The sequence below is a fragment of the Nerophis ophidion genome, linkage group LG05 (genome assembly GCF_033978795.1).
Source record: "Nerophis ophidion isolate RoL-2023_Sa linkage group LG05, RoL_Noph_v1.0, whole genome shotgun sequence".
In the NCBI taxonomy this organism is placed as follows: domain Eukaryota; kingdom Metazoa; phylum Chordata; class Actinopteri; order Syngnathiformes; family Syngnathidae; genus Nerophis; species Nerophis ophidion.
This window is the reverse complement of record NC_084615.1, coordinates 75,178,883-75,250,971: the sequence shown is the minus strand read 5'-3', so window position 1 is coordinate 75,250,971 and position 72,089 is coordinate 75,178,883.

Genomic DNA, 72,089 nt, shown 5'->3' with positions numbered 1-72,089 from the left:
AATTCTCCCTGCCCACTGGGTGTGAGTTTTCCTTGCCCTTTTGTGGGTTCTTCCGAGGATGTCGTAGTCGTAATGGTTTGTGCAGTCCTTTGAGACATTTGTGATTTGGGGCTATATAAATAAACATTGACATTGAGAGACAAGCAGGCGCACATTCTTACGTACGTCACAAACTGTCACGTCACATACGTGTCCGCCCTCGCAGAGCAGAGAGATAGCATACTGGGCTATGTTAGCTGCTAACGTAGCCGTACGAGAGAAAAAAGCTGCGGATCCGGTAAAAAATGAAGGAAGACTTAATTCCCGATAAAAACAGCAAGGTTTTTAATCGTCTGGCGGTGGTTCGGCTTCAATTGGGAATATGTCGAACAGACAACTGTAATTTGTCAAGTGTGAGGGGAAAAAGTGTTACTATAAAAAGTAGCATTACTGCTAATATTTAGCATCATTTGAAAAGTCACTCGCTAATAACCCTAGTAACATACCACATAGTGAAGGACGAATACTATTTTATTTCCTATTATGCAACTCATTTTTATTAAACACTTAAAATGTCTCTGACAATCTTGCACTTTATGTGTTGGAAATGACTTGAAAGTTTGTGAAATTGCTTAATAACTTTAATAAATACACTTTTGGTCAATAGACTTAGTTGTGTTTTCCCTCTCTGCATGAAAGTTTAAAAGTAGCATATATAAATGCAGTATGAAGAAGAATGTTTTAATGCAGGGGTAGGGAAGCTATGGCTCTAGAGCCAGATGTGGCTCTTTCGATGACTGCAACTGGCTCTCGGATAAATCTGAGCTGACGTTGCTTAACACGATAAGTAATGACTAATTCCACTTGTAATCAAAGTGTTAAAAATAACGTTCAAAATATTAAACATGCTCATGCATTTGAATCCATCCATCCTTTTTTCTACCGCACTTGTTCAAGAAATTGCATGATTTATTTATTATTGTTTTTTTTAGGGCTTGCCCTCCTGGGGGTTCTTCAGACCACCAAGCACCGACATGAAAGACTGTTTCAGGGTTACGATATTTTATTTTTCAATAAGTCTCTCAGTTGCTTTCAAGCAATTGTCTTTTTCTCTTTCGTTCTCGCTCGCGCTCTGGCTCCAGCTCCAACCCTGTCTCTCTGACCGGTGATTAGATAACAAGGCCCAGGTGGGCCATATAAGCACCTGTCGCTGATTTCGAGGCCGGTCCTGGCACACCCAGCTTCGCTGCAAGCCCGCAGGTCACGCCCCTCCATACCTATCTTCAGAATATCAATGTTATTACAAAGAATACGAGAGCTATTATATTCTAGTAATGTTGGTCTTACTTAAAAATGCACGCTTTTAGTTGTGTTCAGTGTTGAAAAAAAAAATGATATGGCTCTTACAGAAATACATTTTAAAATATTTGGATTCTTGGCTCTCTCAGCCAAAAAGGTTCCCGACCCCTGTTTTAATGTATACACATAGAATCATCAAACTGCTGTGATTATATGTATCAAGTGTTCATTCAAGGCCAAGGCAAAATATCGTAATATATATCGTATATCGCGATATGGCCTAAAAATATTGCGATATTTAAAAAAGGCAATATCGCCCAGCCCTACTCACAATACTTGATTTATTTTGTGAAAAGCAAATGGGACCAAAAACCATTTAATAACAACATTATCAAATAGTTTTTGGACCCATTTATCATATCATTAATCAATCAATCAATGTTTACTTATACAGCCCTAAATCACTAGTGTCTCAAAGGGCTGCACAAACCACTACGACATCCTCGGTAGGCCCACATAAGGGCAAGGAAAACTCACACCCAGTGGGACGTCGGTGACAATGATGACTATGAGAACCTTAGAGAGGAGGAAAGCAATGGATGTCGAGCGGGTCTAACATGATACTGTGAAAGTTCAATCCATAATGGATCCAACACAGTCGCGAGAGTCCAGTCCAAAGCGGATCCAACACAGCAGCGAGAGTCCCGTTCACAGCGGAGCCAGCAGGAAACCATCCCAAGCGGAGGCGGATCAGCAGCGCAGAGATGTCCCCAGCCGATACACAGGCAAGCAGTACATGGCCACCGGATCGGACCGGACCCCCTCCACAAGGGAGAGTGGGACATAGGAGAAAAAGAAAAGAAACGGCAGATCAACTGGTCTAAAAAGAGAGTCTATTTAAAGGCTAGAGTATACAAATGAGTTTTAAGGTGAGACTTAAATGCTTCTACTGAGGTGGCATCTCGAACTGTTACCGGGAGGGCATTCCAGAGTACTGGAGCCCAAACGGAAAACGCTCTATAGCCCGCAGACTTTTTTTGGGCTTTGGGAATCACTAATAAGCCGGAGTCCTTTGAACGCAGATTTCTTGCCGGGACATATGGTACAATACAATGGGCAAGATAGGCTGGAGCTAGACCGTGTAGTATTTTATACGTAAGTAGTAAAACCTTAAAGTCACATCTTAAGTGCACAGGAAGCCAGTGCAGGTGAGCCAGTACAGGCGTAATGTGATCAAACTTTCTTGTTCTTGTCAAAAGTCTAGCAGCCGCATTTTGTACCAACTGTAATCTTTTAATGCTAGACATGGGGAGACCTGAAAATAATACGTTACAGTAGTCGAGGCGAGACGTAACAAACGCATGAATAATGATCTCAGCGTCTTTATTGGACAGAATGGAGCGAATTTTAGCGATATTACGGAGATGAAAGATGGCCGTTTTAGTAACGCTTTTAATGCTTTTAAGGAGCAGTCGGGTCGAAGATAATACCCAGATTCTTTACCGTGTCGCCTTGTTTAATTGTTTGGTTGTCAAATGTTAGAGTTGTATTATTAAATAAAGGTCGGTGTCTAGCAGGACCGATAATCAGCATTTCCGTTTTTTTGGCGTTGAGTTGCAAAAAGTTAGCGGACATCCATTGTTTCATTTCATTAAGACACGCCTCCAGCTGACTACAATCCGGCGTGTTGGTCAGCTTTAGTGGCATGTAGAGTTGGGTGTCATCAGCATAACAGTGAAAGCTAACACCGTGTTTGCGTATGATGTCACCTAGCGGCAGCATTATGATAACGTTTTTATGAAAGCGAATAACTCCCTTTTTTTTCCTGTAAATCTAATGTGCAACCTAAATCAACAATGACTAGAGCTGCATATATGAATTTAGGTAAAAAAAAGAAAAAAAAGTATGTATGCCTCACCTTGTTTAGTTCACCGTACGACACTGATCGAGATATAGGTTTTCGTCCATATTGCCCAGTCCTAGAACTAGTATACCGTACATCCCTAGTTCAAACTTTAAAGCTATTCCTTTTGTCTGTATGTCGTTCATTCATTTCCATTCACACATTTTGGAGAAAAGTCCACAAGCAATGACTCACACAAGACTACATCAATGAGCTGAGTTGCACGCTCATGAAACACCAGCATCTGTGGTGTAAATAGCTGTACAGTAGAGTTGAGCAGTAATAATTATTTAGTCAGTTGTCAAACTAGAGACGATAACACAGAGTGGGTCTACCCTTTAATGATGGCTTTAAGTACACAGATCAAGGCAGTTTGTGTCAGTCTTTCTTTTTTTCCCCTCCAATCTCCAGCATTGTGACTCAGTACCGCAGCAGCGGATCATCCGTGAGCCTATTAATTAGTCCAATCACAGGCAAACAGGCCTGTGTTATCACCGAAGCACAACATTCTTCCAGAGCTGAAATTAAACCACGCACACTGTCCTGGCCAGGGAGAGTGCTGATTTAGCCTCGCCTGGACAAACCCCCGCCGCCAAGCAGCACTAAGCGCTGTAGTACTGGTGTGACAAAGGGGGTCACGCACACACAGAAAAAAGCGCGGCTTCTATAGCTAAAAAGGCCTTGATGGCAAAGTGATGATGAGCACTTGTGAAAAGCTCTCAAGAGGGCGACTGTGAACGGAGGAGATGCGAGTTACTGAAGGGTGAATTCTGTGAGATGGTAAGTGAGAGGGGATGAACTGTTAAACATGCTAGAATGGAGTGACGGAGAGCACTTAAAGGGGAACATTCTCACAATTTCAAAAGGGTTGAAAACAATAAAAAATCAGTTCCCAGTGGCTTGTTGTATTTTTCAAAGTTTTTTTCAAAATGTTACCGGTCCCAGAATATCCCTAAATAAAGCTTTAAAGTGCCTTATTTTCGCTATTTTCGAAACCACTATCCATTTCCCTGTGACGTCATACAGTGCTGCCAATGTAAACAAACAACGGCAGATACCACAGCAAGATATAGCGACATTAGCTCGGATTCAGACTCGGATTTCAGCGATTTAAGCGATTCAACAGATTAAGCATGTATTGAAACAGATGGTTGGAGTATGAAAGTATTGAAGAAGAAACTGAAGCTATTGAGCGAATAGCTATTGACGCTATTCATAGCCATAGCATGGCCAAATAGCTGCGTTAGCATCGCCGGTAAAATGTGCGGATCAAACGATCAGGACTTTTGCATTTTGTGATAATGGAGCAACTTAAATCCGTCGATTGGTAAGTGTTTTTTTTTCGCATTAAATGTGGGTGGAAGGAAACGTAATATAGTTGCAAATGAATCTGCAGGTTATCCATACATCTCTGTGCCATGTCTGCTTTAGCACCGCCGGTAAATAGCATGTTAGCATCGATTACCTGGCAGTCACGCCGCGACCAAATATGTCTGATTAGCACATAAGTCAACATCAACAAAACTCACCTTTGTGATTTTGTTGACTTTATCATTGGAAATGCATCTACAGGTTATCCATACATCTCTGTGCCATGTCTGTCATCGCCGGTAAATAGCATGTTAGCATTGATTAGCATAGCATGTTAGCATCGATTAGCGTAGCATGTTAGCATCGATTAGCTGGCTGTCATGCCGTGACCAAATATGTCTGATTAGCACATAAGTCAACAACATCAACAAAACTCACTTCGTTGACTTAATCGTTGCAAATGCATCTGCAGGTTATCCATACATCTCCGTGCCATGTCTGTCTTAGCATCGCCGGTCAAATGTGCAGACACTCTGGTACATTCAATGGGGGTCTGGCGGCAGATTTCTTGCCAGTGGTGCAACTTGAATCCCTCCCTGTTAGTGTTGTTACACCCTCCGACAACACACCGACGAGGGCATGATGTCTCCAAGGTTCCAAAAAATAGTCGAAAAAACGGAAAATAACAGAGCTGAGACCCGGTGTTTGTAATGTGAAAACGAAAATGGCAGGTGTGTTACCTCGGTGACGTCACGTTCTGACGTCATCGCTAAAAGACCGATAAACAGAAAGGCGTTTCTGTTTATCGATATATTCACCCATTTAGGGTTCGGAAATCGGTTAAAAAAATACATGGTCTTTTTTCTGCAACATCAAGGTATATATTGACGATTGCATAGGTCTGGTGATAATGTTCCCCTTTAAAGGCCTACTGAAATGAGATTTTCTTATTTAAACGGGGATAGCAGGTCCATTCTATGTGTCATACTTGATCATTTCGCGATATTGCCATATTTTTTGCTGTAAGGATTTAGTAGAGAACATCGAAGATAAAGTTGGCAACTTTTGTTCGCTAATAAAAAAGCCTTGCCTGTACCGGAAGTCGCAGACGATGACGTCACAAGTGTGAGAGATCCTCACATCCTCGCATTGTTTATAATAGGAGCCTCCAACAAAAAGAGCTATTAGGACCGAGAAAACGACAATTTCCCCATTAATTTGAGCGAGGATAAAAGATTTGTGACTAAGGATATTGATAGCGAAGGACTAGGAAAAAAAAAAAGGCGATTGCATTTTGAGCGATTCAGCTATTTTTAGACACATTTACTAGGATAATTCTGGGAAATCCATTATCTTTCTATTGTGTTTCTAGTGTTTTAGTGAGATTATATAGTACCGGGTGTCTTGACGCCAGTCTCTGAGGGAATTAGTCACGGCAGCAGCAGCTTGACGGAAGTTCCACTGATCTCCGGTAAGAGGCGACTTTTTACCACAATTTTCTCACCGAAACCTGCCGGTTGACAAGTCCGTAATGTCCTCTGTGTTCTTTGATGTTTCCCTCTTACACACATGTAAGAGGGATGTGTACTATGGCTATGAGTTGAGTGGTTTTTTTTCCCCTTGGCCTCAGTCTGCACCCCCTCTCCAGGGGCCCAGGCTTAGACCGATTTTATTATTTTATTTTAATATTCTATTTATTTTTTCCCATCCCCCCCGAAACCCCCTTGTTTACCTGTATCTCACCTGTTTTTGTAAGGGGCGCTGGAAGCCGGCAGACCCGTCAGCGATCCTGTTCTGTCTCCCTGTAATGTTTGTCTGATCTTGAATGGGATTGTGCTGAAAATTGTAATTTTCCTGAAGGAACTCTCCTGACGGAATAAATAAAGTACTATCTAATCTAATCTAAGTGGTCGCTATCCATGTTCGCTTGACCGCTCTGATCCATAGTAAAGCTTCACCTCCGGGAATTTTAAACAAGGAAACACCGTGTGTTTGTGTGGCTAAAGGCTAAAGCTTCCCACCTTCATCTTTCTACCTTGACTTCTCCATTATTAATTGAACAAATTGAAAAGATTCAGCAACACAGATGTCCAGAATACTGTGTAATATCGCGATGAAAAGAGAAGACTTCTAGCCGCTAGTGGTGCTATGCTAATATGTCCCCTCCAACTCGAGACGTCAAGCGCACGCGTCATCATTCCGCGACGTTTTCAACAAGAAACTCAGCGGGAAATTTAAAATTGTAATTTATTAAACTAAACCGGCCGTATTGGCATGTGTTGCAATGTTAATATTTCATCATTGATATATAAACTATCAGACTGCGTGGTCGGTAGTAGTGGCTTTCAGTAGCCTTTAAATAGACTCCCTTTTTAGACCAGTTGATCTGCCGTTTCTTTTCTTTTTCTCCTATGTCCCACTCTCCCTTGTGGAGGGGGTCCGGTCCGATCCAGTGGCCATGTACTGCTTGCCTGTGTATCGGCTGGGGACATCTCTGCGCTGCTGATCCGCCTCCACTTGGGATGGTTTCCTGCTGGCTCCGCTGTGAACGGGACTCTCGCTGCTGTGTTGGATCCGCTTTGGACTGGACTCTTGCGACTGTGTTGGATCCATTATGGATTGAACTTTCACAGTATCATGTTAGACCCGCTCGACATCCATTGCTTTCCTCCTCTCCAAGGTTCTCATAGTCATCATTGTCACCGACGTCCCACTGGGTGTGAGTTTTCCTTGCCCTTATGTGGGCCTACCGAGGATGTCGTAGTGGTTTGTGCAGCCCTTTGAGACACTAGTGATTTAGGGCTATATAAGTAAACATTGATTGATGTTTCCCTCTTACACACATGTGAGAGGGATGTGTACTATGGCTATGAGTTGTTGTTGTTTTTTTCCCTTGGCCTCAGTCTGGACCCCCTCTGCAGGTTTCAGGCTTATACCACTTTTTTTAAATTTTATTTTAATCTTCTATTTTTTCTATTTCTATTTGTTTACCTGTATCTCACCTTTTTTGGACGGGGAGCTGGAAGCCGGCAGACACGTCAGCGATCCTGTTCTGTCTCCCAGTAATGTTTGTCTGACCTTGAATGGGATTGTGCTGAAAATTTAAATTTCCTGAAGGAACTCTCCTGAAGGAATAAATAAAGTACTAATCTAATCTAAAAGCCAGGCATTAAAAAATAGACATAAAAATGAGCAATCATCAATCATACCAAGACTTCACTTTCGTCAGTTGTTTGACATTCTCGGCACCCGAGGATCTTGTGAGATGACGCTGGCTGCTGCGAGCTCATATTTAAGAAAAAAATCACTAACAGGGCGGACGCAGAGAAACACATTTTATTTCTAGAGACTCCGTACCTACTGTCAAAACTCTAAAGACCGACTGCACAGTTCCTGTCTTCACCATAAAAGACCTGTTTCATCCTGCCTGTGCTAACAAAATAAGAGTCTCAGAAAGCTAGCGTGCACAAGCTAGCAAGCTACGGAGTTTGATGCCAATGTATTTCTCCCCCGCCCTCAGCGACCTATTTCTCACTTGCTTGCCCACCCGCACACTCACTGACGTCACTCACCTGCTGCCAGACATTAAAGGGCCACACACATATGCTACTCTCATAACAAAGTGTTTAAAAACGAGTATGCAAGTTGGACAAATGAGATGCAGAATCCAACCACTTTCATGTGGTATTGGACAGAAAGGAGGACTTTTTTTTTTCCTCCATTTGAAAATGCGGACGTTATCAGCACCACTGTCTAATTCCAATCAATGCAAGTCATCAGAATCAGGTAATACACCAACTTATTTTCTTGTCTTCATGAAAGAAAGGAATCTATGTGTGTTAAACATGCTTGTATTATCATTAAACACCATTAACTTGTTAACAAAAATGTCTCTTTCATAAATAAATAAATATAAATTATAAATAGGAATGAGGTAGATCTCCTCGACTTGGTCAATTGAAAAGTAGCTCGCCTGCAGAAAAAGTGTGAGCGCCCCTGGTCTATAGGAATGTTTGACCATTCTTCCAAAATTGGTGAAGTCACACACTGATGTCGGTCGAGAAGGCCTGGCTCTCAGTCTCCCTTCTAATTCATCCCAAAGGTGTTCTATCGGATGAGAATCAGCACCTCCAAGTCTGAGTTCATGGTTCTCGCCCGGAAAAAGGGTGGATTGCCATCTCCGGGTTGGGGAGGAGACCCTGAGTTCAAGTTCCTCAGAATCTTGTTCACAAGTGAGGGAAGAGTGGATCGTGAGATCGACAGGCGGATCGGTGCGGCGTCTTCAGTAATGCGGACGCTGTATCGATCCGTTGTGGTGAAGAAGGAGCTGAGCCGGAAGGAAAAGCTTTCAATTTACCGGTCGATCTACGTTCCCATCCTCACCTATGGTCATGAGCTTTGGGTCATGACCGAAAGGATAAGATCACGGGTACAAGCGGCCGAAATGAGTTTTCTTCGCCGGGGTAGCGGGTCTCTCCCTTAGAGATAGGGTGAGAAGCTCTGTCATCCGGAGGGAGCTAAAAGGAAAGCCACTGCTCCTCCACATCGAGAGGAGCCAGATGAGGTGGTTTGGGCATCTGGTCAGGATGCCACCCGAACGCCTCCCTAGGGAGGTGTTTAGGGCACGTCCGATCGGTAAGAGGCCATGGGGAAGACCCAGGACACGTTGGGAAGAATATGTCTCCCGGCTGGCCTGGGAACGCCTCGGGATCCCCCGGGAAGAGCTGGACGAAGTGGCTGGAGAGAGGGAAGTCCGGGCTTCCCTGCTTAGGCAGCTGGCCCTGGGACCCGACCTCGATAAGCGGAAGAAGATGGATGGATGGTGTTCTATCGGGTTAAGGTCAGGATTCTGTGCAGGCCAGTCAAGTTTATCCACACCAGACTCTCTCATCCATGTCTTTGTGTACCTTGCTTTGTGCACTGGTGCACAATTTTGTTGAAAGAGGAACGGGCCCGGTCCAAACTGTTCGCACAAGGTTGGGAGCATGGAATTGTCTAAAACAGGGGCGCTCACACTTTTTCTGCAGGCGAGCTACTTTTCAATTGACCAATTCGAGGAGATCTACCTCATTCCTATTTATAATTTATATTTATTTATTTATGAAAGAGACATTTTTGTTAACAAGTTAATGGTGTTTAATGATAATACAAGCATGTGTAACACACATAGATTCCTTTCTTTCATGAAGACAAGAATATGAGTTGGTGTATTACCTGATTCTGATGACTTGCATTGATTGGAATTAGACAGTGGTGCTGATAACGTCCGCATTTTCAAATGGAGGAAAAAAAAGTCCTCCTTTCTGTCCAATACCACATGAAAGTGGTTGGATTTGGCATCTCATTTGTCCAACTTGCATCCTCGTTTTTAAACACTTTGTTATGAGAGTAGCATATGTGTGTGGCCCTTTAATGTCTGGCAGCAGGTGAGTGACGTCAGTGAGTGTGCGGGTGGGCAAGCAAGTGAGAAAGCGGTCGCGAAATACATTGGCATCAAACTCCGTAGCTTTCTGAGACTCTTATTTTGTTAGCACAGGCAGGATGAAACAGGTCTTTTATGGTGAAGACAGGAACTGTGCCGTCGGTCTTTAGAGTTTTGACAGTAGGTACGGAGTCTCTAGAAATAAAATGTGTTTCTCTGCGTCCGCCCTGATAGTGATTTTTTTCTTAAATATGAGCTCGCAGCAGCCAGCGTCATCTCACAAGATCCTCGGGTGCCGAGAATGTCAAACAACTGACGAAAGTGAAGTCTTGGTATGATTGATGATTGCTCATTTTTATGTATATTTTTTAATGCCTGGTTTGAGATCGACTGACACACCCTCCGAGATCGACCAGTCGATCGCGATCGACGTAATGGGCACCCCTGGTCTAAAATGTTTTGGTATCCTGGAGCATTCGTTGTTCCTTTCAGTCCTTTCAAGTCGGCGACCTCTTTGCATTATCATCAATCAATCAATGTTTACTTATATAGCCCTAAATCACCAGTGTCTCAAAGGGCTGCACAAACCACCACGACATCCTCGGTAGGCCCACATAAGGGCAAGGAAAACTCACACCCAGTGGGACGTCGGTGACAATGATGACTATGAGAACCTTAGAGAGGAGGAAAGCAATGGATGGCGAGCGGATCTAACAGGATACTGTGAAAGTTCAATCCACAATGGATACAACACAGTCGCGAGAGTCCAGTCCAAAGAGGATCCAAGACACAGCAGCGAGAGTCCCGTTCACAGCGGAGCCAGCAGGAAACCATCCCAAGCGTAGGCGGACCAGCAGCGCAGAGATGTCCCCAGCCGATACACAGGCGAGCAGTACATGGCCACCGGATCGGACCGGACCCCCTCCACACGGGAGAGTGGGACATAGAAGAAAAAGAAAAGAAACGGCAGATCAACTGGTCTAAAAAGGGAGACCCCCCTCTGTCAGTTTACGTGGCTGAGTTGCTGTTGTTCCCATAAATCTTCCATTTTCTTATAATAAAACCAACAGTTGACTTTGGAATATTCAGGAGCGAGGAAATTTCACGACTGGATTTGTTGCACTAAATGCATCCTATGACAGTTCAGCGCTGGAAATCACTGAGCTCCTGAGAGCAGCCCATTCTTTCACAAATGTTTGTAGAAACAGTTTCCACAGGTGATTGATTTTACACACCTGTGCCAAGTGATTAGGACACCTGATTCTGTTATTTTGGATGGGTGGCCAAATACTTTTGGCAACATAGTGTATATGGAAACAGTGATTCCCAGCTTAGAGCCTATGTACTCCCTTAAAAATGTAAATGTCGGTGATAAATCCTTCTCTGTTTTTAATTTGTTTTGGCGGAGTTGGGTTGTACCTTACTTTATTAAACCCATCTATCACTCAGGTCCACTGAATCAATGGGATGGGGAGGAAAGCAATGTCAGCACAGTGGCACGCGAGGGTAATACCAACAGCCCGTACAAGTCAGTAAGGAGAAGAGCATTGAAGCGGGAATACATCGGCACATCTGTCACACAATCTACGGGTTCTCCGTGTGAAAACGCGCTTCATGTAGTTGACCGGAGTAGTCGGCTGCAGTATGAAAATAAATGCAGTCAGCGAATCAATCCGACTTTATACGTTATTAGCATTTAAAGGCCTACTGAAATTAGAGGGTGCATGGGAGTTTGCCCAACCAGTCTACATGTGCTGAAAGCATTTGACCGTGTCCCTCGGGAATTCCTGTGGGGAGTGCTCAGAGAGTATGGGGTACCAGACTGTCTTATTGTGGCGGTCCGCTCCCTGTATGATCAGTGCCAGAGCTTGGTCCGCATTGCTGGCAGTAAGTCGAACACATTTCCAGTGAGGGTTGGACTCCGCCAAGGCTGTCCTTTGTCACCGATTCTGTTCATAACTTTTATGGACAGAATTTCTAGGCGCAGTCAAGGCATTGAGGGGTTCCGGTTTGGTGGCCGCGGGAATAAGTCTTGGCTTTTTGCAGATGATGTGGTCCTGATGGCTTCATCTGACCGGGATATTCAGCTCTCACTGGATCGATTCGCAGCCGAGTGTGAAGCAACCGGAATGAGAATCAGCACCTCCAAGTCGGAGTCCATGGTTCTAGCCGGGAAAAGGGTGGAGTGCCATCTCCGGGTTGGGGAGGAGATCCTGCCCCAAGTGGAGGAGTTCAAGTTCCTAGGAGTCTTGTACACAAGTAAGGGAAGAGTGGATCGTGAGATCAACAGGCGGATCGGTGCGGCGTCTTCAGTAATGCGGACGTTGTACCGATCCGTTGTGGTGAAGAAGGAGCTGAGCCGGAAGGCAAAGCTCTCAATTTACCGGTCGATCTACGTTCCCATCCTCACCTATGTTCATGAGCTTTGGGTCATGACCGAAAGTATAAGATCACGTGTACAAGCGACCCAAATGAGTTTCCTCCGCCGTGTGGCGGGGCTCTCCCTTAGAGATAGGGTGAGAAGCTCTGCCATCCGGGAAGAACTCAAAGTAAAGCCGCCGCTCCTTCACATTGAGAGGAGCCAGATGAGGTGGTTCGGGCATCTGGTCAGGATGCCACCCGAACGCCTCCCTAGGGAGGTGTTTAGGGCACGTCCAACCGGTAGGAGGCCACGGGGAAGACCCAGGACACGTTGGGAAGACTATGTCTCCCGCCTGGCCTGGGAACGCTTCGGGATCCCCCGGGAAGAGCTAGACGAATTGGCTGGGGAGAAATAAGTCTGGGCTTCCCTGCTTAGGCTGCTGCCCCCGCGACCCAACCTTGGATGAGCAGAAGAAAATGAATGGAAGATGGATGGAATTCCGGAAAATCCCTTATCTGATTATTGTGTTACTAGTGTTTTAGTGAGATTATAAAGTCATACCTGAAAGTCGGAGGGGTGTGGTGACCGCCAGCGTCTCTGATGGAAGCCATGGAGGAGCCAAGAAAGTCACAGCTGCCTCTTTGACAGCTGCAGGAGGACGCAAGCTCCGCTCATGTCTCAGGTAAGAGCCGACTTATTACCACAATTTTCTCACCGAAACCTGCCGGTTGACATGTGGTAGAGAAACATGTTCGCTTGACCGCTCTGTTCCATATTAAAGCTTCACAAACAAACAAAGAAACACCGGCTGTGTTTGTGTTGCTACAGCCGGCCGAAATCCACCGCTTTCCACCAAATGCATTCTTCTTTGTAGTCTCCATTATTAATTGAACAAATTGCAAAAGATTCAGCAACACAGACGTCCAGAATACTGTGTAAATACGCGATTAAATCGGACGACTTTTAGCCGTGAGTGGTGCTGGGATAAAATGTCCGCTCCAACCAATAACGTCACAAGCATAAGCGTCATCATTCCGCGACGTTTTGCACAGGAAACTTTGCGGGAAATTTAAAATTGCAATTTAGTAAACTAAACCGCCCGTATTGGCATGTGTTGCAATGTTAATATTTCATCATTGATATATAAACTATCAGACTGCGTGGTCGCTAGTAGTGAGTTTCAGTAGGCCTTTAACTATGCAAAGCTATCCCCAATGGGACTCATCGAGGGGGATCCAAGGGTGAAGTGCTTCAAACTAAGCCCATCTGGAGAGCACCCTCCCTGGGATTCGGTCTCCCGTGGAAGTGAGGAGCATGGGCACGTCCCACAGATCCACAGCTGCCACGCTCTACAGCTCAGCCGGGGCCAGGTGCTTGTTAAATAAGTTTATGCCCGGGGGACCTGAACAAAAATGATATGGATGGAGGTCTGGCACGAGAGAGGGAGATGAGAGAGAGTGCGGAAAAAGAAGAATGTCGGTGAGCAAAACGAGAGTAGAAGGGGATAATTGGGCAGCTGGTAAATTACACGTCTGTGGTAAAGGTGAGACTGTTTCTATGCAAACAAACGTCAAAGGCGGGGATTTGATAATATAATTTTTGGAAGTGTTGCACCTGCAGCCTCTTATAGGGGGAACTGCACTTTTTGGGAATTGAGCCTATCGTTCACAATCATAATGGGTGACAAGAATACCTATGTATATTTTTTTTATGCATCCTAACTCATAAATAAACGTAAACCTACTCAGTTGCCTAGTGCAGTGGCGGTATAGCTCGGTTGGTAGAGCGGCCGTGCCAGCAACTTGAGGGTTGCAGGTTCGATCCCAGCTTGCACCATCCTAGTCACTGCCGTTGTGTCCTTGGGCAAGACACTTTACCCACCTGCTCTCAGTGCCACCCACACTGGTTTTAAATGTAACTTAGATATTGGGTTTCACTATGTACAGCGCTTTGAGTCACTTGAGAAAAGAGCTATATAAATGTAATTCGCTTCACTTCACTGCAGTGGTTCTCAAATGGGGGTACGTGTACCCCTGGGGTTACTTGAAGGTATGCCAAGGGGTACCTGGGATTTTTTAAAACTATTCTAAAACTAGCAACAATTCAAAAGTCCTTCATAAATATATTCATTGAATAATACTTCAACAAAATATGAATGTAAGTTCATAAACTGTGAAAAGAAATACAACAATGCAATATTCAGTGTCGACAGCTAAATTTTTTTGTGGACATGTTCCATAAATATTGATGTTAAAGATTTTTTTTTTTTTCGTGAAGGAATGTTTAGAATTAAGTTCATGAATCCCCAAGGAGGGCACTTTAAGTTGATGATTACTTCAATGTGTAGAAATCTTTATTTATAATTGAATCCATCAATCCATTTTCTTCCGCTTATCCGAGGTCGGTTCGCGGGGGCAGCAGCCTAAGCAGGGAAGCCCAGACTTTCCTCTCCCTAGCAACTTCGTCTAGCTCTTCCCGGGGGATCCCAAAGCGTCCCCAGGCCAGGTGGGAGACATAGTTTTCCCCATCGTGTCCTGGGTCTTCCCCGTGGCCTCCTACCGGTTGGGGTTGGACGTGCCCTAAACACCTCCCTAGGGTGGCATCCTGACCATATGCCCGAACCACCTCACCTGGCTCCTCTCGATGTGAAGGAGCAGCGGCTTTACTTTGAGTCCCTCCCGGATGGCAGAGCTTCTCACCCTATCTCTAAGGGAGAGCCCCGCCACCCGGCGGAGGAAACTCATTTCGGCCGCTTGTACCCGTGATCTTATCCTTTCGGTCATGACCCAAAGCTCATGACCATAGGTGAGGATGGGAACGTAGATCGACCGGTAAATTGGGAGCTTTGCCTTCCGGCTCAGCTCCTTCTTCACCACAACGGATCGATACAGCGTCCGCTTTACTGAAGACGCCGCACCGATCCGCCTGTCGATCTCACGATCCACTCTTCCCTCACTCGTGAACAAGACTCCTAGGTACTTGAACTCCTCCACTTGGGGCAGGGTCTCCTCCCCAACCCGGAGATGGCACTCCACCCTTTCCGGGAGAGAACCATGGACTCGGACTTGGAGGTGCTGATTCTCATTCCGGTCGCTTCACACTCGGCTGCGAACCGATCCAGTGAGAGCTGAAGATCCCGGTCAGATGAAGCCATCAGGACCACATCATCTGCAAAAAGCAGAGACCTAATCCTGCGGTCACCAAACCAGAACCCCTCAATGCCTTGACTGCGCCTCGAAATTCTGTCCATAAAAGTTATGAACAGAATCGGTGACAAAGGACAGCCTTGGCGGAGTCCAACCCTCACTGGAAATGTGTTCGACTTACTGCCGGCAATGCGGACCAAGCTCTGACACTGATCATACAGGGAGCGGACCGCCACAATAAGACAGTCCGATACCCCATACTCTCTGAGCACTCCCCACAGGACTTCCCGAGGGACACGGTCGAATGCCTTCTCCAAGTCCACAAAGCACATGTAGACTGGTTGGGCAAACTCCCATGCACCCTCAAGAACCCTGCCGAGAGTATAGAGCTGGTCCACAGTTCCACGACCAGGATGAAAACCACACTCTTCTTCCTCTTTATTTATAATTGAATCACTTGTTTATTTTTCAACAAGTTTTTAGTCATTTTTTCTATCTTTTTTCCAAATAGTTCAAGAAAGACCACTCCAAATGAGCAATATTTTGCACTGTTATACAATTTAATAAATCAGAAACTGATGACATAGTGCTGTATTTTACTTCTTTATCTCTTTTTTCCAACCAAAAATGCTTTGCTCTGATTAGGGGGTACTTGAATTAAAAAAAATTTCACAGGTGTACATCACTGAAAAAAGGTTGAGAACCACTGGCCTAGTGGTTAGAGTGTCCGCCCTGAGTAGGTTGTGAGTTCAAACCCAGGCCGAGTCATACCAAAGACTATAAAAAATGGGACACATTACCTCCCTGCTTGGCACTCAGCATCAAGGGTTGGAATTGGGGGTTAAATCACCATAAATGATTCCCGGGCGCGGCACCGCTGCTGCCCACTGCTCCCCTCACCTCCCAGGGGGTGGAACAAGGGGATGGGTCAAATGCAGAGGACAAATTTCACCACACCTAGTGTGTATGTGACAATCATTGGTACTTTAACTTAATTAACTTAATCAAATAAAAGTCTGCCCATAAAACCCTCGAAATACCCAACCAAAAAGCGCCATTTACATTTTGTGAATATTAACCAAGTATTAGTGATGTTGTTATTACAAGCGCTAATTGGAATTATTGTTGGAATCGGGGGTTGAATCACCAAAATGATTCCTGTGCGCAGCCAACGCTGCTGCTCACTGCTCCCCTCACCTCCCAGGGGGTGGAACAAGGGGATGGGTCAAATGCAGAGGGTAATTTCACCACAAGTGTGTATATTTCTGTGTGTGACTTTCATTAAAACTTTAACTTTAACTCGGAGCGTTTGAAAGAATATTGTAGAACAATTCTAGAAAATCTGCGTTCAAAAGACTCCGGCTTATTAGTGATTCCTAGAGCCCAAAAAAAGTCTGCGGGCTATAGAGCGTTTTCCGTTCGGGCTCCAGTACTCTGGAATGCCCTCCCGGTAACAGTTCGAGATGCCACCTCAGTAGAAGCATTTAAGTCTCACCTTAAAACTCATCTGTATACTCTAGCCTTTAAATAGACCTCCTTTTTAGACCAGTTGATCTGCCGCTTCTTTTCTTTCTCCTATGCCCCCCCTCCCTTGTGGAGGGGGTCCGGTCCGATGACCATGAATGAAGTACTGGCTGTCCAGAGTCGAGACCCAGGATGGACCGGGCGCCTGTATCGGTTGGGGACATCTCTACGCTGCTGATCCGCCTCCACTTGAGATGGTTTCCTGTGGACGGGACTCTCGCTGCTGTCTTGGATCCGCTTGAACTGAACTCTCGCGGCTGTGTTGGAGCCACTATGGATTGAATTTTCACAGTATCATGTTAGACCCGCTCGACATCCATTGCTTTCGGTCCCTTGGGGGGGGGGGGGGGGGGGTTGCCCACATCTGAGGTCCTCTCCAAGGTTTCTCATAGTCAGCATTGTCACTGGCGTCCCACTGGATGTGAATTCTCCCTGCCCACTGGGTGTGAGTTTTCCTTGCCCTTTTGTGGGTTCTTCCGAGGATGTTGTAGTCGTAATGATTTGTACAGTCCTTTGAGACATTTGTGATTTGGGGCTATATAAATAAACATTGATTGATTGATTGATTGAACAGGGGTCGGGAACCTTTTTGGCTGAGAGAGCCATGAAAGCCAAATCTTTTTTAACACTGAATGCAACTAAATGCGTGCATTTTTAAGTAAGACCAACATTTTTAGAGTATAATAAGAGTCTAATTATTTTTAATAACAGTGTTATTTCTTGAACAGGTGTGGTAGAAAACAGATGGATGGATTAAGATGCATGAAAATGTTTTATATTTTGATCGTTTTTTTTTAACACCGTGATTGTGAGTGTGAATGTTGTCTGTCTATTTGTGTTGGCCCTGCGATGAGGTGGCGACTTGTCCAGGGTGTACCCCGCCTTCCGCCCGATTGTAGCTAAGATAGGCGCCAACGCCCCCCGCGACCCCGAAAGGGAATAAGCGGTAGAAAATGGATGGATGGATGGATTACCAGCGGAATTATTCATCACTTATCGTGTTAAGCAATGTCAGCTACATTTTATCTGAGAGCCAGGCAGGTGCAGTCATCAAAAGAGCCACATCTGGCTCTAGAGCCATAGGTTCCCTAACCCTGTTCTAGAACAGGGGCGGCATAGCTCGGTTGGTAGAGCGGCCGTGCCAGCAACTTGACGGTTGCAGGTTCGATTCCCGCTTCCGCCATCGTAGTCACTGCCGTTGTGTCCTTGGGCAAGACACTTTACCCACCTGCTCCCAGTGCCACCCACACTGGTTTAGATGTAACTTAGATATTGGGTTTCACTATGTAAAAGCGCTTTGAGTCACTAGAGAAAAGCGCTATATAAATATAATTCACTTCACTTCACTATCACCTGGATAGTAGAAGGATGAGGACATAATCCAACAAATAGGTTAGTTTTGGTATCAAATTTAGACCCAGAAATGAAGAAAAAGACACGAAGAGATGCTTGATTCCACCCCACATTTTTCTCGCAAAAGTTATGAGTCAGTCTTCAGCCAAACAAGAATATATGAACATCAACGCATTCTAGCGACAGCAAACGTCATCGCCATAAAATTCCCTTTCGCTGCTACACTGACGATACTCAAATCTATCTTCCACTCAAGACAGACGCTCCTTTTGGGAAGGACCTTTTGAAAGACTGCTAGCGGGACATAAAGGAGTGGATGTCACTGTGGAGAGGCGGAGCCGGCGAACGAGCAGCGGGGCAGGGCACGCTGGAGCCCGGCCCAAGATGGCGGCAGGGGGGGGGGGGGCGGAGAATGCGGCCGAGCGGAGAGGCGGGGCGTGCCGGGAGCGACGCTGCAGTCAAGTGCAGGTGCGTGGATCGCGCACCGGTACACAATTAATATTTCTCCTCATGCTGTATAAAAGGGGAAAGGGAGGAAAGGACGGGGCTGAAGGAGTTGGAAAGTCCGCAGGAGTGCCTGTGTTAATGAGTTTATACCAAAATGGATACATGGATGATACAGGAGAGGATTGGGAGAATGTCATGTGGTCAGATGAAACCAAAATAGAACTTTTTGGTATGATCTCAACTGGTCGTGTTTGGAGGAAGAAGAATACTGAGTTGCATCCCAAGAACACCATACCTACTGTGAAGCATGGGGGTGGAAACATCATGCTTTGGGGCTGTTTTTCTGCTAAGAGGACAGGACGATTGATCCGTGTTAAGGAAAGAATGAATGGGGCCATGTATCGTGAGATTTTGAGCCAAAACCATCTTCCATCAGTGAGAGCTTTGAATTGTTGACCAAATACTTATTTTCCACCATAATTTATAAATAAATTCTTTAAAATTCCTACAATGTGAATTCCTGGATTTTTTTTCCACATTCTGTCTCTCACAGGTGAAGTGTACCTATGATGAAAATTACAGACCTCTGTCATCATTTTAAGTGGGAGAACTTGCACAATCGGTGGCTGACTAAATACTTTTTTGCCCCACTGTAAGTGTTGGAACCTGACAAAACTCCACACTCACTCTCACTTGTTTTAATGCTACGATCAAGTTGTTTGTAAATTAAGCTGCAAAGAAGGAAAACAGATATGATGTCATATGCAACCCAGCGATAAAGGAACACACGTGTCTGGCGAGGCTTGACAATGTTTATCGAAGGGGTCAACACCCACAAAAGATGGGCTCGAAAAGGTCAAAAACAAACACTACTCCTGTTACTGTCATGCAACCTTCATTCACTATCCCTAATTCTGCTTTATTGCTATCATTCTCAATTACGCCAGACTAGTTACAGGTAATAGATAGATAGTACTTTATTGATTCCTTCAGGAGAGTTCCTTCAAGAAAAATGTAAATCAGGTGAATCAGTGAAAGTCCAAAGTCACACTTAGACAAAATGAATATAACAAGTCTAAAAGATACACAACATGTTTCCTAATGGATTTGTACAGCCGCTTAGTAGATACTAGGGGTGTAACGGTACGTGTATTTGTACGGAACCGTTTTGGTACGGGGGTTACGGTTTGGTTCAGAGCAGTGTTAATTTTGATAGCAAAATTTGATTTAGTTTTAGTCATAGTCTTTTGACTAAAATGTAATTTAGTTTTAGTCATAATTTAGTTATTTAAATTGTTTTAGTAGTGGGCTTCACGGTGGCAGAGGGGTTAGTGCGTCTGCCTCACAATACGAAGGTCCTGCAGTCCTGGGTTCAAATCCAGGATAGGAATCTTTCTGTGTGGAGTTTGCATGTTCTCCCCGTAAATGCGTGGGTTCCCTCCGGGTACTCCGGCTTCCTCCCACTTCCAAAGACATGCACCTGGGGATAGGTTGATTGGCAACACTAAATTGGCCCTAGTGTGTGAATGTTGTCTGTCTATCTGTGTTGGCCCTGCGATGAGGTGGCGACTTGTCCAGGGTGTACCCCGCCTTCCGCCCGATTGTAGCTGAGATAGGCGCCAGCGCCCCCGCGACCCCAAAATGGAATAAGCGGTAGAAAATGGAAATTGTTTTAGTTTTAGTCTAGTTTTAGTTGACAAAATATCGTAAGATTATAGTCGACAAAAACTACAGTAGATTTAGTCGACTAAAGGGTAATATGTAAACTTTCCCTTCAATTTCTGAAAGTCAAAGCAAAACAGTGGAAAAATCACCGATACAAGTCTTATTTTGATGAAAATCATGTCTCAAGTTTAGTATTTCACGAGTAAGCCGTGTAATAAACGGGATAACGTCGAGTGAGTTGTATGTTGTGGAAAATGCTTACCTGTGTGTGGATTTCGGGGTGATTGGACTGTAAATGTCGCTTCAAGTTTGTTGTGTTTTTCCCCGTAATCCTCGCGCTGCATTTCTTACACTGCGTCTTGTCATCTTTGACGTCAAATATAAAATTTCCCCATAAGTCCTCTCTCCTCTTCCTCCCTGGCGTTGACATGTTGTCTTCTGCAGTCAGTCTCAAACGCAAACTACATTTACGTAACTTCCTTACCACGTCGCTCTTCCTAACCAAATGAGTTCCAATTGGATCTCGTCTCTGGCAGACATTTTCGTCTCGTTTTTATTCGTCAATACACCTCGTCATCGTCTTAGTCCACGTAAATAATTTTTTATTTAGTTATTGTCTTGTTATTGTCAGAAAAAAAAGGTTGTTCACGATAACTATGACGAAAATTTTTCGTCAACAAAATTAACACTGCTGGTCAGAGGTTTACCAAACGACACGGACATTTTAAGTAGCGTACCTCACGTTGTGTAAAACAATGCACACCGATGTACCATGAATTGATTTACGTGGACCCTGACTTAAACAAGTTCAAAAACGTATTCAGGTGTTACCATTTAGTGGTCAATTGTATGGGATATGTACTGTACTGTGCAATCTACTAATAAAAGTCTCAATCAATCAAAAAAACAACAACACACGGAATGCTAGCAACGACTGGGCTATGATAGACTGACCATATTTCCTCTTTTCACGGGATATGTCCTCTTTGCGGAGCTGTCCAGGTGGAGTTTCTTAAATGCCTCGGCTGTCCGGCATTTTAAGTTAGGGTTGTGTGTATTTTCAATGTACGTTCAGGGTTAAGAAGGGGTTAAAAGTAACATTCGTGAGGGAGGGGCAGAGACAGAGAGAGCATGCGTCGCCAGGCTCTGCTTTTTACCCATAGATTTTGTCAGGCTTGCCCCTGACAGTTTGTCTGTTTTAGTTTTTTTCTCTGCATTTGTCTGTTTCCTGTGTTTAGTATTTCCTGTATTTTAGTTCCTGTCAAGTGCTCTTAATTTGTCAGCTTCCTGTCTTGTTCCCTGAGTGCTGTGTTCCTCCTCAGTGTGTTTAGTATTTCCTGTCCTTAGTTCCTGTCTAGTGCTCTTATTTTGTCAGCTTCCTGTCTTGTTCCCTGAGTTCTGTGTTCCCTTTCAGCTGCGGCCAATCAGCCGGCTCCTATTTGTACCTCCTTTGTCTTGTTCTCAGTTGCTGGATCATTGTATTGTATTGCATTGCCGTCGCCACATGTCACTCTTGTCCTGCTACCTGTCGTGTCATTTTGTTACAGCCCCTACCTGTCATGCTACACTCTGTCCTGGTCGTTGTAGCGGTAAGATGTTTCTGTTAGCATGAGTTATTTCCAGTTTTTCTGTTTGCTATCCACTAGCTTCCTTTTTGTTTTTCTAGCTCCCAGTGCTAGCTCCCTTAGTTGGTTATTCCGCCCACGTGCGTGCTTTTTGTTTGTTCTTGTTTAGTTTTAAATAAATCATGTCTTCTTATCCAATGCCTGCCTCCATCTCTGCATCATGGGGTTCAACAACAAATAATCCTGACAGATTTATCAGATTTATTTCTTTATTATCTATAGCAGGGGTGTCAACAGTGTGCCCAGGAGGCCATTTATTAAAATCAATCAATCAATCAATCAATCAATCAATGTTTACTTATATAGCCCTAAATCACTAGTGTCTCAAAGGGCTGCACAAACCACTACGACATCCTCGGTAGGCCCACATAAGGGCAAGGAAAACTCACACCCAGTGGGACGTCGGTGACAATGATGACTATGAGAACCTTGGAGAGGAGGAAAGCAATGGATGTCGAGCGGGTCTAACATGATACTGTGAAAGTTCAATAATCCACAATGGATCCAACACAGTCGCGAGAGTCCAGTCCAAAGCGGATCCAACACAGCAGCGAGAGTCCCGTTCACAGCGGAGCCAGCAGGAAACCATCCCAAGCGGAGGCGGATCAGCAGCGCAGAGATGTCCCCAGCCGATACACAGGCGAGCAGTACATGGCCACCGGATCGGACCGGACCCCCTCCACAAGGGAGAGTGGGACATAGAAGAAAAAGAAAAGAAACGGCAGATCAAAATAAACAAAAACATAGTGAAATAAAAAAAGCTCAAAGGCTAAATGTAATTTAGAAAAAGTTGCAACGTTGACTAATAAAACAAAGCAGTTTTTTTTTTGTCTTTCAAACTGTCATTGCTCAAAACATAATATTGAATCAAAATCAATGTTATTATGAATTATTGACCTATCCAAGTTTCCGCTTACTTCACATCAAATATTCCACTAAGAAAAATATTTTTGGTGGAAGATTTAACAATTTTTTTAAATAAATAATATAACAATTTATATTTTGTTGTTTTCTCACTGTACCGAAAATGAACCGAACCGTGACCTCTGAACCGAGCTACGTACCAATTTTTTGTGTACCGTTACACCCCTAGTAGATACTACAAGCCACAGTGATCCTGCATTTAAAACACGTTTGAGAGAAGCCCGACGAGTCACCAAGTCTTTTGTATAAAACAAACATCTTGGGAAGTCTGACAAAAGCACTAATTTGTGAATTTTAAAGACTTTGCTTGGCTGGGAAAAAACATGCAGCGGCATAACACTCATGCATAAATCATGCAATCATCATCAATGCATATTCAGGGCGGTGGCATCACTCTGCTTCTCTATGGGAGATAAAAAGGAGCTTGTGACAAAAAGCAGATGATTACCTCTTCATGATTTTTTTCCCCGTAGTTTCCAAGACTGACAAAACAACCCTAAACTAATTATGATACCGCCCTGTTACTGTAGCGAGGAAGTCTAACATTTTCATTGGACCCTAAATTGGACCCCAACATAGAAAATGCTCCGATGCAATGTGAAGGAATTCGGAGGTAATGGGTAATGCATGTTTTCAATAATTGGCTTCCCTCTATTAAGTATGACTCAGACAGCTATGGCCTGCACACCAGCTCTATTGAAATGTGTTAGTTAAGATAGAGGAAGGAGGCAAAAACACGGGAACATAAATGATCCACCAATATCAAGCAAAAGGCATGTGCTTTTGCAAATAAAAGTGAGAAGATATCAGTAATTCGTATATTTGGTGCACAATTTTATTAGCCTGGATTGACTTCTCATCTCCCCATCAATAAGATAAGCTCCGTCCATAACTTCAGCAAAAATGTTGCATTTACAGCTAATGGGTTGTATGTGTAAGTTAAAGTTAAAGTACCAATGATTGTCAGACACTCACTAGGTGTGGCAGAAATTATTCTCTGCATTTGACCCATCTTGATCACCCCTTGGGAGGTGAGGGGAGCAGTGGGCAGCAGCGGCGGACGCGCCCGGGAATCATTTTTGGTGATTTAACCCCCAATTCCAACCCTTGATGCTGAGTGCCAAGCAGGGAGGTAATGGGTCCCGTTTTAATAGTCTTTGGTATGACTCGGCCGGGGTTTGAACTCACAACCTACCGATCTGAGGGCGGATACTCTAACCCAGGGGTGCCCGTTACGTCGATCGCGAGCTACCAGTCGACCGCGGGGGGTGTGTCAGTCGATCTCCAGCCAGGCTTTTAAAAAAAATAGACCTAAAAATGAGTGATCATCAATCTTCACCAAGACGTCACTTAAATGACATTCACGGTACCGGAGGGTCTTGTGAGATGACGCTGGCTGCTGCAAGATCATTATTATTAAAATATGACCGAGGGGAAGGCGAGAAACACTTTTTATTTCAACAGACTCTCGCGCCGTACCTTAGGTCAAAACTCTAAAGGCCGACTGCACATTTCCTATCTTCACAATAAAAGCCCTGCTTCATGCTGCCTGCGCTAACTAAATACAGAGTCTCGGAAAACTGGCGTGCACAAGCGATCCCTCAGAAAGCTGGCGTGCACATCACTTGTGCACGCCAGCTTTCCGAGACTCTTATTTTGTTAGCGCAGGCAGCATGAAGCAGGGCTTTTATTGTGAAGATAGGAAAAGTGCAGTCGGCCTTTAGAGTTTTGACGGAAGGGACGGCGCGAAAGTCTGTTGAAATAAAAAGTGTTTCTCACCTTCCTATCTGTCATTTTTTCATAATAATGAACTGGCAGCAGCCAGCGTCATCTCACAAGACCCTCGGGTGCCGTGAATGTCAATCAAGCAAGCTACGGAATTTGCCGCCAATGTTTTTCTTGTAAAGTGTATGGAAGCTGGATGAATTAGATGCCAAAAACCAACCACTTTCATGTGGTATTGTACAGAAAGGACAACTTTTTTTCTCCTCCATTTGAAAATGTGGGCGTTATCATCATTACTATCTGATTCCAATCAATGCAAGTCATCAGAATCAGGTAATACACCAACTTATATTCTTGTCTTTGTGAAAGAAAGACATCTATATCAATCAATCAATCAATCAATGTTTACTTATATAGCCCTAAATGTGTTACACATGCTTGTATTATCATTAAACACATTTAACTTGTTTACAAAAATGTCTCTTTCATAAATAAATAAATATAAATGATATATATAAATGAGGTAGATCCCCTCGAGTTGGTCAATTGAAAAGTAGCTCGCCTGCAAAAAAAGTGTGGGCACCCCTGGCCTACTGAAAGCCACTACTAGCGACCACACAGTCTGATAGTTTATATATCAATGATGAAATATTAACATTGCAACACATGCCAATTCGGCCTTTTTAGTTTACTAAATTGCAATTTTAAATTTCCCGCAAAGTGTCCTGTTGAAAACGTCGCGGAATGATGACGCTTATGTTGACGCGTTGGAGCGGACATTTTATCCCAGCACCACTCAGTCGTCCGATTAAATCGCATAATTACACAGTATTTTGGACATCTGTGTTGCTGAATCTTTTGCAATTTGTTCAATTAATAATGGAGACGTCAAAGAAGAATGCTGTTGGTGGAAAGCGGTGGATTACAGCTACAGTTAGCAACATAAACACAGCCGGTGTTTCTTTGTTGTGAAGCTTTAATACGGAACAAAGCAGTCAAGCGAACATGTTTCTCTACCACATGTCAACCGGCAGGTTTCGGTGAGAAAATTGTGGTAATAAGTCAGCTCTTACCGGAGACATGAGCGGAGCTTGCGTCCTCCTGCAGCTGTCAAAAAGCCAGCTGCGACTTTCTTGGCTCCTCCACGGCTTCCATCAGAGACACTAGCGGTCACCACACCCCTCCGACTTTCAGGTATGACTTTATAATCTCACTAAAACACTAGTAACACAATAATCAGATAAGGGATTTTCCAAAATTATCCTAGTAAATGTGTCTGATAACATCTGAATCGCTCTGCCGTCTCGTTTTTTGTTGTTGTTTTTTTTTCCTTAGTCCTTCACTCTCACTTTCCTTCATCCAGTGATGTGTCTTAATGATGATGGTTCAAAATCCATCCAACCAGACCCCCTCCTCCCCTACCATGTTCCACGGATGAACCAGAGGAAGACCAGTATTATCATCATAGTTTGAGACTAGTGCAAGCAGTGCAGCACCCCGTGTCATCTCCTCTAAAGCTGATGTGGCCTCAGACGAAAAACAACCTTCTCCTGGCGGTTTAGCTCGGTTGGTAGAGTGGCCGTGCCAGCAACTTGAGGGGTTGCAGGTTCGATTCCCGCTTCTGCCATCCTAGTCACTGCCGTTGTGTCCTTGGGCAAGACACTTTACCCACTTGCTCTCAGTGCCACCCACGCTGGTTTAAATGTAACTTCGATATTGGGTTTCACTATGTAAAGCGCTTTGAGTCACTAGAGAAAAAGCGCTATATATATATAATTCACTTCACTCTCACTTTCCTCATCCACGAGTCTTTCATCCTCGCTCAAATTAATGGGGAAATCGTCGCTTTCTCGGTCCGAATCGCTCTTGCTGCTGGTGGCCATGATTGTAAACAATGTTCAGATGTGAGGGGCTCCACAACCCGTGACGTCACGCGCACATTGTCTGCTACTTCCGGTACAGGCAAGGCTTTTTTATTAGCGACCAAAAGTTGCGAACTTTATCGTGGATGTTCTCTACTAAATCCTTTCAGCAAAAATATGGCAATATTTTATAAATTGTGGTAATAAGTCGGCTCTTACCGTAGACAGGAGCGGCGCTCGTGTCGTTTCTCCTGCAGCTGTCAAAGAGGCAGCTGCGACTCTCTTGGCTCCTCCGAGGCTTCCCTCAGAGACACTGGCGGTCACCACACCCCTCCGACTTTCAGGTATCCATCCATCCATCCATCCATCATCTTCCGCTTATCCGAGGTCGGGTCGCGGGGGCAGCAGCCTAAGCAGGGAAGCCCAGACTTCCCTATCTCCAGCCACTTCGTCTAGCTCTTCCCGGGGGATCCCGAGGCGTTCCCAGGCCAGCCGGGAGACATAGTCATCCCAACGTGTCCTGGGTCTTCCCCGTGGCCTCCTACCAGCTGGACGTGCCCTAAACACATCCCTAGGGAGGCGTTCGGGTGGCATCCTGACCAGATGCCCGAACCACCTCATCTGGCTCCTCTCGATGTGGAGGAGCAGCGGCTTTACGTTGAGTTCCTCCCGGATGGCAGAGCTTCTCACCCTATCTCTAAGGGAGAGCCCCGCCACCCGGCGGAGGAAACTCATTTCGGCCGCTTGTACCCGTGATCTTATCCTTTCGGTCAGGACCCAAAGCTCATGACCATAGGTGAGGATGGGAACGTAGATCGACCGGTAAATTGAGAGCTTTGCCTTCCGGCTCAGCTCCTTCTTCACCACAACGGATCGATACAACGTCCGCATTACTGAAGACGCCGCACCGATCCGCCTGTCGATCTCACGATCCACTCTTCCCCCACTCGTGAACAAGACTCCTAGGTACTTGAACTCCTCCACTTGGGGCAGGGTCTCCTCCCCAACCCGGAGATGGCACTCCACCCTTTTCCGGGCGAGAACCATGGACTCGGACTTGGAGGTGCTGATTCTCATTCCGGTCGCTTCACACTCGGCTGCGAACCGATCCAGTGAGAGCTGAAGATCCCGGCCAGATGAAGCCATCAGGACTACATCATCTGCAAAAAGCAGAGACCTAATCCCGTGGCCACCAAACCGGAACCCCTCAACGCCTTGGCTGCGCCTAGAAATTCTGTCCATAAAAGTTATGAACAGAATCGGTGACAAAGGACAGCCTTGGCGGAGTCCAACCTTCACTGGAAACGTGTCCGACTTACTGCCAGCAATGCGGACCAAGCTCTGGCACTGATCATACAGAGAGCGGACTGCCACAATAAGACATTCCGATACCCCATACTCTCTGAGCACTCCCCACAGGACTTCCCGAGGGACACGGTCGAATGCCTTCTCCAAGTCCACAAAGCACATGTAGACTGGTTGGGCAAACTCCCATGCACCCTCAAGAACCCTGCCGAGAGTATAGAGCTGGTCCACAGTTCCACGACCAGGACGAAAACCACACTGTTCCTCCTGAATCCGAGGTTCGACTATCCGGCGAAGCCTCCTCTCCAGTACACCTGAATAAACCTTACCGGGAAGGCTGAGGAGTGTGATCCCACGATAGTTGGAACACACCCTCCGGTCCCCCTTCTTAAAGAGAGGGACCACCACCCCGGTCTGCCAATCCAGAGGTACCGCCCCCGATGTCCACGCGATGCGGCAGAGTCTTGTCAACCAAGACAGCCCCACAGCATCCAGAGCCTTAAGGAACTCCGGGCGGATCTCATCCACCCCCGGGGCCTTGCCGCCAAGGAGCTTTTTAACTACCTCAGCGACCTCAGCCCCAGAAATAGGAGAGTCCACTACAGATTCCCCAGGCACCGCTTCCTCAAAGAAAGACGTGTTGGTGGGATTGAGGAGGTCTTCGAAGTATTCCCTCCACCGATCCACAACATCCGCAGTCGAAGTCAGCAGAACACCATCCGCACCATACACGGTGTTGATAGTGCACTGCTTCCCCTTCCTGAGGCGCCGTATGGTGGTCCAGAATCGCTTCGAAGCCGTCCGGAAGTCGTTTTCCATGGCTTCCCCGAACTCTTCCCATGTCCGAGTTTTTGCCTCCGCGACCGCTAAAGCTGCACACCGCTTGGCCCGTCGGTACCCGTCCACTGCCTCCGGAGTCCTATGAGCCAAAAGAACCCGATAGGACTCCTTCTTCAGCTTGACGGCATCCCTCACTGCTGGTGTCCACCAACGGGTTCTGGGATTACCGCCACGACAGGCACCAACAACCTTGCGGCCACAGCTCCAATCAGCCGCCTCGACAATAGAGGTTCGGAACATGGTCCACTCGGACTCAATGTCCCGCACCTCCCTCGTGACATGTTCAAAGTTCTCCCGGAGGTGTGAATTGAAACTCTCTCTGACAGGAGACTCTACCAGACGTTCCCAGCAGACCCTCACAATGCGTTTGGGCCTGCCAGGTCGGTCCGGCATCCTCCCCCACCATCGCAGCCAACTCACCACCAGGTGGTGATCGGTAGAAAGCTCCGCCCCTCTCTTCACCCGAGTGTCCAAAACATAAGGCCGCAAATCCGATGACACAACTACAAAGTCGATCATGGAACTGCGGCCTAGGGTGTCCTGGTGCCAAGTGCACATATGGACACCCTTATGTTTGAACATGGTGTTTGTTATCGACAAACTGTGACGAGCACAAAAGTCCAATAACAAAACACCACTCGGGTTTAGATCCGGGCGACCATTCTTCCCAATCACGCCTCTCCAGGTTTCACTGTCGTTGCCAACATGAGCGTTGAAGTCTCCCAGTAGGACAAGGGAATCACCCGGAGGAGCACTTTCCAGTACTCCCTCGAGTGTACCCAAAAAGGGTGGGTATTCTGAACTGCTGTTTGGTGCGTAAGCACAAACAACAGTCAGGACCCGTCCCCCCACCCGAAGGCGAAGGGAAGCTACCCTCTCGTCCACTGGGTTGAACTCAAACGTACAGGCTTTGAGCCGGGGGGCAACCAGAATTGCCACCCCAGCCCGTCGCCTCTCACTGCCGGCAACGCCAGAGTGGAAGAGGGTCCAGTCCCTCTCGAGAGAACTGGTTCCAGAGCCCTTGCTGTGCGTCGAGGTGAGTCCGACTATATCCAGCCGGAACTTCTCTACCTCGCGCACTAGCTCAGGCTCCTTCCCCCCCAGTGAGGTGACGTTCCACGTCCCAAGAGCTAGCTTCTGTAGCCGAGGATCGGACCGCCAAGTGCCCTGCCTTCGGCTGCCGCCCAGCTCACAATGCACCCGACCTCTATGGCCCCTCCTATGAGTGGTGAGCCCATTTGAGGGATGACCCACGTTGCCTCTTCGGGCTGTGCCCGGCCGGGCCCCATGGGAACAGGCCCGACCACCAGGCGCTCGCCATCGTGCCCCAACTCCGGGCCTGGCTCCAGAGCGGGGCCCCGGTGACCCACGTCCGGGCGAGGGAAATCTGGGTTCATTTCGTTGTAATTCCATAGAAGTCTTTGAGCTGCTCTTTGTCTGATCACTCACTGAGACTCTGATCACTATATAATCTCATTAAAACACTCACCCCTCCGACTTTCAGGTATGACTATATAATCTCACTAAAACACTAGTAACACAATAAGCAGATAAGGGATTTTCCAGAATTGTCCTAGTAAATGTGTCTAATAACATCTGAATTTCTCCCACTGCCCTCGTCTTTTTTTTTCTTTTTTTCTTTTAGTCCTCCACTCTCACTATCCTCATCCATGAATCTTTCATCCTCACTCAAATTAACGGGGAAATTGTCACTTTCTCGGTCTGAATCGCTCTTGCTGCTGGTGGCCATGATTGTAAACAATGTGAGGATGTGAGGAGCTCCACAACCCGTGACGTCACGTGCACATCGTCTGCTACTTCCGGTACAGGCAAGGCTTTTTTATTAGCGACCAAAAGTTGTAAACTTTATCGTGGATGTTCTCTACTAAATCCTTTCAGCAAAAATATGGCAATATTTTATAAATTGTGGTAATAAGTCGGCTCTTACCGTAGGCAGGATCGGAGCTCGTGTCGTTTCTCCTGCAGCTGTGACTCTCTTGGCTCCTCCGAGGCTTCCCTCAGAGACACTGGCGGTCACCACACCCCTCCGACTTTCAGGTATGACTATATAATCTCATTAAAACACTAGTAACACAATAAGCAGATAAGGGATTTTCCAGAATTATCCTAGTAAATGTGTCTAATAACATCTGAATTTCTCCCACTGCCCTCGTCTTTTTTTTTCTTTTTTTCTTTTAGTCCTCCACTCTCACTATCCTCATCCATGAATCTTTCATCATCACTCAAATTAACGGGGAAATTGTCACTTTCTCGGTCTGAATCGCTCTTGCTGCTGGTGGCCGTGATTGTAAACAATGTGCGGATGTGAGGTGCTCCACAAACCGTGACGTCACGCGCACATCGTCTGCTACTTCCGGTACAGGCAAGGCTTTTTTATTAGCGACCAAAAGTTGCAAACCTTATCGTGGATGTTCTCTACTAAATCCTTTCAGCAAAAATATGGCAATATTTTATAAATTGTGGTAATAAGTCGGCTCTTACCGTAGGCAGGATCGGAGCTTGTGTCGTTTCTCCTGCAGCTGTGACTCTCTTGGCTCCTCCGAGGCTTCCCTCAGAGACACTGGCGGTCACCACACCCCTCCGACTTTCAGGTATGACTATAAAATCTCACTAAAACACTAGTAACACAATAAGCAGATAAGGGATTTTCCAGAATTATCCTAGTAAATGTGTCTAATAACATCTGAATTTCTCCCACTGCCCTCGTCTTTTTTTTTCTTTTTTTCTTTTAGTCCTCCACTCTCACTATCCTCATCCATGAATCTTTCATCCTCGTTCAAATTAATGGGGAAATCGTCGTTTTCTCGGTCTGAATCGCTCTTGCTGCTGGTGGCCATGATTGTAAACAATGTGCGGATGTGAGGAGCTCCACAAACCGTGACGTCACGCGCACATCGTCTGCTACTTCCGGTACAGGCAAGGCTTTTTTATTAGCGACCAAAAGTTGCAAACTTTATCGTGGATGTTCTCTACTAAATCCTTTCAGCAAAATGATCAAGTATGACACATAGAATGGACCTGCTATCCCCGTTTAAATAAGAAAAACTCATTTCAGTAGGCCTTTAAGGATGCATGCTCCAGCCCTACACCGGGGATTCAATCTCTAATATTTGTGGTGATTCACCCATTTCTGGAGTCAATCAACAAAGGTCACCTCTCCCAGGGGTCCTGCAAGCCGGACACGCCACTGACAACCTCACGGCTATCAGTCACACAAGCGCCACCACATACAGGGGGGAGTAGTTAGTACGCTCAATCCAGATATGAATTGACTTGGGTCTCTCGGGTTGAAAAAAACTGCACACCCGACCGCAAGGCTAAAGAGCAACACCCGTTGGCGTGGACGCCAGACCGCGCGCACAACCGATGCGGCGATTCAGTCTGTCACAGACTGTTGAGGTCGCTTCATTAACCTTTTGATTCCAGCCCAGTTTGGAGCAGATGTGCAACAGCAGACTCTGCTCGAAGTAGCGCCATCTGCTACCAATGCAAACCCAAACTGTTGATGTAATATCTCCAAGGAGAATAAGCACTTTGGAAAAGTGTTAAATTCCTAATCGCACACTACCATCCACGACTCTTCCAGCTGCACAATCGTGTTGTGTTACTCTCTTAATAGTTGTGTGCCGCGGTAATGCACTTTGAGACGACTGCAAAACTATCAATTACGACATCTATAGAGTACGGATGATAATGCAAGCAACAATAAACTCACATCAGTTGTAGCTTTATCTACAAACCCCGTTTCCATATGAGTTGGGAAATTGTGTGAGATGTAAATATAAACGGAATACAATGATTTGCAAATCCTTTTCAACTTATATTCAATTGAATGCGCTGCAAAGACAAGAAATTTGCTGTTCAAACTCATAAACTTATTTTTTTTTTTGCAAATAATAATTAAATCTGAATTTCATGGCTGAAACACGTGTCAAAGTAGTTGGGAAAGGGCATGTTCACCACTGTGTTACATCACCTTTTCTTTTAACAACACTCAATAAACGTTTGGGAACTGAGGATTGTTGAGGCTTAATTGTTTTTAATTGTCGTTAATTGTTGAGGCTTTGAAAGTTGAATTCTTTCCCATTCTTGTTTTATGTAGAGCAGGGGTCGGGAACCTTTTTGGCTGAAAGAGCCAAAAAGCCAAATATTTTAAAATATATTTCCGTAAGAGCCATATAATATTTTTTTTAACACTGAACACAACTAAACACGTGCATTTTTAAGTAAGACCAACATTTCTAGAGTATAATAGGTCTCTTATTCTTTGTTATAATATTGTTATACTAAAGCCAACTGTGGAGGGGGCGTGGCCTGCGGGCCTGCAGCGACAGGTGCGTAGACGGCCCACCTGGGCCTTGTTATCTAATCACCTGTCGCTCTGTTATAAGCAGCAGCCAGGAGGAGAGACTGGGTTGGGGCTGGAAAAACTATTGTTGGAAAGCAACTGAGAGACTTATTAAAAAATAAAACAATATTGTAACCCTGAAACAGGCTCTCATGTCGGTGCTTGGGGGTCTGAAGAACCCCCAGGAGGGCAAGCCCTACACTAACCAATAATAAATAACTTCTTACCATTAACGCAACTTCTTGAACAGGTGCGGTAGAAAACGGATGGATGGATTAAAAATGCATGAGAATGTTTTATATTTTGAACATTTTTTTTAACACAAGTGGAATTATTCATTACTTATCGTGTTAAGCAACGTCAGCTCAGATTTATCAGAGACCCAGATGCAGTCATCAAAAGAGCCACATCTGGCTCTAGAGCCATAGGTTCCCTACCCCTGATGTAGAGCTTCAATCATTCAACAGTTCGGGGTCTCCGCTGTCGTATTTTACGCTTCATAATGCGCCATACATGTTCGATGGGAGACAGGTCTGGACTGTAGGCGGGCCAGGAAAGTACCCGCACTCTTTTTTTACGACGCCACGCTGTTGTAACACGTGCTGAATGTGACTTGGCATCATCTTGCTGAAATAAGCAGGGGCGTCCATGAAAAAGACGGCGCTTAGATGGCAGCATATATTGTTCCAAAACCTTTCAGCATTAATGGTGCCTTCACAGATGTGTAAGTTACACATGCCTTGGGCACTAATGCACCCCCATAACATCACAGATGCTGGCTTTTGGACTTTGCGTTGATAACAGTCTGGATGGTTCGCTTCCCCTTTGGTCCGGATGAAACGATGTTGAATATTTCCAAAAACAATTTGAAATGTGGACTCGTCAGACCACAGAACACTTTTCCACTTTGCATCAGTCCATAGTAGATGATCTCGGGCCCAAAAAAGCCGGCGGCGTTTCTGGATGTTGTTGATAAATGGCTTTCTTTTTGCATTGTAGAGTTTTAGCTTGCACTACAGATGTAGCGACAAACTGTATTTAGTGACAGTGGATTTCTGAAGTGTTCCTGAGCCCATGTGGTGATATCCTTTGGAGGTTGATGTCGGTTTTAGATACAAATTCAATGTTGGTTTCCGGCCATGCCGCTTACGTGGAGTGATTTCTCTAGATTCTCTGAACCGTTTGATGATATTATGGACCGTAGATGTTAAAATCCGTAAATTTCTTGCAATTGCACTTTGAGAAATGTTGTTCTTAAACAATTTGTCTATTTGCTCACGCAGTTGTGGACAAAGGGGTGTACCTCGCCCCATCCTTTCTTGTGAAAGACTGAGCATTTTTAGGGAAACTGTTTTTATACCCAATCATGTCACCCACCTGTTCCCAATTAGCCTGCACACCTGTGGGATGTTCCAAATAAGTGTTTGATGAGCATTTCTCAACTTTATCAGTATTTATTGCCACCTTTCCCAACTTCTTGGTCATGTGTTGCTGGCATCAAATTCTAAAATTAATGATTATTTGCACACACAAAAAATGTTTATCAAATATGTTGTCTTTGTAGCATATTCAACTGAATATGGGTTGAAAAGGATTTGCAAATCATTGTATTCCATTTATATTTACATCTAACACAATTTCCCAACTCATATGGAAACGGGGTTTGTATTAAAACTTAAAAAAAGGTGGCCCAATGGCAGGTGACAAAACCAACTAGTGAATGTCATGATTTGTGCACAAGTGCAGTGAGGGGAAAACGACTCAAACTTTGTCAAATCTAGTCGTAACTTCGCTCTGACGACATGAGATCATTGTTGCAGTTGGAGATCAGGAATAAATTATAAGATTTCTGTCTTTTTTTTCCTAAAACTGGTGTCACAATGTCAGATTCTTGTGTTTTTTGTTGGGAAGCTTTTTTAATACATTTTTAACATGTCCCATCCAACCACTACGGCAAATCCTATAGTACAGGGGTGCCCATTACGTCGATCGCGAGCTACCAGTCGACCGCGGGGGGTGTGTCAGTCGATCTCCAGCCAGGCTTTTAAAAAAAATAGACCTAAAAATTAGTGATCATCAATCTTCACCAAGACGTCACTTAAATGACATTCACGGTACCGGAGGGTCTTGTGAGATGACGCTGGCTGCTGCAAGATCATTATTATGAAAATATGACAGAGAGGAAGGCGAGAAACACTTTTTATTTCAACAGACTCTCGCGCCGTACCTTCCGTCAAAACTCTAAAGGCCGACTGCACATTTCCTCTCTTCACAATAAAAGCCCTGCTTCATGCTGCCTGCGCTAACTAAATACAGAGTCTCGGAAAACTGGCGTGCACAAGCGATCCCTCAGAAAGCTGGCGTGCACATCACTTGTGCACGCCAGCTTTCTGAGACTCTTATTTTGTTAGCGCAGGCAATATGAAGCAGGGCTTTTATTGTGAAGATAGGAAATGTGCAGTCGGCCTTTAGAGTTTTGACGGAAGGGACGGGGCGAAAGTCTGTTGAAATAAAAAGTGTTTCTCGCCTTCCTCTCTGTCATTTTTTCATAATAATGAACTGGCAGCAGCCAGCGTCATCTCACAAGACCCTCGGGTGCCGTGAATGTCAATCAAGCAAGCTACGGAATTTGCCGCCAATGTTTTTCTTGTAAAGTGTATGGAAGCTGGATGAATTAGATGCCAAAAACCAACCACTTTCATGTGGTATTGTACAGAAAGGACAACTTTTTTTTCTCCTCCATTTGAAAATGTGGGCGTTATCATCATTACTGTCTGATTCCAATCAATGCAAGTCATCAGAATCAGGTAATACACCAACTTATATTCTTGTCTTTGTGAAAGAAAGACATCTATATGTGTTACACATGCTTGTATTATCATTAAACACATTTAACTTGTTTACAAAAATGTCTCTTTCATAAATAAATAAATATAAATGATATATATAAATGAGGTAGATCCCCTCGAGTTGGTCAATTGAAAAGTAGCTCGCCTGCAGAAAAAGTGTGGGCACCCCTGTTATAGTAGATGTAGATCCCCATATCTGCTGTCCAGATACTTGCGGTTAAACAAGTCCAAAGACTCAAGTCATAAAGTTCATGGATTTAGGCGTAAACTTGCCTATACTGGTCTCATGCACTCCCGAAAAACACTTTGTTTTTTTGTCAACAACATTTTACACAGGGGGGCAGCACGGTGGGTCAGGGGTTAGTGCGTCCGCCTCACATTACGAATGTCCAAGGTTCGATCCTGCGCTCAGGATCTTTCTGTGTGGAGTTTGCATGTTCTCCCCATGACTGCGTGGGTTCCCTCCGGGTACTCCGGCTTACAAACTTGCAATAAGAAACATATGTTTAATGTACCCTAAGATTTTTTATTAATATAAAGCCAATAATGTAATTTTGTGTGGTCCCCTTTATTTAGAAAAGTATCGAAAAGTACTGAAAAGTATCGAAAAACACTGGTATCGTGACAACACTATTTCCTTCTGCACGTTAACCAGTGCCTCTTTATACTGCATGACAAGCAACACTCTAAAGTTCCGGCATGATTCAAAATTGATTCCGATGGCAGACAAATCTTGTACTTTCATGATCACGTTTCCCAACTTTTCAAAATAAAAGTGTCTATCCGACAGTGGCTCTTTAAAGGCCTACTGAAATGAGATTTTCTTATTTAAACGGGGATAGCAGGTCCATTTTATGTGTCATACTTGATCGTTTCACGATATTGCCATATTTTTGCTGAAAGGATTTAGTAGAGAACATCGACGATAAAGTTCGCAACTTTTGGTCGCTCATAAAAAAGCCTTGCCTGTACCGGAAGTAGCAGACGATGTGCGTGTGACGTCACGGGTTGTGGAGCTCCTCACATCTGAACATTGTTTACAATCATGGCCACCAGCAGCGAGAGCGATTCGGACCGAGAAAGCGACGATTTCCCCATTAATTTGAGCAAGGATGAAAGATTTGTGGATGAGAAAAGTGAGGGTGAAGGACTAGAAAAAAAAAAACTAAACAGCAGAGCGATTCAGATGTTATTAGACAAATTTACTAGGATAATTCTGGAAAATCCCTTATCTGCTTATTGTGTTACTCGTGTTTTAGTGAGATTATATGGTCGTACCTGTACAACCTGAAGGTCGGAGGGGTGTGGCCACGGGTGTGGTGACCGCCAATGTCTCCGAGGGAAGCCACGTTTCTCGACAAGGCGAAGGCAGACAATGCTTCCTCCACATTCGTAGCATCCGACGGTCGGGGGCAGCCGGTGGGAGGAGGCAAGAGAGTCCGCAACTGCCTCTTTGACAGGTGCACGAGGAACGACGCAAGCTCTCTGCTCATGTCTACGGTAAGAGCCGACTTATTACCAGCATTTTCTCACCGAAACCTGCCGGTTGACATGTCTTGTTTATTTTTCTGTCTTGTGATCTATGGATTTTATTTTGAAAAGCTACCCTCTTGTTTCAGATCACGGGTCCTTCCTCTTGTGTCACCAGTCTGACGTCATCCTTGATTCCTGATTGTTTCCACCTGTTCCCCATCACTCCCATATCCTATTTAAGCTCACTTCTCCGTTTGTCCTTTGCCAGATCGTCTCGTCTATCGTGCCTTTCTAGCGTCCACGTCCATGTCCTTGATTCCCTCCTTGCCTTGCTCCTGTTTTTTTTTCTTGTTCTCCCTAATTTTTGATAATAGCAGTTATTTTTTGCTGAAATTTTGAGTTTACTTTTTTCCTACTTTCAGCGTCCTTAGTTTTCCTTCGTCGACCTAATTGGTGAGTTTTTTTTGTTATTCCAAATTTCTTGTTATTTCCTCATTGATTGAGTGATTTTTGGTTTATTCATAGATATTGTATTTGTATATATTATTACAGTTTATTTTCCCTCCTGTTGGAGCGCTTTTTGTTAATTCTTCTTGATATTCTATTTTTGTTAGGTTATTTTCTTCAAGTAGTATTCCTCCTTATTTTTTGGAGTGATTGTTTGAGTTAAGTGTTTATCCTCTAATTTATTTTCCGTATGTTGTATATGTTTTTGTGAAATACTTTTTACCGGAGGTTAAAAAGTTATTTTCAAAATAAAAGCTGTTATTTTTGGAAACTTCCTCTCTGCAACTGGGTCCTCTCATTTCCAAGTCGTAACAGAAACAAGAATACACCGGCTGTGTTTGTGTTGCTTCCCACCTACATCTTTCTTCTTTGACGTCTCCATTATTAATTGAAGAAATTGCAAAAGATTCAGCAACACAGAGGTCCATAATACTGTGGAATTATGCGATGAAAAGAGACGACTTATAGCTGTGAACGGTGCTGGACCAAAATGTCCTCTATAATGCGTGACGTCACGCGCGCGTGTCATCATATTGCGACGTTTTAGCATGGTACTTCCGTGCGAAATTTAAAATTGCAATTTAGTAAACTAAAAAGGCCGTATTGGCATGTGTTGCAATGTCAATATTTCATCATTGATATATAAACTATCAGACTGTGTGGTCGGTAGTAGTGGGTTTCAGTAGGCCTTTAAGCAATGGAGCGACGATATGGCTTCATTGTCTTGTCCACCACCTGAAAACTTCTGGTGAAATATGATTTCAAAGTGTGGTTATGAGATGACTGGGAAGTTGAGGAAAAGTCTCATCAACCACGTTAGTGGCACTGTAATGTAATGTTTCAATGTAAACATGGAAACAAGGAAACACCGGCTGTGTTTGTGTTGCTAAAGGCGGCCGCAGTACACTGCTTCCCACCTACATCTTTCTTCTTTGACGTCTCCGTTATTAATTGAAGAAATTGCAAAAGATTCAGCAACACAGAGGTCCATAATACTGTGGAATTATGCGATGAAAAGAGACGACTTATAGCTGTGAATGGTGCTGGACCAAAATGTCCTCTATAATGCGTGACGTCACGCGCGCGTGTCAACATATTGCGACGTTTTAGCATGGTACTTCCGCGCGAAATTTAAAATTGCAATTTAGTCAACTAAAACGTCCGTATTGGCATGTGTTGCGATATTAATATTTCATCATTGATATATAAACTATCAGACTGCGTGGTCGGTAGTAGTGGGTTTCAGTAGGCCTTTAAGCAATGGAGAGACGATATGGCTTCGTTGGCTTGTCCACCACCTGAAAACTTCTGGTCAAATGTGATGACAGAGTGTGGTTATGAGATGACTGGGAAGCTGAGGAAAAGTCTCATCAACCACCTTAGTTGCACTGTAATGTAATGTTTCAATGTAAACATGGAAACAAGGAAACACCGGCTGTGTTTGTGTTGCTAAAGGCGGCCGCAGTACACCGCTTCCCACCTACATCTTTCTTCTTTGACGTCTCCATTATTAATTGAACAAATTGCAAAAGATTCAGCAACACAGAGGTCCATAATACTGTGGAATTATGCGATGAAAAGAGACGTCTTATAGCTGTGAACGGTGTTGGACCAAAATGTTGTCTACAATGCGTGATGTCACGCGCACGTGTCATCATACCGCATCACGCGCGCGTGTCATCATACCGCGACGTTTTAGCATGATACTTCCGTGCGAAATTTAAAATTGCAATTTAGTAAACTAAAAAGGCCGTATTGACATGTGTTGCAATGTTAATATTTCATCATTGATATATAAACTATCAGACTGTGTGGTGGGTAGTAGTGGCTTTCAGTAGGCCTTTAAGCAATGGAGCGACGATATGGCTTCGTTGGCTTGTCCACCACCTGAAAACTTCTGGTCAAATGTGATGACAGAGTGTGGTTATGAGATGACTGGGAAGCTGAGGAAAAGTCTCATCAACCACCTTAGTTGCACTGTAATGTAATGTTTCAATGTAAACATGGAAACAAGGAAACACCGGCTGTGTTTGTGTTGCTAAAGGCGGCCGCAGTACACCGCTTCCCACCTACATCTTTCTTCTTTGATGTCTCCATTATTAATTGAACAAATTGCAAAAGATTCAGCAACACAGAGGTCCAGAATACTGTGGAATTATGCGATGAAAAGAGCAACTAAACCACTTTAGTTGCACTGTAAGAAGAGCAACAGCCGTCTAAAGTATATAACTTGCCCAGTGGTTCAATTACCCCGGAGTGCTAGAGGGAACAAGTCACACCCACAGGATGGGAGAAGTGAAGCTGGGATGAGGTGAGTTGTAGGTGCTTCTCGGACAAGGAGAACGTTAATGTGAATTTACAGATGCATGGATTGTGCAGATGGTATTCCGGCCATATACTGTACATCAAAGACATGCCGGGGATTCTTCCAATTTTTGTACGTTCAACATTTTGTGATATTAGAAACTGGGTCAAACCACCGCTTACATATTCCAGTCACATAATGTCCATAGCGAGTGAACTTTTGAACATTTCCATTGTAAAAAGCACTCGTAATTCAGTGGGTAAACTTTGGCGACCGTTTTGTTCCAGCAGCGCGGTGAACCACTTCTACATTAGAGATATGGGAATTGAGGAGGGCAAAATAGTTTCAAGCATTACTTCTGCCCCTAGACTCAACTAAATGCAACTCAAATCAAAATGTGGTGCTGAACACTGAACAAAAATAAGAGAAAAATAATAGATGAATTCCCAGTTTGGGAATTCAATATGAGATCAGGGATGCCACCAATGTAATTTACTCATAATGACCTACCATATAAATAATGTACAAAGACCATGAAATGGTGAGGAAAGAACTTAAATGTGTTTTTTTTTTCTTTACCGCAGCTTCTACAAAGTATCCCAAGTGACGTGACATTACAAAAGAGCCGTATGGAAAATGCAGCTCGCGGAGCAATAAAAGCCATAATAAACTTGCTGACAGCAGTAAATATGACATGCTGCTGAAAGGCACTGACGACACCAGCTGAAAAGACTTTGTCAAATAACTTGGAAACCACCTTCATTCGTGAGGAACACGCCCGAAAAGGGCCTTGACAAAAAGCTCCCTGGCATAGGAGTGGATAAAAATCCATTGGATGTGTAAAAGGAAAATAAAAATATGAAAAAATATAAAAGGGGCAAAATAGTAAAAAAAAAAAAAAAAAAAAGGGTTACACTAATTGAGTCCAGACTAGTGTTGTAATGATACAAATTATACTTTTCGGTACTTTTATAAATAAAGAGGACCAAAAAAATTTGCATTATTGGCTTTATTTTAATAAAAAAATCTTAGGGTTCATTAAAAATGTGTTTCTTATTGCACTTAAGTCTCACCTTAAAACTCATTTGTATACTCTAGCCCAGGGGCGCCCACACTTTTTCTGCAGGCGAGTTACTTTTCAATTGGCCAAGTCGAGGAGATCTACCTCATTCCTATTTATAATTTATATTTATTTATTTATGAAAGAGACATTTTTGTTGACAAGTTAATGGTGTTTAATGATAATACAAGCATGTTTAACACACATAGATTCCTTTCTTTCATGAAGACAAGAATATAAGTTGGTGTATTACCTGATTCTGATGACTTGCATTGATTGGAATTAGACAGTGGTGCTGATAACGTCCGCATTTTCAAATGGAGGAAAAAAAAGTCCTCCTTTCTGTCCAATACCACATGAAAGTGGTTGGATTTGGCATCTCATTTGTCCAACTTGCATACTCGTTTTCAAACACTTTGTTATGAGAGTAGCATATGTGTGTGGCCCTTTAATGTCTGGCAGCAGGTGAGTGACGTCAGTGAGTGTGCGGGTGGGCAAGCAAGTGAGAAAGCGGTCGCTGAGGGCGGGGGAGAAATACATTGGCATCAAACTCCGTACCTTGCTAGCTTTCTGAGACTCTTATTTTGTTAGCACAGGCAGGATGAAACAGGTCTTTTATGGTGAAGACAGGAACTGTGCAGTCGGTCTTTAGAGTTTTGACAGTAGGTACGGAGTCTCTAGAAATAAAATGTGTTTCTCTGCGTCCGCCCTGTTAGTGATTTTTTTCTTAAATATGAGCTCGCAGCAGCCAGCGTCATCTCACAAGATCCTCGGGTGCCGAGAATGTCAAACAACTGACGAAAGTGAAGTCTTGGTATGATTGATGATTGCTCATTTTTATGTCTATTTTTTAATGTCTGGCTTGAGATCGACTGACACACCCTCCGAGATCGACCAGTCGATCGCGATCGACGTAATGGGCACCCCTGCTCTAGCCTTTAAATAGACCTCCTTTTTAGACCAGTTGATCTGCCGCTTCTTTTTCTTTTTCTCCTCTGTCCCCCCCTACCTTGTGGAGGGGGTCCGGTACGATGACCATGGATGAAGTACTGGCTGTCCAGAGTCGGGACCCAGGATGGACAGCTCGTCGGGACCCAGGATGGACCGCTCGCCTGTGTATCGGTTGGGGACATCTCTACGCTGCTGATCCAACTCCGTTTGGGATGGTTTCCTGTGGACGGGACTCTCGCTGCTGTCTTGGATCCGCTTTGAACTGGACTCTCGCGGCTGTGTTGGAGCCACTATGGATTGAACTTTCACAGTATCATGTTAGACCCGCTCGACATCCATTGCTTTCGGTCCCTTAGAGGAGTGGGGTTGCCCACATTTGAGGTCCTCTCCAAGGTTCTCTTAGTCATCATTGTCACTGGCGTCCAACGGGTGTAAATTCTCCCTGCCCCCTGAGTGTGAGTTTTCCTTGCCCTTCTGTGGGTTTTTCCGAGGATGTCGTAGTCGTAGTGGTTTGTACAGTCCTTTGAGACATTTGTGATTTAGGGGTATATAAATAAACATTGATTGATTGATTTAGTCCTTAAATAAAATAGTGAACTTACAAGACAACTTGTCTTTTATTAGTAAGTAAACAAAAAAAGGCTCCGGACTAGTCAGCCGACAAATGCAGTTGTAAAACTAGAACTGTGACTTGGATTGTTTCTCCGACGCAAAAGAAAATTGGCACGAGCCAGGCGAGAATGTGAGTACATTTTATTTATTAAACACTATAACTAACAAAAGGGCAAACAAATGGCGCGCACAATGGCGGAGAACAAACTTGACTAATGAAAAAACAAAAGACTAGCACAAAGGCTACAAACTATAAACATGAAACAAACACGTGCAATGTGGCATGAATAACAAAAACTTACTTGGCATGGACAGAATGAATGAACAGCATGGTATGGCATGAAGGGGGTTGAGGAATACTAAGTTGCCAGGCTTACTACCTGGTAATTGTGGCTTAAATAATAGCTATGATAATTATTAACAGGTGTGAGAACTGAGAACAGGGGCGTGACTTGAAGACAAGATGGAAACTAATGAGTTGCTATGGAAATAAGAAAAACAAGGAAGTGCAAAAGCAAGGAACAATGTCCAAAAAACAAAACCGAACATGACCAAAACAAAACATGAACCCCATGGGCGTGACAGCAGTAACATTTTTTGTCATTTATCATTCTATTATTTTGTCAAAATTATTATGGACAAGTGGTAGAAAATGAATTATTAATCTACTTGTTCATTTACTGTTAATATCTGCTTACTTTCTCTTTTAACATGTTCTATCTACACTTCTATTAAAATGTAGTAATCACTTATTCTTCTGTTGTTTGGATGTTTTACATTAGTTTTGGATGATACCATAAATTTGGATGCTTTGCGTTAGATTTGGATGATACCTCAATTTTGGGTATCAATCCGATACCAAGTCGTTCCAGGATCATACATTGGTCATATTCAAAGTCCTCATGTGTCCAGGGACATATTTCCTGAGTTTATAAACAAAATATACATTTAAATAAACGAAAGATGTTGTGATGCCCAAAAATATTGACGTACTTATAGTAGTATCAACTAGATACGCTAATGTGCTTGGTATCATTACCGTGGATGTTAGGTGTAGATCCACCAATGGCGGTACTTTTCAGAGGCTGTATAGTACTGAATAGGATTCATTAGAATCACGGTACTATACTAATACTGGTATACCGTACAACCCTAGTATGTACGTATGTTCCACATAAAATTGAACCATAACCAACTTTTTCTAGTCTTCGCCTCACATTTTATCATCTCTATTTAAGATCACCTGGCCATTTGCTATGTGTCCTTGTCACGACGTAGTTGTCGAAGCTTACTGCGAGGTTTGTTCTCCCAGGATGCAAACGGACAAGACTTGCAGGTAGGAACATATTTATGATCTTCACTCAAAAACGTACAAAAACGGAAAACAAGGCTGATCGCACTTGGAGTTAAAGTAAATACTTAGCATAGACTATAGCATAGCAAGAAACAAATAAACTGTGGCATGAAACAACTAGCATGACTATGGAAACAGACCTGAAAACAAGCAATGACGCCAGACCGACTGACTGGCAAAGGCGGTTTAAATAGTCTCTTGATTAGAGCCAGGTGAACGTCCGAACACCAGCGGCAGGTGAAAATCATATGCAACCATGGCAACCAAAACAAACAAGAGTGCACAAAAAAACAGGAACTAATGGAGTTATAGGATAGGATAGGATAAGATAGGATAGGATACGATAGGATCGGATCGGATCGGATAGGATATGATAGGAAAGGCCTTTATTGTCATTGCACAAGTAAAACGGAACTTTGATATCAGCACAAACCTGTTCAAGATTAGACAAACAAACAGTGTACAGGGTTACAGAACAAGAACGCTGATGGGTCGCCATAAGGCCCCCCGTAAAAGATGGGAAAAAGGCAAACGCTGGGGAAGGATGAGTAAAAAAAATACAATCTAGACTGGGCTCCTAAGGGGGCCTAGTCTGGAGTGGGAAAAAAACCTCCATAGCAAAGCACATATACACATTACAACATACATCTTGAGATATCTAGCAACAGAGGGAAGGTAGTTCAAGGTCATGGTGGTAGGCCGCAGCTCTCAGGGACTGACCATCCCTTCATCACCCCTACGGGATTTGCGTTGAGGGCGTTGGGTTGGGGGGGGTATGTGTGGTGTATATTTTTTTGTGAATGTGTGTGTGTGTGTGTGTGTGTGTGTGAGCCCGCAGTGTGTCTCTGCTCCGCAGCCTTGATGTATTGCAGTCGCTAGTCCAAAGTCAACAACAACAGTTGTGGTGTGTCCATGAGAGGGAGTTGTTGTGTCTTCACTGCAGTGTCCTTCTGGAGAGACTCGAAGCCAGGGAAACAATCCAAGTTAGAATGATTTGTATGCGAGTGAAAATAAAATTTGCTTTTCACTCTAAATTGTCTATGACTGGTCCTCAAACCTGCGGGGTGGACAGTCCGATGTAATCCACAGTTCTTCCCGCATCCTCCAATCATTTGTGGCAGCTTTGGGGTACTTTGAAGACTGCCATCAACTTCCAATTTGTCGACAAACCAGAGCAACGCTTACTCCAATCAGCAGATGTCCTGTTGTCATAATTCCGAATAGGTGGATATCTTCACGTCCTCGACAGAAATGGGTCGCCACTCCTTCTTCTCCCAAGAGTCCGTCGTGTGTCCGGCAACAACCGCTTCGTCACGACAGCAGGTTCCCCCAAACCCAAGAGCTTGTCAATTTTGTTGAGGCCAGTTAAATAGTTCCTATGTTTACATTTGGAGAGCAGTGCAAAAAGAGGCAACAAGAAAGTTAAGACAAGACAAAACAAAGAAGCAAGCAGGAGAGATAAGGGAGAGGAAAGGGGAGCGTCCACCCTCGACCATGCCAGAGAGAAAAGCCTTAAACTAACAGAACATAACGAAAACAGGATCCGGACCACGGATCATGACAGTTCTCTTGTGGAACGCCAAGCTATGGATCACAAATCTTGTATCATCACACACGATGCATCATCCAAAGTAAAAAAAAGTTGAACAGTTTTAATATCTACTCCTTAGCAATTTGCATCGCCCATGGGATGACGCTTACGTGTCTTTTTGAAAGGAACCAATTGCTGTACACCTTTTATAAAAGCCGACACTTCAGCAGTTTTTTAAAACTTACTTTCACTCCACCTGACTCCCCAGAGTGCTCAGGCTCAGCTGAATTTTAGAAGGACCGGTGTTTTTTTTTTTTCCTCCAGTCTTCACGTACATAGCGCCAAGGGCCTTTCTAACAATCCATGTGTCAAATGCAGCCTAAAAAAAGAAATAACGGTTTCTCCTGCTCTATCTTCATGTCAGATCTGACTACAGCTGAGGAGCTCTAGGAATTTTTTTGTATTTAGATGAATATTAGAGGGAGCCTCGTCATCTCCCGGAAATCTGTGCTTTGGTTGGCTGAATCCCTTCCTGGTATCAGCTCTAATAAGCAGCGAGTTAATGGAGAGCAGGGCCCCAACACAGATTCCCCCTGGGAGAAGCAAGGCAGTGGTGCTGAAAGCCAGTGAGCATTAAGCACACTGCAGCCCAGTGCAAGGACTCACTGAACCATGACGGTGTCATTTCTTTTAATGGGTGCTTCTTTCTCTCTCGTAGCCTCTTTTCGTAATTCCGCATTCCTCTTTCGAGGCAATTTCTCTCGTCTCTTTACGCTGCCAACCATCGGCCGGATTTCAGAGGTTTCCGTCCTCTATTCTTTCAATCCCGGGCCTTCATCAGGTTATTTTAAAATGCTCGACACAGATATGCAGAACCCCCGACGGCGCGTAGATGGAACTTCAAAGGCCTACTGAAACCCACAACTACCGACCACACAGTCTGATAGTTTATATAGCCATCCATCCATCCATCTTCTTCCGCTTATCCGAGGTCTGGTCGCGGGGGCAGCAGCCTAAGCAGGGAAACCCAGACTTCCCTCTCCCCAGCCACTTCGTCTAGCTCTTCCCGGGGGATCCCGAGGCGTTCCCAGGGCAGCCGGGAGACATAGTCTTCCCAACGTGTCCTGGGTCTTCCCCGTGGTCTCCTACCGGTTGGACGTGCCCTAAACACCTCCCTAGGGAGGCGTTCGGGTGGCATCCTGACCAGATGCCCGAACCACCTCATCTGGCTCCTCTCGATGTGGAGGAGCAGCGGCTTTACTTTGAGTTCCTCCCGGATGGCAGAGCTTCTCACCCTATCTCTAAGGGAGAGCCCCGCCACACGGCGGAGGAAACTCATTTCGGCCGCTTGTACCCGTGATCTTATCCTTTCGGTCATGACCCAAAGCTCATGACCATAGGTGAGGATGGGAATGTAGATCGACCGGTAAATTGAGAGCTTTGCCTTCCGGCTCAGCTCCATCTTCACCACAACGGATCGGTACAACGTCCGCATTCCTGAAGACGCCGCACCGCTCCGCCTGTCGATCTCACGATCCACTCTTCCCCCACTCGTGAACAAGACTCCTAGGTACTTGAACTCCTCCACTTGGGGCAGGGTCTCCTCCCCAACCCGGAGATGGCACTCCACCCTTTTCCGGGAGAGAACCATGGACTCGGACTTGGAGGTGCTGATTCTCATTCCGGTCGCTTCACACTCGGCTGCGAACCGATCCAGCGAGAGCTGAAGATCCCGGTCAGATGAAGCCATCAGGACCACATCATCTGCAAAAAGCAGAGACCTTATCCTGCGGTCACCAAACCGGAACCCCTCAACGCCTTGACTGCGCCTAGAAATTCTGTCCATAAAAGTTATGAACAGAATCGGTGACAAAGGACAGCCTTGGCGGAGTCCAACCCTCACTGGAAACGTGTTCGACTTACTGCCGGCAATGCGGACCAAGCTCTGGCACTGATCGTACAGGGAGTGGACCGCCACCATAAGACAGTCCAGTACCCCATACTCTCTGAGCACTCCCCACAGAACTTCCCGAGGGACACGGTCGAATGCCTTCTCCAAGTCCACAAAGCACATGTAGACTGGTTGGGCAAACTCCCATGCACCCTCAAGAACCCTGCCGAGAGTATAGAGCTGGACCACAGTTCCACGACCAGGACGAAAACCACACTGTTCCTCCTGAATCCGAGGTTCGACTATCCGGCGTTGCCTCCTCTCCAGTACACCTGAATAAACCTTACCGATGAAATATTAACATTGCAACACATGCCAATACGGCCGGTTTAGTTTACTAAATTGCAATTTTAAATTTGCGCGGAAGTATCATGCTAAAACGTCGCGGTATGAGTCGCTATAAGTCGTCTCTTTTCATCGCATATTTCCACAGTATTCTGGACATCTGTGTTGCTGAATCTTTTGCATTTTGTTCAATTAATAATGGAGACATCAAAGAAGAAAGATGTAGGTGTATTGCGGCCTCCTTTAGCAACACAAACACAGCCGGTGTTTCCTTGTTTCCATTCTCGAAAGATGACGGTGAATCTTTACTATGGAACAGAGCGGTCAAGCCAACATGGTTCGCTACCACATGTCAGCCGGCAGGTTTCGGTGAGAAAATGGTGTTAATAAGTCGGCTCTTACTGTAGACATGAGCGGAGAGCTTGCGTCGTTCGTCCTACACCTTTCAAAGAGGCAGCTGCGGACTCTCTTGCCTCCTCCTACCGGCCGTCCCCAACTGTCGGATGCTTCCACCGTGGAGGAGGGGGAAAAAAAAAAAATCTCAGCTCGGCCCCACTGGCTGCCTTCGCCTCGTCGAGAAACGTGGCTTCCCTCTGAGACACTGGCGGTCACCACACCCGTGGCCACACCCCTCTAACTTTCAGGTTGTACAGGTACTACCATATAATCTCACTAAAACACGAGTAACACAATAAGCAAATAAAGGATTTTCCAGAATTATCCTAGTAAATGTAAAATTGTGTAGTGGGTAGAGCGGTCGTGCCAGAATCCTGAGGGTTGCAGGTTCGCTTCCCACCTATTGACATCCAAATCGCTGCCGTTGTGTCCTTGGGCAGGACACTTCACCCTTTGCCCCCGGTGCCGCTCACACCGGTGAATGAATGATGAATGTGAAGTGAATTATATTTATATAGCGCTTTTCTCTAGTGACTCAAAGCGCTTTACATAGTGAAACCCGATATCTAAGTTACATTTAAACCAGTGTGGGTGGCACTGGGAGCAGGTGGGTAAAGTGGCTTGCCCAAGGACACAACGGCGGAAGCGGGAATCGAACCTGCAACCCTCAAGTTGCTGGCACAGCCGCTCTACCAACTGAGCTATGCCGCTATGAATGATAGGTGGTGGTCGGAGGGGCCGTAGGCGCAAACTGGCAGCCACGCTTCCGTCAGTCTACCCCAGGGCAGCTGTGGCTACAGATGTAGCTTACCACCACCAGGTGTGAATGAATGATGGGATCCCACTTCTCTGTGAGCGCTTTGAGTATCTAACAATAGAAAAGCGCGATATAAATCTAATCCATTATTATTATTATTATTATTAAATGTGTCTAATAACATCTTAATCGCTCTGCCATCTAGTTTTTGTTTTGTTTTTTGTCTTTAGTCCTTCACTCTCACTTTCCTCATCCACGAATCTTTCATCCTCGCTCAAATTAATGGGGAAATCGTCGCTTTCTCGGTCCGAATCGCTCTCTCTGCTGGTGGCCATGATTGTAAACAATGTGAGAATGTGAGGAGCACCACAACCCGTGACATCACGCGCACATCGTCTGCTACTTCAGGTACAGGCAAGGCTTTTTTATTAGCGACGGCGGTCACCACACCCGTGGCCACACCCCTCTAACTTTCAGGTTGTACAGGTACAACCATATAATCTCACTAAAACACGAGTAACACAATAAGCAAATAAGGGATTTTCCAGAATTATCCTAGTAAATTTGTCTAATAACATCTGAATCGCTCTGCCGTCTAGTTTTTTCTTTTTTTTTTCTAGTCCTTCACTCTCACTTTCCTCATCCATGAATCTTTCATCCGCGCTCAAATTAATGGAGAAATCGTCGTTTTCTCGGTCCGAATCGCTCTCGCTGCTGGTGGCCATGATTGTAAACAATGTGAGGATGTGAGGAGCACCACAACCCGTGACATCACGCGCACATCGCCTGCTACTTCCGGTACAGGCAAGGCTTTTTTATTAGCGACCAAAAGTTGCGAACTTTATCGTGGATGTTCTCTACTAAATCCTTTCAGCAAAAATATGGCAATATCGTGAAATGATCAAGTATGACACATAGAATGGACCTGCTATCCCCGTTTAAATAAGAAAATCTCATTTCAGTAGGCCTTTAATTGGTTTGTTTAACCTTCAGAACACAGTGAGAGGAGCGTGACGCAGGCTCGCGATTGGAGGCCGTGTAATAAAGCTGATACAGGGTCGTTTACCCAAAGGTGCACACATACCAGAATATGGGAGTCTGTTGTCGGCTTTGGGCTATTCGGCAGAGAGAAAGCATTCCTTACAGGCAAAGTGGTTTTCATTCAAAAGATGCCAGTGATATGGTGACCTTGTGTTGATTATTTATATGCTGTAAGCCAGAAGGGAAATGTATTTGGTCATGTGGCGACATTAAGCAAAATCTGAATTTTTTTTTTTAGCAAACAAGACACTTGCGACATTCATTGCCAGCCTAAAGCGAACTCAGACATTCAGGCAAGGGTATGAGAAATAGAAGATATGGTACAACGTGATGATGACATCATGTAGGAGTTTATCAGCGGCAATCGGGCCGACTCCACACCCAGAAAGCGGGATTATGTTGTGCAAGTATTTGCGAGAGCGTGTGCATGTTTGCGTTGTGCATCTTTGATGAGTATTTTTTTAATGAACTGGCAAACTTCCCCAGAATATTGCTGAGTCAGGGTTATAGTCTGCCTTTTAAGGGGCTTCTGAATAAGTTATGATATTTGGAGAGATAATGAGATAGAGGAAGACAAAGGAGCTGTTATCGTCAGCAGGAATGGCTGAACGCGAAAGTGACAGACGGAGGTCGGATGCACTTTTCAAGGTCAAACTAATGAAATGGAGTTTGCATTTAATGTACAAACCCCGTTTCCATACATACTTGCCAACCCTCCAGGATTTTCCGGGAGACTCCCGAAATTCAGCACCTCTCCCGAAAACCTCCCGGGACAAATTTTCTCCCAAAATTCAGGCGGGGCTGGAAGCCACGCCCCCTCCAGCTCCATGAGAACCTGACTCAGCAATGTTGTGACCCTCTTAAACAGGACAATACTGCCATCTACTGTACATAGAATATAATGTAAATATATTCTACATATAGTCTACATTTAAGTGCAGTCAAGGAACATGCATTAGGGAGTCTGTTCTGAAGCCCACAGTAAAGAGACGTAACTTCATCACGTCGCCTGGTTATTGACTCCAACCCAATATATTACACCGTCGACCAGCAAAATGAAGAAATACGCTTGCAAGTTCTAGAACATTGGAAACAAAAATTTCAGTTTATCCAGGAGAGTTTGAAGGGGAAGGAGTATGTTAAATGTAAATTTTGTAAAACAGACTTCTCCATTGAACACGGCGGCCGAACGGATATACTCAGCAAAGCACAAAGCGTCCGCAGCGCAGCATCGTTCACAACCCAGTATTATGGGCCACCTCGCAAAATGGAGACCCGATGGTGCTGAGACAAAGGTGTCTATGCTGATAGCTGGAAGCAACATCCCGTTCTCATTTGCGGATGTCTACAACAAATCCGTGAAGGATATGTTCCCTGATCGGGGATCGCTCGCCAATATGCAAATGACAGAACAAAGGTTACTCAAATAGTGAAAGGTAAGTGTTGTTGTTGTTTTTTTTAGTAACCAGCAAGCACAGTACAGTTAGTAGAACGACTGTGTTTTTATTACTGTGTATTTGTTAGGTGTCGTGGATTTCAACAATTTATTTTATTTACATATATAATAAAATAAATATATATAGCTAGAATTCACTGAAAGTCAAGTATTTCATACATATATATATATATATATATATATATATATATATATATATATGGCAAGTATGTTTCCATATGAGTTGGGAAATTGTGTGAGATGTAACTATAGATGGAATACAATGATTTGCAAATACTTTTCAACCTGTAGTCAATAGAATGCACTACAAAGACAAGATATTTGATGTTCAAACTCATAAACATCTTTTTTTTTTTTTTTTGCAAATAATAATTTACTTAGAATTTCATGGCTGCAACACGTGCCAAAGTAGTTGGGAAAGGGCATGTTCACCACTGTGTTACATCACCTTTTCTTTTAACAACACTCAATAAACGTTTGGGAACTGAGGAAACTAATTGTTGAAGATTTGAAAGTGGAATTCTTTCCAATTCTTGTTTTATGTAGAGCTTCAGTCGTTCAACAGTCCGGGGTCTCCGCTGTCATATTTTACGCGTCATAATGTGTAACACATTTTCCATGGGAAACGGGTCTGGACTGCAGGCGGGCCAGGAAAGTACCCGCACACTTTTATTTACGAAGCCACGCTGTTGTAACACATGCTTAATTAGGCTTTGGCAATGTATTGCTGAAATAAGCAATACCCAATCATGGCACACACCTGTTCCCAATTAGCCTGCACACCTGTGGGATGTTCCAAATAAGTGATTGATGAACATTCCTCAACTTTATCAGTATTTATTGCCACCTTTTCCAACTTCTTTGTCATGTGTTGAAAGCAAAAGTGACAAATGGGGGTCGGATGCACTTTTCAAGGTCAAACTAATGAAATGGAGTTTGCATTTAATGTACAAACCCCGTTTCCATATGAGTTGGGAAATTGTGTTGGATGTAAATGTAAACGGAATACAACGATTTGCAAATACTTTTCAACCTATATTCAATTGAATGCACTACAAAGACAACATATTTGATGTTCAAACTCATAAACTTCATTTTTTTTTGCAAATAATAATTTACTTAGAATTTCATGGCCGCAACACGTGCCAAAGTAGTTGGGAAAGGGCATGTTCACCACTGTGTTACATCACCTTTTCTTTTAACAACACTCAATAAACGTTTGGGAACTGAGGAAACTAATTTTTGAAGCTTTGAGAGTGGAATTCTTTCCCATTCTTGTTTTAAGTAGAGCTTCAGTCGTTCAAAAGTACATGGTCTGCGCTGTTGTATTTTACGCTTCATAATGCGCCACACATTTTCGATGGGAGACAGGTCTGGACTGCAGGCGGGCCAGGAAAGTACCCGCACTCTTTTACTACGAAGCCATGCTGTTGTAACACGTGTCTTGGCATTGTTTTGCTGAAATAAGCAGGGGTGTTCATGATAACGTTGCTTAGATGACAACATATGTTGCTCCAAAACCTGTATGTACCTTTCAGCATTAATGGTGCCTTCACAGATGTGTAAGTTACCCATGCCTTGGGCACTAATACACCCCCATACCATCACAGATGCTGGCTTTTGAACTTTGCCCCTACAACAATCCGGATGGTTATTTTCCTCTTTGTTCTGGAGGACACCACGTCCACAGTTTCCAAATATAATTTGAAATATGGACTCGTCAGACCACAGAACACTTTTTCACTTTGCATCAGTCCATCTTAGATGAGCTCGGGCCCAGCGAAGCCGGCTGCATTCCTGGGTGTTGTTGATAAATGGCTTTCGCTTTGGATACTAGTTTTAACTTGCACTTACAGATGTAGCGACCAACTGTAGTTACTGACAGTAGTTTTATGTAGTGTTCCTGAGCCCATGTGGTGATATGATGTCGGTTTTTGATGCAGTACCGCTTAGGTCCGTAATATCATCGCTTAAGGGCAGTGATTTTTCCAGATTCTCTGAACGTTTTGATAATTTTACAGACCGTGGATGGTAAAATCCCTAAATTCCTTGCAATAGCTCGTTGAGAAATGTTGTTCTAAAACTATTTGACAATTTGCTTACAAAGTGGTGACCCTCACCCCATCCTTGTTTGTGAATTACTTAGCATTTCATGGAAGCTGCTTTTATACCCAATCATGGCACCCACCTGTTCCCAATTAGCCTGCACACATGTGGGATGTTCCAAAATAAGTGTTTGATGAGCATTCATCAACTTTATCAGTATTTATTGCCACCTTTCCCAACTTCTTTGTCACGTGTTGCTGGCATCAAATTCTAAAGTTAATGATTTTTTGCCCAAAAAAAAAAATGTCAATCAGTTTTAACATCAAATATGTTGTCTTTGTAGCATATTCAACTGAATATGGGTTGAAAATAATTTGCAAATCATTGTATTCCATTTATATTTACATCTAAGACAATTTCCCAACTCTTATGGAAACGGTGTTCGTAACACCATCCATCCATCCATTTTCTACCACTTGTCCCGCTGGAGCCTATCTCAGCTGCATTCGGGCAGAAGGCAAGGTACACCCTGGACAAGTCGCCACCTCATCGCAGTGTAACACCAATTCATTTTGAAACTATTGTAAGTTCATACTCACGTCCAGTGACGGGTAGAACTATTTTTTTAATGAGTAGCTTTTACTGTAGCTGAGCTACTTTTAGCACAGGGGTGTCAAACGTAAGGCCCGCCAACAGGTTTTATCCGGACCCCGGAATGAGTTTGCGGGGTATAGAAATTAACCTGAAATTGTCAGGGTTATTTGGTGACGAACCCCAAGATGCAGAGAAGGAGGGAGGCATTTTGCAGGAAAACATAGTTTAATTTAAAATACTACAACTAGAACAAACAAAGGGTACAAACAAAAAGCACGCACGTGGGCGGATATAACAAACTAAGGGCTATGAACAAACAAATCGGAAGCAGGGAACAAAAAACAGTAAGCTACAAAACATCTACCAAATATAGCTTACCGTTACGCTGCATTCACACGACCAGTAGGAATGACAAGTAGAAAATGACATTGACACGACAATAATCCAGCCCTGACTGGAGGAGAAAACAGGTCTTAAATAGTGTCCGGCTGATTGACACCAGGTGTGGCCAGGTGCCAATCAGCCACAGCTGAGGGTTACACAGCACTCAGGGAGACAAACAGGAAACAGAACCAAAATAAGAGTGCTGACAGGAACTAAAGACAAATGCAGAGGAAAAACTAAGACATAAACCAAAACTGTCAGGGACAAGCCTGACAGAAATTGTTGAGTGAAAGAAACAGCTGTTGAAAATGTGTCCACTGGATGTCACAATATAGTATGCTGATAGCAACCCAACCTAAACCCCCTCCACATACCACCCCCCGGATTGTAAATAATGTAATTAATTCAATGTATATACTCTTCAAAAAGGCCCAAAACATTATAAGGAACCCCATCTCACCCCGGACATAAACTTTTTGAACTGCCGACCCTTGGGGAGGAAGTAGAGGACAATAAAAAGCCGGACTAACAGATTTAATAACACATTTTACCCGAGAACAATAGTGTGGCTGAACACAAGAAAAGAATGACTGTGCATGTTAGCTTTGTGCTAGGTATATTTAAGTATTCTCTGTATTTTTGTCTATTTATCTATGTTTTTATGTGTTATTCGGAATTTGCTCTAAATTAGTTTTTCTTGCAATTTTTTGTATAATGTACAATGACAATAAATATATATTCTATTCTAATCTGATGATTAACTTGTGTGATGACTGAATTATGCTGATAGTACATATTTGTACCATGAATTGATTAACGTGGACCCCGACTTAAACAAGTTGAAAAACTTATTGGGGTGTTACCATTTAGTGGTCAATTGTACGGAATATCTACTGTACTGTAAAATCTACTAATAAAAGTCTCGATCAATCAATCAATAGCAATTCTTTGAATCTTTGTAGATGATGCTACATACGTACAAAATAAACCACATGATGTTAATGCGCAAATACGGTATTAGCTTTCACTGCTATGCTGGTGACACCCAACTCTACATGCCCCTAAAGCTGACCAACACGCCGGACTGTAGTCAGCTGGAGGCGTGTCTTAATGAAATTAAACAATGGATGTCCGCTACCTTTTTGGAACTTAACGCCAAAAAAACGGAAATGCTGATTATCGGTCCTGCTAGACACCGACCTCTATTTAATAATACAACTTTAACATTTGACAACCAAATAATAAAACAAGGTGACTCGGTAAAAAATCTGGGTATTATCTTCGACCCAACTCTCTCCTTTGAGTCACAGATTAAAAGCGTTACTAAAACGGCCTTCTTTCATCTCCGTAAAATCGCTAAAATTCGCTCCATTTTGTCCACTAAAAAGGCCGAGATCATTATCCATGCGTTTGTTACGTCTCGTCTCGATTACTGTAACGTATTATGTTCGGGTCTCCCCATGTCTAGCATTAAAAGACTACAGTTGGTACAAAATGCGGCTGCTAGACTTTTGACAAGAACAAGAAAGTTTGATCACATTACGCCTGTACTGGCTCACCTGCACTGGCTTCCTGTGCACTTAAGATGTGACTTTAAGGTTTTACTACTTACGTATAAAATACTACACGGTCTAGCTCCAGCCTATCTTGCCGATTGTATTGTACCATATGTCCCGGCAAGAAATCTGCGTTCAAAAGACTCCGGCTTATTAGTGATTCCTAAAGCCCAAAAAAAGTCTGCGGGCTATAGAGCGTTTTCCGTTCGGGCTCCAGTACTCTGGAATGCCCTCCCGGTAACAGTTCGAGATGCTACCTCAGTAGAAGCATTTAAGTCTCACCTTAAAACTCATTTGTATACTCTAGCCTTTAAATAGACCTCCTTTTTAGACCAGTTGATCTGCTGCTTCTTTTCTTTCTCCTATGTCCCCCCCTCCCTTGTGGAGGGGGTCCGGTCCGATGACCATGGATGAAGTACTGGCTGTCCAGAGTCGAGACCCAGGATGGACCGCTCGTCGGGACCCAGGATGGACCGCTCGCCTGTATCGGTTGGGGACATCTCTACGCTGCTGATCCGCCTCCGCTTGAGATGGTCTCCTGTGGACGGGACTCTTGCTGCTGTCTTGGATCCGCTTGAACTGAACTCTCACGGCTGTGTTGGAGCCACTATGGATTGAACTTTCACAGTATCATGTTGGACCCGCTCGACATCCATTGCTTTCGGTCCCCTAGAGGGGGGGGTTGCCCACATCTGAGGTCCTCTCCAAGGTTTCTCATACTCAGCATTGTCACTGGCGTCCCACTGGATGTGAATTCTCCCTGCCCACTGGGTGTGAGTTTTCCTTGCCCTTTTGTGGGTTCTTCCGAGGATGTTGTAGTCGTAATGGTTTGTACAGTCCTTTGAGACATTTGTGATTTGGGGCTATATAAATAAACATTGATTGATTGATTGGAAGAAGAAGAAGTTTTCATTCTGGGATCTTCACACCCTTGCTGCACCTCCTTCATGCCCTCGTCCAGTTCCATGCCTTGTAAGTTTGTGTATGTATGCTATTGTGCTAGTTTTGTTTATTGACATTATCATCCATGCCAATCGAGCAAGTGTTTTTGTTTCATGTTTGTAGTTTGCAGCATTTATGCTAGTCTTTTGTTTCACAGCCTTGTTTTTTACTTCCGCCCTCGTGCGTGCCTTTTGTTTGTCTTATTAGTTATAGTATTAAATAAAAGAAAATGTACTCACAGTCACGTCTCGCCCGTGCAAATCATTCTCTGCATCCAAGAAACAACTTTAAACCAAGCCCTGTTGTGACATTGGTAGATTGGAAAATGAACACCAATTAGGGACGGCGTGGCGCAGTGGGAGAGTTGCCGTGCGCAACCCGAGGGTCCCTGGTTCAAATCCCACCTAGTACCAACCTCGTCACGTCCGTTGTGTCCTGAGCAAGACACTTCACCCTTGCTCCTGATGGGTGCTGGTTGGCGCCTTGCATGGCAGCTCCCTCCATCAGTGTGTGAATGTGTGTGTGAATGGGTAAATGTGGAAGTAGTGTCAAAGCGCTTTGAGTACCTTGAAGGTAGAAAAGCGCTATACAAGTACAACCCATTTAATGAGTTGACTGATGAACATTATCACATCATTTATTCAGAAAATATAAATAACGACAAATAAAGATAGAATACTATTTCACACTTTGGACACACCTGTTATAAACAATTGTACAGATATTTGGAAAATGTCGAGTCTCCAATTACCCTAACATACACGTTTTCAGAATTTGAGAGGAAGCTAGAGTACTTTGGGTAAAATAACACTTAAATTGCTTGCACCTCCTGGTACCCCAGCACCTCCAAAACCCTCAAATCTAGACTCTAAACATCCCAGAATAATCAATCAATCAATCAATCAATCAATGTTTACTTATATAGCCCTAAATCACTAGTGTCTCAAAGGGCTGCACAGACCACCACGACATCCTCGGTAGGCCCACATAAGGGCAAGGAAAACTCACACCCAGTGGGACGTCGGTGACAATGATGACTATGAGAACCTTGGAGAGGAGGAAAGCAATGGATGTCGAGCGGGTCTAACATGATACTGTGAAAGTTCAATCCATAATGGATCCAACACAGTCGCGAGAGTCCAGTCCAAAGAGGATCCAACACAGCAGCGAGAGTCCCGTTCACAGCGGAGCTAGCAGGAAACCATCCCAAGCGGAGGCGGACCAGCAGCGCAGAGATGTCCCCAGCCGATACACAGGCGAGCAGTACATGGCTACCGGATCGGACCGGACCCCCTCCACAAGGGAGAGTGGGACATAGAAGAAAAAGAAAAGAAACGGCAGATCAACTGGTCTAAAAAGGGAGTCTATTTAAAGGCTAGAGTATACAAATGAGTTTTAAGGTGAGACTTAAATGCTTCTACTGAGGTGGCATCGCAAACTTTTACCGGGAGGACATTCCAGAGTACTGGAGCCCGAACGGAAAACGCTCTATAGCCCGCAGACTTTTTTTGGGCTTTGGGAATCACTAATAAGCCGGAGTCCTTTGAACGCAGATTTCTTGCCGGGACATATGGTACAATACAATCGGCAAGATAGGATGGAGCTAGATCGTGTAGTATTTTATACGTAAGCAGTAAAACCTTAAAGTCACATCTTAAGTGCACAGGAAGCCAGTGCAGGTTAGCCAGTACAGGCGTAATGTGATCAAACTTTCTTGTTCTTATCAAAAGTCTAGCAGCCGCTAGTCCGGTTACTTTTAGACCTCCACCCCAGATCACACCTCAATCCAACCCTCTTCTCCAAAGTGGGCTGGCTCAGGGTGGAGGACAGAGTAAAACAACTTGCACTGAGCCTAGTCTATAAAATCCGCTACACCTCCCTGATACCGAAGTACATGTCGAACTACTTCCTTAACGTAAATGAGCGCCATAACCACAAAACCAGGGGGCGCTCCACAAACCAAGTTAAACCCAGATTCCGATCTAACAAAGGTCTTAACTCATTCTCTTTCTATGCCACATCAATGTGGAATGCACTCCCAACAGGTATAAAAGTAAGTGCATCTCTATATTCCTTCAAAAGCGCTCTAAAACAACACCTCCAGGCAACTTCAACACTTTACTAATAGCCTCCTCCATTCACATCCCATCTCCCCGGATTATAAACAACTCAAATGTACTTCTAATGTATATACTTGTTCTTATGCTATGTGAACTCACTATGTTCTCTGCTGGCTGTACATATCCTACTAAATAAGACCTACACTGTTTCAATGTCCACATTTCTCTGTTGATGCAATTGTTGATGACTGAAGTTCTGATATCAACCAAAGCTCCTCATCCCACCCCCCGGATTGTAAATAATGTAAAAAATTCAATGTACATACTATGATGATCAGAGGTGGGTAGAGTAGCCAGAAATTGTACTCAAGTAAGAGTACTGTTACTTTAGAGATGTATTACTCAAGTAAAAGTAAGGAGTAGTCATCCAAATATTTACTTGAGTAGAAGTAAAAAGTATGTTGTGAAAAAACTACTCAAGTACTGAGTAACTGATGAGTAACCTGTTCGTTTAATAATTACGGCAACAGATAATGCACAAAAACATAAAAATAGCAATGAGCAAAATCATAGCCAGGAATATCTCTTAAGCAATTAAAACAATAATATATATTAAATAATAATACATTAAAATAAAAAAAATTAAGGCAAATTGAGCCACAATAACTTAACAGCACCACAGGCTCAGTAGGCATTTATTGATTGATTGATTGATTGAAACTTTTATTATAGATTGCACAGTACAGTACATATTCCATACAATTGACCACTAAATGGTAACACCCCAATAAGTTTTTCAACGTTTATCAATTACTTAATAAATGACCAAGTCGAGGTGATCTACCTCATATATACATACACACATATATATATATACAGTGGATAATTTATAGTTTTTTATTTTTCTGTTTTTGTTGAAATGTTAAAGGTGTTTTAATGAATATACATGCATGTTTAACACATAGATTCCTATCTTTCATGAAGACAAGAATATAAGTTGGTGTATTACCTGATTCTGATGACTTGCATTGATTGGAATCAGACAGTATAGTGCTGATAATGTCCACATTTTCAAATGGAGGAGAAAAAAAGTTCCTCCTTCCTGTCTAATACCACATAAAAGTCGTTGGTTTTTGGCATCTTATTCGTCCAGCTTCCATATTCGTTTTTATACACTTTACAAGAAATAAATTGGCGGCAAACTCCGTAGCTTGCTAGCTTGTTTGCGCTGGCTTTCGGAGACTCTTATTTTGTTAGCGCAGGCGCGATGGAGCGGCACTTTTATTGTGAAGACAGGAACTGTGCGATCAGTCTTTAGGCTTTTGACGGGAAGTACGGTTGAAATAAAAAGTGTCTTTTTTTCTTTACACTTTTGATTGATTGATTGAAAGTTTTATTAGTAGATTGCACAGTACAGTACATATTCAGTACAATCGACCACTAAATGGTAACACCCCAATAAGTTTTTCAACTCTTTTTTAGGTCGGATTCGACGTGTGACGGTCACGTGACCCCCTGGCTCTGTTTGATTGGTCCAACGTCACCAGTGACTGCATGTGATTGGTGAAACGCAGACACGCGTAGATTCTACTTTGAATGCGTGTGTGACAAAATCAAAACAAACAAAGCGTGCATTAACAGATCGATAAAAAAAAAGTAGCGAGTAACGAGCTGATTGTAGCTAAATGGAGCGGAGTAAAAGTAGCGTTTCTTCTTTATAAATATACTCAAGTAAAAGTAAAAGTATGTTGCATAAAAACTACTCTTAGAAGTACAATTTATCCCAAAAGTTACTCGAGTAGATGTAACGGAGTAAATGTAGCGCGTTACTACCCACCTCTGATGATGATTAACCTGTGTGATGACTGTATTATGTTGATAGTATATATTTGTACCATGAATTGATTAACGTGGACCCCGACTTAAACAAGTTGAAAAACGTATTCGGGTGTTACTATTTAGTGGTCAATTGTACAGAATATGTACTGAACTGTGCAATCTACTAATAAAAGTCTCAATCAATCAATCAATGGGATGGATGCCATACTTCACATACGGTAAGATGAACCCATCTCAAGAGGCACTAAAGATATTTCACTTTTAAACAGATTTATTTTTCTCGGCCGCACAGTGGAAGTGCGGTTAGCACATCTGCCGCACAGACCGGAGCTTCTGGGTTTGAATCTCGGCTTTAACCTCTCTGTGTTTGGAGTTGCATTTTTTTATTTTTTCCGTGCGTGTGCGGGTTTTTGTCTGTGTACTCGAGCGTGTTAGCTTAAATAACCCCTCTAATGCTGACAACGTGGGCCCTTACTTCAAAGTTCTGGATCTAAAAATATGTCTACAGCTTAAATCAGCTAAACAAGCCAGAAGAGTGTGTGTTCCCAGATATTATTTTAATCATTGTGACTTTGCAAAAGAAGGATTTTGGTCGGAGTTTCGGTTGAAAAAGGTAGAAGGCAAGGGCTAGGTCGACACTAGAGTATCAGTATAATACCGCGATACTAATGAATAATTTTCGGTATTATACCACTTCTGAAACGTACAGGTCCCGCAGCCCCCCGCACCCTGCGTTGTCGTCACATCGCGTCATTGCTGCTTTACGAGCAGACGAGCATGTTCGGCAGTGCATAATCACTGAGTACTTACAAGCAGACACAGTGTGTAGACAGAAAAGGGAAAATATGCTATATGGGTTGTACTTGTATAGCGCTTTTCTACCTTCAAAGTACTCAAAGCACTTTGACACTACTTCCACATTCACACACTGATGGAGGGAGCTGCCATGCAAGGCGCTAACCAGCACCCATTAGGAGCAAAGGTGAAGTGTCTTGCTCAGGACACAACGGACGTGACGAGGTTGGTACTAGCTGGGGATTGAACCAGGGACCCTTGGGTTGCGCACGGCCACTCTCCCAACTGCGCCACGCCGTCCCCAAAATGGACAATATGGACGCATTTTGGCTTAAAAACTTATGATAAAGGTGAAATTATAACTCTGAAACACCCTATTCCTGAGGGCGTTTCAGTGTTATGACTAATGTCCATCCGTCATTGGCAGTGTTTTAGCTATGTACTTCTAAATCACCAATCCTGGTCTCCATGGCAACAATAAAGTACATTTCTTACAAGTATCATTATCGATGGAAGACGAGGAATAGCTAAACATGCTTCACTACGCACCATAGCTCACCGGCGTCAAAATGTAAACAAACGCCACTAGTAAATCTATAGCTGACATCCTCTGCATTGATATCTATAGAGCGTTTTCATTTCGGGCTCCAGTACTCTGGAATGCCCTCCCGGTAACAGTTCGAGATGCCACCTCAGTAGAAGCATTTAAGTCTCACCTTAAAACTCATTTGTATACTCTAGCCTTTAAATAGACTCCCTTTTTAGACCAGTTGATCTGCCGTTTCTTTTCTTTTTCTTCTATGTCCCACTCTCCCTTGTGGAGGGGGTCCGGTCCGATCCGGTGGCCATGTACTGCTTGCCTGTGTATCGGCTGGGGACATCTCTGCGCTGCTGATCCGCCTCCGCTTGGGATGGTTTCCCGCTGGCTCCGCTGTGAACGGGACTCTCGCTGCTGTGTTGGATCCGCTTTGGACTGGACTCTTGCTACTGTGTTGGATCCATTATGGATTGAACTTTCACAGTATCATGTTAGACCCGCTCGACATCCATTGCTTTCCTCCTCTCCAAGGTTCTCATAGTCAATAACTTAACAGCACCATAGGCTCAGTAGGCATTCATTGATTGATTGATTGAAACTTTTATTAGTAGATTGCACAGTACAGTACATATTCCGTACAATTGACCACTAAATGGTAACACCCCAATAAGTTTTTCAACATCAATCAATTATTTAATAAATGACCAAGTCGAGGTGATCTACCTCATATATACATACACACACACATATCATATATATACACACACATATCATATATATTAATATGTCCAGGGTGTACCCAGCCTTCCGCCCGATTGTAGCTGAGATAGGTGCCAGCGCCCCCCGCGACCTCAAAAGGGAATAAGCGGTAGGAAATGGATGGATGGATGGATGGAAGGATATATATATATATTTCATGAAGTCAAGAATAGAAGTTGGTGTATTACCTGATTCTGATGACTTGCATTGATTGGAATCAGTAGTGCTGAAAACGTCCACGTTTTCCAATGGAGGAGAAAAAAAGTTCTTCCTTTCTGTCTAATACATCATGAAAGTCGTTGGTTTTTGGCATCTTATTTGTCCAGCTTCTATATTCGTTTTTACACACTTTACAAGAAATACATTGGCGGCAAACTCCGTAGCTTGCTAGCTTGTTTGCGCTGGCTTTCGGAGACTCTTATTTTGTTAGCGCAGGCGCTATGGAGCGGCACTTTTATTGTGAAGACAGGAACTGTGCGATCAGCCTTTAGTTTTTTGATGGGAAGTACGGTTGAAATAAAAAGTGTCTTTTTTCTTTTACACTTTTGATTGATTGATTGATTGAAACTTTTATTAGTAGATTGCACAGTACAGTACATATTCCGTACAATTGACCACTAAATGGTAACACCCCAATAAGTTTTTCAACATCAATCAATTATTTAATAAATGACCAAGTCGAGGTGATCTACCTCATATATACATACACACACACATATCATATATATACACACACATATCATATATATTAATATGTCCAGGGTGTACCCAGCCTTCCGCCCGATTGTAGCTGAGATAGGTGCCAGCGCCCCCCGCGACCTCAAAAGGGAATAAGCGGTAGGAAATGGATGGATGGATGGATGGAAGGATATATATATATATTTCATGAAGTCAAGAATAGAAGTTGGTGTATTACCTGATTCTGATGACTTGCATTGATTGGAATCAGTAGTGCTGAAAACGTCCACGTTTTCCAATGGAGGAGAAAAAAAGTTCTTCCTTTCTGTCTAATACATCATGAAAGTCGTTGGTTTTTGGCATCTTATTTGTCCAGCTTCTATATTCGTTTTTACACACTTTACAAGAAATACATTGGCGGCAAACTCCGTAGCTTGCTAGCTTGTTTGCGCTGGCTTTCGGAGACTCTTATTTTGTTAGCGCAGGCGCTATGGAGCGGCACTTTTATTGTGAAGACAGGAACTGTGCGATCAGCCTTTAGTTTTTTGATGGGAAGTACGGTTGAAATAAAAAGTGTCTTTTTTCTTTTACACTTTTGATTGATTGATTGATTGAAACTTTTATTAGTACATTGCACAGTACAGTACATATTTCGAACAATTGACCACTAAATGGTAACACCCCAATAAGTTTTTCAACGTTTTTAAGTCGGATTCGAGGTGTCACGGTCACGTGACCGCCTGGCTCTGTTTGATTGGTCGAACGTCACCAGTGACTGCATTTGATTGGTGAAACGCAGGCACGCGTATCCTACTTTGAAAAACCAAAACAAACATTAATAGATCGATAAAAAAAAAAGTAGCGAGTAACGAGCTGAATGTACATAAATGGAGCGGAGTAAAAGTAGCGTTTCTTCTCTATAAATATACTCAAGTAAAGGAAAAGTATGTTGCATAAAAACTACTCTTAGAAGTACAATTTATCCCAAAAGTTACTCAAGTAGATGTAACGGTGGAAGAGGGGTTAGTGGATGTGCCTTACAATACCAAGATCCTGAGTTCAATCCTGGTCTCGGGATCTTTCTGTGTGGAGTTTGCATACATCAGCAGACTAATTAGGAGCCTTTGTTTGTTTACTTACTACTAAAAGACAAGTTGTCTAGTATGTTCATTATTTTATTTAAGGACTAAATTGCAATAAGAAACATATGTTTAATGGACCCAAAGTTTATTTTTATTAAAATAAAGCCAATAACGCATTTTTTTGTGGTCCCCTTTAATTAGAAAAGTACCGAAAAGTATCGAAATAATCTTGTTACCAGTACCGGTACCAAGATTTTGTTATCAGGACAACAGTAGTCTACACGAAGCCGGATAACCCCTTAAACAAAAAATTATTTAGCCTTTCTCCCGTTTCAGCCACGCTTAACCATCGTTTAAGATTCCCCTCCTTTGATCATTTTTTACCCGGGTAAGTGCGCCGTGTATTTCTTGAATCTCCGGCTCTTCAAAAGTGATGAAAATTTAATGGACCACAATGGAAACAAGACTTTTGGCTTTTTGTGACATCCATTTGCCTTTTGAAAGCATCACATGGATTCAATTATTTAAGATGTCAATGTCAGGCTTGCCACTGACAGTTTGTTTGTGTTTTAGTTTTTTTTTCCCCAGTGTGCTGTTTTCCCCTCAGCTGCGGCTGATTGGCACCCGGCCACACCTGGTGTCAATCAGCCTGATCCCATTTGTACCTGATTTGTTGATGTCACGTATTGCATGTCGCTTCTGTATTGTCGCTCCTTTCGTATAAAGTTGTGTCAAAAGTTACTCAAGTAGATGTAACGGAGTAAATGTAGCGCGTTACTACCCACCTCTGATGTCTAGTCCAGAGTATATAAAGTCACCAAAAACGAACGGACAATGAAGGTGAAGGCAAAAGAGTGAGTGTCCTGACCAGATATCTAGATCTCTAGATTGATTAATGTCCTTTATCACATTGTTTACTTTTGAATGTCCAAGAAAGATTGTATTAATTTATGATCATTATTATTATCAATTTATTATTATTAATTTATGGGACGGCGTGGCGCAGTGGCCGTGCGTAACCCGAGGGTCCCTGGTTCAATCCCCACCTAGTACCAACCTCGTCACTTTCGTTGTGTCCTGAGCAAGACACTTCACCCTTGCTCCTGATGGGTGCTGGTTGGCGCCTTGCATGGCAGCTCCCTCCATCAGTGTCTGAATGGGTAAATGTGGAAGTAGTGTCAAAGCGCTTTGAGTACCTTGAAGGTAGAAAAGTGCTATACAAGTACAACCCATTTATCATTTATCATTTATGATGTCTCAGGTGTGATTCACTACAATAGGGCCCCACAACACTGGATATTGTTCAGATAAGTTACATTTAATTTAAGAACTTGCACACAAAGCAACACTATGACGTGAGCATTTTCTGTGGAGGGGGGAAGGGGGTCTTAAACGACCATTGTGTATGTGTGGAAAAGGATAAGGTTTGGTGGGATTTACCCTGGATAGTGGACATCATACGCAAATACGGTATTAGCTTTCACTGTTGTGCTGATGACACCCAACTCTACATGCCCCTAAAGCTGACCAACATGCCGGACTGTAGTCAGCTGGAGGCGTGTCTTAACGAAATTAAACAATGGATGTCCGCTAACTTTTTGCAACTCAACGCCAAAAAAACGGAAATGCTGATTATCGGTCCTGCTAGACACCGACCTCTATTTAATGATACAACTCTAACATTTGACAACCAAACAATTAAACAAGGCGACACGGTAAAAAATCTGGGTATTATCTTTGACCCAACTCTCTCCTTTGAGTCACACATTAAAAGCGTTACTAAAACGGCTTTCCTTCATCTCCGTAATATCGCTAAAATTCGCTCCATTCTGTCCACTAAAGACGCTGAGATCATTATCCATGCGTTTGTTACGTCTCGTCTCGATTACTGTAACGTATTATTTTCGGGTCTCCCCATGTCTAGCATTAAAAGATTACAGTTGGTACAAAATGCGGCTGCTAGACTTTTGACAAGAACAAGAAAGTTTGATCACATTACGCCTGTACTGGCTCACCTGCACTGGCTTCCTGTGCACTTAAGATGTGACTTTAAGGTTTTACTACTTACGTATAAAATACTACACGGTCTAACTCCAGCCTATCTTGCCGATTGTATTGTACCATATGTCCCGGCAAGAAATCTGCGTTCAAAGGACTCCGGCTTATTAGTGATTCCCAAAGCCCAAAAAAAGTCTGCGGGCTATAGAGCGTTTTCATTTCGGGCTCCAGTACTCTGGAATGCCCTCCCGGTAAAACTTCGAGATGCTACCTCAGTAGAAGCATTTAAGTCTCACCTTAAAACTAATTTGTGTACTCTAGCATTTAAATAGACTCCCTTTTTAGACCAGTTGATCTGCCCTTTCTTTTCTTTTTCTCCTATGTCCCACTCTCCCTTGTGGAGGGGGTCCGGTCCGATCCGGTGGCCATGTACTGCTTGCCTGTGTATCGGCTGGGGACATCTCTGCGCTGCTGATCCGCCTCCGCTTGGGATGGTTTCCTGCTGGTTTCGCTGTGAACGGGACTCTCGCTGCTGTGTTGGATCCGCTTTGGACTGGACTCTCGCGACTGTGTTGGATCCATTATGGATTGAACTTTCACAGTATCATGTTGGACCCGCTCGACATCCATTGCTTTCCTCCTCTCCAAGGTTCTCATAGTCATCATTGTCACCGACGTCCCACTGGGTGTGAGTTTTCCTTGCCCTTATGTGGGCCTACCGAGGATGTCGTAGTGGTTTGTGCAGCCCTTTGAGACACTAGTGATTTAGGGCTATATAAGTAAACATTAATTGATTGTGTACAAGTGGCCTTAAAGGCCTACTGAAATGAGATGTTCTTATTTAAACGGGGATAGCAGGTCCATTCTATGTGTCATACTTGATCATTTTGCAATATTGCCATATTTTTGCTGAAAGGGTTTAGTAGAGAACATCCACGATAAAGTTTACAACTGTCAGTGCTAAGAGAAAAGCCCTGCCTCTACCGGAAGTCGCAGACGATGACGTCACATGTTGATGGCTCCTCACATATTCACATAGTTTTTAATGGGAGCCTCCAACAAAAAGTGCTATTCGGACCGAGAAAACGACAATTTCCCCATTAATTTGAGCGAGGATGAAAGATTCGTGTTTGAGGATATTGATAGCGACGGACTAGAAAAAAAAAAACAAGAAAAAAAAACAAGTTAAAAAAAACAAAACGTGATTGCATTGGGACGGATTCCGATGTTTTTAAACACATTTACTAGGATAATTCTGGGAAATCCCTTATCTTTATATTGTGTTGCTAGTGTTTTAGTGAGTTTGATAGTACCTGATAGTCGAAAGGGTGTCTCCAAGGGTGTGTTGACGCCAATGTCTCAGGAAAGTTGACGGAAGCTTCATGGACGCCCCAAGCTCAGCTTTTCTCCGGTAAGAAGCGACTTTTTAACCACAAATTTCTCACTGAAACCTGCTGGTTGACATGTGGTCTGGATTCATGTTAAACTACGCTCTGATCCATAGTAAATTTTCACCTCCGGGAATTTTAAACATATGTGTCATACTTGATCATTTCGCGATATTGCCATATTTTTGCTGAAATGATTTAGTAGAGAACATCCACGATAAAGTTTGCAACTTTCGGTGTTAAGAGAAAAGCCCTGCCTCTACCGGAAGTCGCAGTCATTGCTGGTTTACGAGCATGTTCGGCAGCGCATAATCAAGGAGTGCTTACAAGCAGACGCAGTATGTAGACAGAAAAGGGAGAATGGACACATTTAGGCTTAAAAACTTACAATAAAAGTGAAATTATAACACTGAAACGCCCTTTTCAGTGTTATGACTTAAGTCCATCCGTCGTTGGCAGTGTTTTAGCTACTTCTAAATCACCAATCCTGGCAACAATAAAGTACATTTCTTACAATTATCATTATCGATGGAAGACGAGGAATAGCTAAACATGCTATTGTGTTGGTAGTGTTGTAGTGAGTTTAATATTACCTGATAGTCAGAAGGGTGTCTCCAAGGGTGTGTTGACGCCAATGTCTCAGGGAAGTCGACGGCAGCTTCATGGACGCCCCAAGCTCAGCTTTTCTCCGGTAAGAAGCGACTTTTTAACCACAAATTTCTCACCTAAACCTGCTGGTTGACATGTGGTCTGGATTCATGTTAAACTACGCTCTGATCCATAGTAAATTTTCACCTCCGGGAATTTTAAACAAGGAATCACCGTGTGTTTGTGTGGCTAAAGGCTAAAGCAGGGGTGCCCACACTTTTTCTGCAGGCGAGCTACTTTTCAATTGACCAACTCGAGGGGATCTACCTCATTTATATATATCATTTATATTTATTTATTTATGAAAGAGACATTTTTGTAAACAAGTTAAATGTGTTTAATGATAATACAAGCATGTGTAACACATATAGATGTCTTTCTTTCTCAAAGACAAGAATATAAGTTGGTGTATTACCTGATTCTGATGACTTGCATTGATTGGAATCAGACAGTAATGATGATAACGCCCACATTTTCAAATGGAGGAGAGAAAAAGTTGTCCTTTCTGTACAATACCACATGAAAGTGGTTGGTTTTTGGCATCTAATTCATCCAGCTTCCATACACTTTACAAGAAAAACATTGGCGGCAAATTCCGTAGCTTGCTTGATTGACATTCACGGCACCCGAGGGTCTTGTGAGATGACGCTGGCTGCTGCCAGTTCATTATTATGAAAAAATGACAGAGAGGAAGGCGAGAAACACTTTTTATTTCAACAGACTCTCGTGCCGTCCCTTCCCTCAAAACTCTAAAGGCCGACTGCACATTTCCTATCTTCACAATAAAAGCCCTGCTTCACGCTGCCTGCGCTAACAAAATAAGAGTCTCGGAAAGCTGGCGTGCACAAGTGATGTGCACGCCAGCTTTCTAAGGGATCGCTTGTGCACGCCAGTTTTCCGAGACCCTGTATTTAGTTAGCGCAGGCAGCATGAAGCAGGGCTTTTATTGTGAAGATAGGAAATGTGCAGTCGGCCTTTAGAGTTTTGACGGAAGGTACGGCGCGAGAGTCTGTTGAAATAAAAAGTGTTTCTCGCCTTCCTCTCGGTCATATTTTCATAATAATGATCTTGCAGCAGCCAGCGTCATCTCACAAGACCCTCCGGTACCGTGAATGTCATTTAAGTGACGTCTTGGTGAAGATTGATGATCACTCATTTTTAGGTATATTTTTTTTTAAAGCCTGGCTCGAGATCGACTGACACACCCCCCGCGGTCGACTGGTAGCTCGCGATCGACGTAATGGGCACCCCTGGGCTAAAGCTTCCCACCTCCATCTTTCTACTTTGACTTCTCCATTATTAATTGAACAAATTGCAAAAGATTCAGCAACACAGATCTCCAAAATACTGTATAATTATGCCGTTAAAGCAGACGACATTTACCTGTGTGTGTGCGTAGCGCTCATACTTCCTAAAAACGCGTGGCGTCTTGCGTACACGTCATCATTACACGACGTTTTCAAGACGAAACTCCCGGGAAATCTAAAATTGTAATTTAGTAAACTAAAAAAGCCGTATTGGCATGTGTTGCAATGTTAATATTTCATCATTGATATATAAACTATCAGACGGCGTGGTCGCTAGTAGTGGCTTTCAGTAGGCCTTTAAACTCTCCCTCTGCCAAGCCTGTTATACTCATATAGATACAAGGGACGGCACGGCGCAGTTGGGAGAGTGGCTGTCCCAGCAACTTGAGGGTTCCTGGTTCAATCTCCACCTTTCACCATTCTAGTCAGGTCCGTTGTGTCCTTGAGCAAGACGCTTCACTCTTGCTCCGGATGGGTTATGATAAGCGCCTTGCATGGCAGCTCCCGCCATCAGTGTGTGAATGTGTGTGTGAATAAGTGAATGTGGAAATAGTGTCAAAGCGTTTTTAGTTCCTTAAAATGGTAAAAAAAAGCTCTATATAAGTAAAATCCATTAACCATACTCTTGTCGTTTTTATCACACATTTATTGAGAGTCTTATGTGTTTTTCTTTTATTTGTTGGTTTCCCTGTCTTTCAGTTAAAGACCGAAACACTATGACAAGTATTGTTAAGTCTTAAACTTCTTCTGCAATTAGCAAATCCTCGGAAAAGCAAAGATCATTTTAGCCTCCCCAAGCCATGTCCTCGCGGGGGAATTTTCCATGTTGCCTTCAGGGCAACGTTATGCTCTTCCGTTGTGTAAAACAAATCGCTTTTCCAAATGATTCGTCCCCTCTGCACTCAGACTCTTAAACGTTTTAACTTTTACGGTTTTTTGAGTGTTGTATTGTTTATGTATTTATTGACTTTTTATTTATTGTGAGCCATGAAGGCTTTGTGAATCACGACAACCTGCTGCTCAAAATTAACTGCCCTATGAGGGATTAATAAAATTGTCTGAATTGAATTGAATTGAAAACCAAATAAAGGCCACCCTCGAGGGGAGAAAGACGTTGTCAGAACCTCCGAGAAAAACAGAGAGACACGAGCAGACCCAGCAATCAAAAACTAAAGGAAAAGAAAAAAAGCTGCCGGTATTTTATTTTGTGTCCTCTTCTACTGATGCTTTTCCTCAAGATGCTTAAGGAAAGGTGTCTATGGAAGAGCAGGAAAGACCGGAAATGGCGGTTATTTCATATTTATTTTTTGTTAACCATATCAGCTATGAGCTGCACGGTGGAACAGGGGTAAATGCATCTGCCTCACCATATAAAGGTCCTTAGTTCAATCCCGGGCTCGGGATCTTTCTGTGTGGGGTTTGCATGTTCTCCCCGTGATTGTGTGGGTACTCCGGCTTCCTCCCACCTCCAAAGACATGCACCTGGGGATAGGTTGATTGGCAACACTAAATTGGCCCTAGTGTGTGAATGTGAGTGTGAATGTTGTCTATCTCTGTTGGCTCTGTGTTGAGATGGCGACTTGTCCAGGGGTGTACTCCATCTTCCGCCCGAATGCAGCCGAGATGGGCTCCAGCATCCCCTGCTACCCCGAGAAGCAGTAGAAATGTATGGATGGATCAGTTATGAAATAATTATGGACCAGGGAGACAAAAATATGCAATTGAAATAATAATTTTGTATGCCTTTTCCACACTGGCTAATGGGCTCCGGTTCTGTAGATGACGTCACGGGCGACGTGCAGTCTAGCGATGCAAACTAAATTTAGTTATCTACCGGTTACGAAAAAATAAAATAGACATTATGGGAAATTATTCATTTTCAGGGA